At 36.1% G+C, this 72,089-nt stretch overlaps 1 protein-coding gene across 3 annotated transcripts; it reads right to left on the bottom strand.

The window, feature by feature from the left end:
• Nucleotides 1–22,581: 22,581 nt before the first annotated feature.
• LOC145690920 (uncharacterized) lies at nucleotides 22,582–70,235 on the bottom strand. 3 transcript variants are annotated; one of them, XM_081766364.1, is made up of 3 exons: nucleotides 69,681–70,235; nucleotides 40,075–40,295; nucleotides 25,062–25,214 (listed from the first exon to the last, which is right to left on the bottom strand). In XM_081766364.1, the coding sequence occupies exons 1-3, from the start codon at nucleotides 70,043–70,045 to the stop codon at nucleotides 25,186–25,188; spliced, it is 615 nt and encodes a 204-aa protein (XP_081622490.1). In that variant the 5' UTR covers nucleotides 70,046–70,235; the 3' UTR covers nucleotides 25,062–25,185. The 3 variants fall into 3 exon arrangements, with proteins under 3 accessions (XP_081622488.1, XP_081622490.1, XP_081622487.1); XM_081766362.1 differs by lacking the exon at nucleotides 40,075–40,295 and having other exon boundaries at nucleotides 22,582–25,214; XM_081766361.1 differs by lacking the exon at nucleotides 25,062–25,214 and having other exon boundaries at nucleotides 35,592–40,295.
• Between the last annotated feature and the right edge of the window lie 1,854 nt (nucleotides 70,236–72,089).

Raw genomic sequence — 72,089 nt, 5'->3', positions numbered from 1 at the left:
TGTGTTCCAGGGAAACTACAAAATTTCCCTCGGAGCCTACGAATAAAACAAATAAAAATGTCAATAGACGTAAAAAGGCAAAACGGAAACGAACTAAAAAAAGCAAGATATCTTCCAATGCTCCTGAGCTGGAACTTACCAATTCGCCTAACTAAAAAAAAAGGAAAAGACTATGTAGTCTTAACCCTCAACCAAGCCCTAGTGGAACTTTGGTAGCTAGTTCTACAAAAAGTATGTAGAACAACATTTGAGAATAATTCTACATAGAGACGACCGGTGATAACTTAATAAATTACTTCCTTATCTTTTTCACTTCGGTTTTCTTTTTTTTTTAAAAATAAACATACAGAGGTTCCAAAAATTATGGTCTTTAACATGGTGGAATGAGAATGTGGAAACTCGATTACCATACTCACATATAGGCTTCTTTAAATGTCTAAAACAAACTTGTGCTTTAACTTGACCAAACAATAGGAATTTATTTTTTTTTAAATTTAGACAATGTCTTTCCAGGTTCTTGGTACGTTAAATCGTGGTTATTACAATGAAATTGAGTTATTTCGTATATTGAGAAAATTTTAAATTCTCTTGACGTTGCTTACAATCTTCCTATGATTTGCCACAACGCTGAGTTGAAAGGAATTTTTATTACAATCTTCTTATGATTTGTCACAGCGCTGACCTGAAAGAGTTTTTATTACTTTTACATTGAGTATTATTACTTGTCCAATTTTTCGTGTTTTTCCTGGTACGAGAAGAGTTTTTCACCTGTAAGAAATGAACTGATGTAAGTAAATAGGAGTCTGTCCGTAGATAAACGAGATTTCCTTGTCACTGCAGGAGTTTATAAATTTTGTGGCACAGAGAAAGCTCCGTATCTGGATGGAAGTTCAGATTTTAGATAACGGCTGTCCAATAATAAACAGTGATGGATCGATTAATAACAGTAATCGATTACCATATCGTCCCTCTGATTCAGCCGACAGGCTGTGATCTGAATCCTTGGATACCTCCAGATACCAGGTCGGTGGGGGAGGGGCCTTACTCTAGACATCACACTGGGAAGGCAATGGGTATAGATCTGCAATCAAAGAGACTATAAGCTTACATTACCATTAATGCGTTACATAATAACCTTGGCTTATGCAGAGTACTTGTTTATACAGGAAAGGTCACTGTATCCTTGTATTAGTTGTTCATTTTTTTTAAACTGGGCTGACCACACATCAATTTTAGGAAGGGTATAATGATCGATGGAACCTGCGAAGGTTACCAATAATGAGCTCTCTGAAAGTGAGAAGCGAATAAAACAAATGTTTTTCATTCAGTTATCCTGAGTGTGCTGACCCCACATCGTCAGAGTCTAGGCATAGATACTTGTCTAGATAATGTCTAGGCATGGATAATGTACGTGATTGTATTAATATCACTATGAGGTTAAGAATCAACTTTTGTACAATGAACAAGTTAGATCAGAAGTCTGTAAGTAAGTGTATGTGCGCTGACCACACATTACTATTAGGATGCCTCTTGTGTTTCAGCGGTAATGATGCGAAGAAAAAGATAACATCCTGGTAGAAACAAGTTCTTCACAAGATGATTGATTTACCAAACTTGGTTTGTTTCTTCATGAGTGGAATAATAATGAGGGAGGAAAGTGAATTATCACAATATACTTTTCATTTACTGCAGTGATTGTTGGGTGATGAATCATCTGGTGAGTAATTCCAAGGTGCTTTACAAGATGGACAATACTTTGTTTATTAGGAAAACGTCAGGACGTAATTGCCATATTGACATACATTTGTCGTATATTTTGTTTTCAGATGCACTCAGGTTGAGGACTAGTGTGTTAAAAGGAAGTTTGAATTTGGCCAGCGTGGCGGAAATGAGCTAATTATACAACTTGGTATAATGATAAGTGGCTTGTAAATTATCAGCTCAGCTGACGACTGTTCGGAGAGAGAGAGGAAAAAGGGGGGGGTTTTGCATCGCAACTGAGGAAACCCATCTAGTATACTGTCGCAGTTGCCGGCTTCAGACCAGCGACATCTTAGCATTGTCAGATAAGTATATTTGCATCCCTTTTTTTTGTTTTTAAATTAAAGGCTAGGAGTGGTCAATTGTTTGGATTGCTATGCATGTGTACAAAAAGTATGTTGTATACAGTCTTTTATACCTTGAAATGTTAACATTATCTACCTCTTTTTTTTCTCAATTGAATTTTAACAAAGATAAAACGTAGCAAGTTGATGCAATGCTTTTAACTTACTTCGTAAACCAAAGAACTATTAACCAGAGTTTAGATTCAACAAGATTCAATTACATTTAATTATACCTTTACAAATATACCAGTTAAGAGAATTAATTCCAAGGTAGCATTAAAATTTATGTTCCTTAACTTGAACCAAAAATTTAAAATATCTCAAGTGGACTGATATAAATTTGAAACATGTAACATTTCATAATTGGAAGTCATTTCCATTTTTACACATTATTACACCTTGTGTACCCATAGTGTTCAAGATAAGACGCATCTCACAATAGGGCAATCCAGCACTTGAGAAATTCTCAGTTAACGTGCAAGTTTTTTTTCAATTGTATGCTGAATTTCCTTTTTTTTTACAAATATTGTCTCACTAAATCCTTGACAATATGTTGTCTTAATTGTGATATATTTCTTGAAATAATATTGTTAGGTTTTGAGATCTAAAAAATAATTAAAGCTCTAAAAAAGGAAAATGTTAAATTTTTTATTTTTTTTGAAGTAAATTGATATTTAAATGATTAATAAAAAATTAACTTTAACCTATAACTAAACATAAGAAATGAAAATGAATTGTCAGTTATCTCCAAGTAAAATGATAATCAAATGATTAAAAATTAATAACTTTTAACAAAAATATAAAAAGAACATGAATACTCACTTATTTCCAATGCGCAGGTCCTTTCACTTCTCTCACCTGGGCAGGTTCTGCTGTTAGGCTTCTGAAAGGAAAAGCCTGAAACGAGAAATTCTCACACACAACCATAGTATTATAGATTGGACGCGGGGACCTGAAGTTGAGTGTAGTGTCCCGACTACTTATCAGTCGAAATTTAACGAACTTGGTAGTTAAGGTGTGATTGGAGTTAAATAATAATTACATTTATCTAATTTCTAATTAATAGGTATGATGCTAATTATTGCACTGTGCTAATTATTAAGTATGATAACCAACGAGTTTAAATAAGATCTTAACTTTGTGGTTCGTATTTTTCAGTTTGTTGGGGTATACGTATCATCATTTGCTCGAAGAACGCCAAGGCAGGAGAACGGAAGACTTTATGTTTCCAGAGACAATGAGGGGAGGTCTCCTGTTACAGGGTAAGTACTATCTCCCTGAATTGTTAGTGTGTTATTCTTGAAGCATGCGTTTTCAATTTCTTCACGTCAAGTTACCAATTTGTTTTACTCGTGAGTGTTAACATAGTTTAGTGCTGAACTCTGGTGTGCAACGAAATCGAGGTTCGTATCCTGGGAGTATCCCATACCGATTGTTATTATTACTGAATTAAGTGAAAGCCACAATGAAAAAGAGTGACCAAAATCGTAGTTAAACAGTGATAATAAGAAGTGCGTTTTGCATTACCTGTGAATTTAGTAAGTGATTCCTTAAGAAAAAAAACAAAAAACGATGTTGTGTGCGTGTCACTCATACAAAAAGTGCGTGAGTCGGGACTCGATCTCCGACTTATCTGTTGCCTTTCAAAGTTAGATACAATTGCGTAAATGCCAATAATCACCGGAAATTGATGTCATTTTGACAACAATATTAATTTTGACAAACATTCCGGGTCTCGAACTCGGGACCCCTAGTGATGATATGTGGTAAACTAAGTGTCTATTGAAAGTATTTGATTCTAACCTACTTTCACATAACCAATTCAAATATAAACTTGCGCTCGTGGGGAGCGCGAATTAATATATAAAGATAAAAGAAATGATCCATCGGGGGATCGAACCAGAGGTCGTTAAGGACCAATTGGTTATCGGAGACTATGGTGTATCCCAATCGTGATGATTTACGGGACAACATTATTATTAATATTCATTTCGTTGTGATGTCATTTCCCTATTTTTTTCATTTATCTAATTTCCCGTTATAAATGTTGGTGTGTATGGAAGCTACACGCAACAACATCCTGAGTCCTTGTTAGCAGCTGGACTCACTTCCGTCACCCGATAAAAGGTGATTTGCTTTTAGTTTTAATGCAGAACGAAAGACGAGTGTTGAGGAAGTATCCGTGAACATTATAAGAATTTGCATCAACCAAAATGCTATTCGATTAACTTTTAAGTTTGAAAGAGTACTACTTTTGTTTGTTTATTTTGACGTTTTATTTCACTTAAAATTATAAATACTGTCACGTTCTTATATTTATATCCTATAAGATCGTGTGCGCCATGCGCTGTTGTGAAGCAGTATTTTCCACTTATGCAACACGGCCGCTTATGAAGGGGGCCACCAAATTCTGAAGTCTCATGACTTGTAGTTCTAAAACATTTGACGGGTATAATCATAAGTGTTATTCTGAATAGAATTAAGTTATTTTATACCAGATTCATTAAAAACAAGTTGACAGAGCTCGAGTGTCCTTAATGTGTGTCATGTAGAGTATGAAGGATACTGGTATTCGAGTATTCATTTTCACTACGACCTGATGTACAAGTAACGATTTTCCTTCAGTGTTTTACTATTATTATTATTATTATTATTATTATTATTATTATTATTATTATTATTATTATTATTATTATTACCAGTTGATAGCGTGGTTTAATACCATTCTGCAGTATATTATCAGCGTTGTGTGCCTTTTAATCAAATCAAGCCAAGATTTTAACTTGTATGCAGGCAGTTACACAGGGATGATTGAAAAACACGAGTATAGTGGTGTAGTGGTAGGACAACATCTGGGAAGTTACTATAGCCCACAATGATGTCATTTTTGTAACCGTTATTTTACATAAGATGGCGATAGTAATATACTCAAGTTAGTTACAATAAGCGGGTTCTAGCCCATTACCCAAAGATGGGAGGACACATAAATAAAAAAATGGGAGTCTTGCACTACACCCCATGTCCGTACAACTCATGTAGTTACCTTAACACTAACCTAAGTTTAGCTTGTCACAATGAACAAGAAATAATGATACGATATGATACTATCTAGTATTTGATAAATAATATTAATGCTTGTATAATTGAAAACATTATTCTGGAATGAGCATCAGCTTTAATACTTAATCATAATTTAACATGACCGAACATAACTAAAGGTAATGTAATCTTACTGACTAAATGTAGCGAAGTATAGTACACAGGTAGCTATTTACATTTAAAAAAAATGAATGATCGATACATATATAATTGTAAACGCATTATATACAATATGCGCATTATGCTAGTACATTGCCGTAGTTTGCCAATAGAAGGGGCCTTGCTAAGAGATTGGCCATTTTTACAACAGCATAAGGTCACTTGTGTTCACCCAGAAGGGTCGCACATACGATACATATATATGACTGTAAAAAGTACGATACATATATATGACTACGAAGTCCACAGCAGCAGCAGAAAACAACATGTCAGAGTCTAAGGCGTATTTCTCCTTATTTCGTTTTCTATTTTATTTTATTTTATTTTATTTTATTTTATTTTATTTTATTTAATCAATATGCTTCCCGCCCGAACTACGCGGAAAAAAAATAAAATAAAAATAACAATTGCTCAAGGAAACACAAATAAGGTAGGCATTGTGTGGAGTAACCTATGTAAATATCTGGTGGGGGGATTCCAGCTTCCCTGTTTCCTTTTTTTTAAACAGGTAGATAACCCGGGTCACAAGAAAAACGACACGTAAGCACGCGTGTATCATAAGTAGGCATAAGTTTGTAGTGGAACAACCCAGAACAGGCAATATTGACTTTGCTTTAATTTCTAGGTTAATGCAGTCCTAGACACGAAGAGGGAGAGCGGCGAGTTTCTCGAAAGAGAGAAATGAGATAATCAGGCGGCGGCAACGGATGGAATCCTATAATGTGAATGAGGAGTCTGCAGCTGCAATGACGTATACTTAGAGTTGGGGTTAAGTATACAAGAAGTTACACCTGTACATATTAATGTTAGTAGCTACTAACAATATTGTACGTTTCAGCTATGTCACCACTTATTTTCCTTCTAGGTTCTCGGTGTTTGGCAGCATATTGGGAGTTTTATAGGAGAAGAAGAAGGGTAACTCATTCGTGCCCGGGCACATTCACACAAAGAACAAAAAAAAATATTCATCCCAACATGTTGGCAAAACATTCATTTTGGTAATAATTCGACATAACTTTTCTGTGACGCGTCTAACTTTTTCTTGGTATGGTAGTGATGGTAGGGCCCTGATTCGAAAGGTGACCTATTTGCTCCTCAGATCAATTTTAGCGCCACCCACTAAGATGATTGCCTATTACTCATGGTCCAGTAATGCCTTTTACAGCATCGAGGGGGGAGGAGAATGGATTCCAGGAAGTAACTTTTGTTTCTGATTGATGAAGAGTATATTATAACTGTTTGTTTGTTTTTTCAATTTCACAATGTATTCCTTTGAGGCTCTATTTATAGCCCTGCATGCACATGTTCCGGTATGACAGAGGTCTTGCGTAATTACGTGTACTTTACTTTTTAGAGGTCTATGTGATGTATGAGAGATTCGACACACTCACTAATTAATATACGCCAAGTTTTTCTTCTTTTTGTTTTTTATAAGTTCGCCTAATTTGAGGCGAGGCCTCATGGTCAACTTGTACGTCACGCTTAACATTCATCGTCCTCACTATCGCTAGAAACTTCCAGCTCGCGTGAGTTGTCTCGGGGGAAATACTTCTTTAACCTTTCAATAGTTGCAATCTGGGTGTGGTTAGGGTTTGCTACTAATTCAATTTTACAGGCATTTGTGGGATAAATACTCCTTAAGTAATACGGTCCCATAAACTTGGGTGTCAATTTAGGAGAAATGTCCTTCTTAGGTAGATAATCTCTACACAGTACTAAGTCACCAACCTTTAGCTTAATAGGTTGTCTAGTGCGATCCACTCGTAATTTAGTCTGCTGCTGTGCATGCGTCATAGCTTGCTGGGCTAACTTACGGATTAACTTTAGTTGTTTTTGATGTTCCTGTATTTTTGTGAATTGATACTGGGTGTCCAACTGAGTGGGGAATCTTGCCTTTTGACCAAAGACAATCTCATATGGGGAGTATTTCCTAATAGGGGAGGTTGATATATTATAAGCATATGCACACAATCGGACATATTCCGCCCACTTAGTAGGCTGTTTAGCCGTGTACTTAGTTAGGAAATTTGCAATGACAGAGTTAAATTGCTCACACAGTCCGTTCGTTGACGGTGTAAATGCTGCAGTTTGAACATGTTTAATGTCAAATAAGTCATTTAGTTCGGCCATTATCGCTGAGAGAAAATTTGTTCCTCTATCCGTCAATACCTCTTTAGGGGGGCCAAAGCGCGTGATTAGCTCGTCCAACATGGCTCTAGCCACTGTTGGGGCTTTAATATTTCGTAGCGGTACTAATAATGCGAAATGGCTAAGATATTCTATCATAACCAGGATATAACTGTAGCCTGCGCTACAATGTAGCGGGCCAAAAATATGCAAACTCCAACGGGAAAACAATTCCTCTTTTATAGGTAAGGGATGAAGAAAACCTTGTTTCTTTTCTCGAGGGATGTTCACCCTCTGACATTCGTCACAAGAGCGCACGTATTCCTTAACTATTTTCCCCATGATAGGAAAGTAGTAACGTTCGTTCACTTTAGAGTAAGTGCGGGAAAAACCCGTATGGCCTCCACACAGCGGAGACGAATGGGCCTCTTGTAGTATGTCGGGAATAGCCTTTTCCGGTATTACTAGTTTCTTATCTTTGTTCATGACTCGATATAAAACATCGTCAACTACAACATAGGGCTTTAGGGCACGATCAGTAGGGATATCTTTCTTCTTTTGTATTAATTCTTTAATTTTATCGTCCTCTTTTTGCATTGTTTTGATATCTATTTTGGGACATAACACTAGGTTGCAGACGTCTGCACAATCTTCTTCTTGACCAAATTTTGAGGGTAACTCATCCTTCAACGGACACCTTGACAAAAAGTCGGCTGTTACGTTATTGCGGCCTTTGACGTGTTCGATTATAAATTGATAAGGTTGTCAACGAATAGCCCAACGCATGAAACGAGAATTTAGCATCTTATTATTTCTGAGGTAACATATGCCGTGAGCATCGGTCCGCACAATAAAGGGACGGTCTGCCAATAGAAAGTGGAAATGCAAAATTGTCTTAGTAACTCCTAGCGCTTCAAGCTCAACCGTGGAGTAGTTGAGCTCCGCTGGAGACAAAGATTTCGAAAAATAAGCTATTGGGTGTTCTTTGTTGTCTTCTTTAATTTGTGCGACATATCCACCTATTCCGTCTCGACAAGCATCCGAAAAGACTACGGCGTCTTGATTTGGGTCAAAGTGTGCAAGGACGGGAGCAGATATGACAAGATTTCAAGGTATCCCATGCTTGTTTTTCGGTTTCTCCAAATTCAAATTTGGCGTTCTTTTTAGTCAACGAAATGAGTGGTTTTGCAATAGAAGAAAATCCTTGGACAAAAGCTCTGTAAAATGAACAAACTCCAATAAAACTACGTATTTCTTTGACTGTAGTAGGGTATGGTACCTTTGATATAGCTTCCGTTTTTACGGGATCTACACAAATTCCTCGTCTACCGACGATGTGACCAAGCACAGAGGCTTCTTGGTAACCAAAGTAACATTTCTTAGGGTTGAGTTTTAAGTTAGCCTTCCGGAGTCGAGATAAAATAATTCTCGTTCTTTCTATTAACGCTGGGAAGGAAGGACTAGGACAAACCAAATCGTCTAAATAACAGATTACAGACTTCCACATAATGTCACCGAATATAATATTCATCATATTTTGAAAAAGGGCCGGGGCCGTGCTTAGGCCGAATGGTAGTCTCAAAAATTTGAATTTTCCACGGCTGCAGATAAATTCAGTCTTCTCTATATCACACGGACGGATTAATAATTGATTGTAACCACTTTGCATGTCCAAAGTATTTATGTATTTGGTACCATTCAAAAACGCTAGTATCTCATCTATGCGCGGCACTGGCGTATAATTGGGCCTTAATATCTTTAGACTTTAACCGTCTAAAGTCCGTATATATGCGTGGGGAGCCATCTTTTTTAGGTACTATCACAATTGGTGCAGAATATGGACTCTGACTTTCCCGGATAATATTGCTGTCTAACATTCTCTGGATTTCTGCCGCGACTATATCTCTCTGTTTTGGTGTTTCTCTATATGGGGGGTGAGAAACAGGTATATCTGTAATGACCTCTAAGGGGCACATAAATTTATCGGTGGCCGCAGTCAGACGAGACTTGTCCCAAGCTACAACATCCCTAAATTCCATCAATAAGTCCAGCAACTGTTTTTTTCCTCTGTGTTTAAGTTTGGACCAATATTCAGTACTTGAGCTAATTCTTCCTTTGTTTGGGGGACTTTCTGGGGTTGTCCAGGGACATCTACGTCGTCTGTTTCATTTTTGTTAGTAAGGTGTATGATCTGATTAACGGTCTGTACGTTATTGTCCGTTTCGTCATTTAAGGACTCGGCCTGGGGTACAAGTTTCCCTAAATAAAGGTTTTTAGACAAAGATCTGGTTCGATCTGAACTATTAAAAATAGTCAGAGTAATATTTCCATTGTCAGTAAAAAACTGGACCTCGGGGGATCAAACAGGAGTGCCAATATCGAATTCTTTTGGACGGTAAAAATTCCCAAATATGCACGTTCCCAGTTTGTGCGGTAATTTTTATGTCATACGAAGCCTTGGACGGCACGCGGACATTTGCTGGAAGGTGTACTTTGTAGGTAGTGTCCGGATAGATATCAAAAAGTTCGTCGCCTAACCCCAAGGGGTTTGGCACGACCTTTTTCTTATTATGATCCTGAGCAGAACTCTCCAGGTCAGGGAGGGTTGCTGGATCATTTACACTTCCTTGCGTTGTCAAACGTTTTTCTAAAATTTCTAACTGTCCTCTATTTGATTTGTCCCCTACAGGCTCATAAGGCGCCTGTGTGGCCAGAGGTGGCTGTACAGAGTGTTGGTTTGTTTTGCTATATCTTGTCGCATAAGACGCATTCTTTTTCTTTCTCGGAATAATTTCTGTACTCGAACTTTCTGTAGAACTAGCTACCAAAGTTCCACTAGGGCCTGGTTGAGGGTCAAGACTACATAGAGTCTTTTCCTCTTTTTCTAAGTCAGGCGAATTGGTAAGTTCCAGCTCAGAAGCACTGGAAGACACCTTGCTTTTCTTAGTTCGTTTACGTCTTGCCTTTCTACGTCTATTGACATTTCTATTCGTTTTATTCGTAGGCTCCGAGGGAAATTTTGTAGTTTCCCTGGAACACACGAATACGCGAGATGTAAGTTCTTCAGTATGGATTTTTTGTCTCTTATCAGGTACGCTAACAACGGGATTTATATGATTTCCGGTGACCAATTTTGGAGACGGATCCTTACTCCTATGTGGGAGGTTCCGTTTCCTATAAATTGGTTTGTTTTTATGAGGGGGGATAGAGAAAGCCGTTTGTCTAGCATTATCGTTCTGTCTTGATTGGAAATCGTCAAACGATCTTTTCCTACTGATGGTGGGTATCGTTCAACATGTTTTAAATCTAAGGTATAAATCACACCTTGACGATACCCATATGTACTTTTTGGAATTGTAAACCATAGGTCTTCAACATGATTCCCGTTTTTGTCTGCTAATTCCAAGTATTTGGAATGAATGGTTGTGACAAACTTGTGCAAAAAATCTATCCCCAAAATAACGTCATAGGCGCAAAACTGTGGGTCAACTATAGCTACGTCTAGGAATCTTCTTTTAGTTGTTTTCAAGTGATCCTTGAAACAACAAGCTATTCTCACCACAGAAATGTAATCTGTGGGCTGAGCTCCTACGTCACGAAGCTTCACATAACCCTTCAGTCTCTCAGTTAGTGGAAATCTTGGGGGTAAGAGGGTTTTCGAAGTCAGCGAAATTTCTGAGCCTGTGTCAATAAGAGCTTGCGCCCAACGGTCTCCTATTTTTATCTTGACTGTACAAAGTTGTGCCTGTCCATGGCCAAAGCCATAGTTATTTTAGTGAGTGTTCCTATACATTTTGTAACCCGGTTCTGCTACTACTTTGTCTGAGTAACAAGAACTAATCTCTACAAATCCAGGTTGGTGTTGTTCTTTAATGCTTGACCAGTCCAAGCGGTCATTTTCCCATATTACGTCATGGCTAATTCTCTGACTAACTAATCTTTGTGCTGTGTGAAATTTTCTAAGATATTGTAGGCACTGTTCGAGATTATCGCAATCATCCACTTCAAGCATCAGCTTATTTAGGATCTCTGGTAACAAACTCATTCTAAGTTTACTCATGAATTCACTTTCATTAACCCAACCTCGCAAAAATTTCAAATCCTTTATTAACTTATAAATGAACGCTAACGTACTTTCATTGGGTTGTTGTTTTCTTGTATCAACGTCGTATTCTAATCTTGCAGTATACTCAATACTAGGAAAAGCCTTTTTAAGTTTTTCCTTCATCTCGTTATAGTTTAAAGGTAAAAGGTTTGCTAGGTCTACTAAATAGGAGAGAGCTTCCCCTTTCAGACAGTAAGGAAGGTAATTTACTATCTCTAGGGTTGACCATTCGTATATGCTAGCCACTAATTCATAGTCTTGCAGGAAAAGTTCCACACACTTATGTTTATTACCAGAGAAGGAGGGAATTTCAACATTTGGGTAGATCTTAAAGGCTTGTGGTTTAGCACCAATAGTAGAATTTTGAGTGTCACCCTCGGGAGGAGGGTTGCTAATTTGGTCTGTCCTAACTGTATCTGTAATTTTAGGTTTCACAAAACTATATGGTATAGATGGTTCGGTAACCGAAGTAGTTTTAATTTCTTGCTCAGATTTTAAATTTATGGAAGGCTTATCCTCAGGATCTAATTTTAGAAAAGGCGAAAAATTTGATTTTTGCTCGACAGAAGTCTTATCTTCACTTGATGAATGTGATACGGGCTCATCTTTCAGATCTACGGACCTGTCTAAAGAAGCCGAGGTATTAAAACTTTCAGAGACGGACCTATACTCGGTATCCGTTACGCTTCTATTTTCTAACTCGGAGGTTTGTTCTGCACTAAATTCTGATTCCCTTCGCTAAACTCTAATTTCTCCACTGGGGTCGTGGGTGTAACTACGCTACTAGGTGGCGAAACAAACACTATCTGTAAGGGATCTAACCTTTCCTCTTGTTGGTACTTTTTCATTTCTTTGGTCGCAGGTGATTCACCAGTTTCATTATAGGAACTAACTTTAGAACTAGTACTAGCCGAAGATTGTAAACCACTATTCTGAACACTATCAGTTTGTTTGTTAGATTCACTTTGGGTTGGAGAGGTTGAGGGATCGTCTCTATTTTCTACTTCATCTACACAAATTACTGACGCACCAAATTCCGCGTAATCAAATATTTTCCCAATGTTTTCGTTTATTCTACTCTCAGACCAGGAATCGTTGTCTTCTTCTTCTTCTTTATCAATTTGCTTCTGGTGGTCGGAGCAAACTGAGGGAAAAGCATCATCACTTTTCTTCTCTTCGTCTAACCTCTTCTCAATTGAAGCAGGGGCGACGAGGTCAGTTCTTTTTTCAGCGTTCTCTGTGGGAGGGTCTTGGTTCGCTGCGCGGGGAGTAGAAACCGTGGGAGGATCCCAATGGTCATATCGGAGTTCCTCTTCGGAGTTCCACGAAGGTTTTGACTCATCCTCCAGGGAGGATACTCCGGCAGGAGGAGACTCCGGTTTGTCGTTTTGTATTTGCGCTATTTCTTCGTTTTGTAATTTCCGTAGTTCGTATCCCAACCAATCGTCTTTCAACGATTCACCCCCATCTGAATCTGAACTACTAATATCTCCGTTTGACCACTTAACTTTAGTAACTACACTGAGTATGTTATCTATACTGTCCAAATATTGCAGTTTCTCTTGGAGGGTAAGGCTATCTTCAAACATGACAGGGTGGGTTTGAGTAGCTGTTGTCCGAGTAACCTTAAGTTCACGATCTGTGTCAATCCGAATCATTTTAGGAAACTTATATTCGGTCTGAACGCTAACATCTTTCTTGTGAAAATCGTCGGTCTGTATTTCCATATCAAAATTTCCAACTACATTTTCCTTAGGTAATAAATCTTCAAAGGGGGCTGGGGTGTCAGCTTGAAACAGAATACCCAATTTCTCTTCGTCGTCACCTAGGCGACGAACAACTGTGACCTGTACTTTCTTGTTTCGTAACTGTTTAGTTAAGGGTCGAATTAAGTTTCCTACTGCCGGGGACAGTTCCGTTTGTAATGAATGCTTAATCTGGTCTATTAACACTTTATCGCTAGGTTGTGTCAGAGAGCGCAATTCATTTTCGTTATTCTCGTCAGGGTTTTCAATTTTCGTTTCCCTTGGTTCGGTTCCTATAGTTGCATAAATTGGCTCGTTATTCGTGAAAGCCTTGGGTTCGAGACCAATATTTTCATAAATAGGTTCTTTACTCGTTGAGATTCGTGATTCAGTATTTAAGTTAGCATACATAGTTCTAGGACCGATCTCAGCATAAACTGTTTCATCACTACTACCAGCATAAAAAGATTGAAAGGTCGGTCTTTGCATTTCTAACGGCGTTGTAGGATCTGACAGTTTGTATTTTATAGGAAAATATAGCGCTACTGGACTATCTGGTCCTTTTGATACACCAATATCTTTATTTTCGGAACTTAACACTAAGTTACTTAGCCTATTTTCCTTATCAGCTAACTCATTATTATCTAAGGGTCTTTGGTTCGAGGGGACATCAGGTATTACACCTGCTGTTGTTTCTATCTCAATTGTTGCTTGCGGGCATTCCTGACCTGCAGTTATTAGTTCCGCTATTTCTAATTCATCTTTTAAATTTAATTCATTCACTAGGGTTTTTGCATCTACCCCCGGTGGAGTTTCGTCAGTATCTGAGTTTACATATATCGTCCTGTGAGCTGGTGTGGGTTTTTTACTTGAACCAGCACTTTGTATTTCTGTATCATTTCTAGTCGAGATAGGGCTAGACGCGGCAAGCGGCGTTAGATCGCAGCCACTCGCCGGAGCGTCTGGAGTTTGCGGGCTAGCGGTCGTTGGCTCAAGATATCTGGGCTGACCCCAGGTATCCAAGTATCTCGGTAATGGATTCTTTTTCCAACGGCCAAATTCAGGAGGAGAATGCCCATGGACTTTTATTTTATTGCATTCAATACAATAATAATTATTCCACCGATCCAAAATATAACGGTGTTTGCCCGTGGGTGTCTTAGGACAATGGGATTGCCCTAAATCTAATAACTTTTCTTTTATTTTCTGCGCGAAACTCAGTTTTGATGAATAAATCTGTTTTGCAAGTCAGTGGCCTCTTAAACCAGGGCAGTTGGTAATCAACCTATTTCCTATGATATAATAAAAATTTAATCACTGATAGCTACTTCCTTCGGAAATACTACGTCAAAATTTTTACGTATTAAGAGACTTAATATTATTTCAATATCTTCACTTAACTTCCTTTGAACTTGAATACTCAACTTCCCTTTCTTTATAATTTTGGCTTTACTTTGTAGAACGGGAAACGGAAAGTGACTAGACAGCTGTTTATAACAGATAATGTTTGTTTGTTCACTTATGATGAGTTTACTTTTTACTCCTATTCTTTGACTTGTTTTCTTTCTTCTTTTTATTTAAACAAGACTTCATCTTTTTTAAATGCACACAAGGGGGATTACGAACATCCAACCATTGGATCATGTACCTGCATTTTGATTTTGGGTGTTGCATTTGCATAAAGGAGAGTTTTAGGCAGTCATTCCCAGGCAGCCGTCGGACATGCACCCCTAGTGCAGGGGGGCCCTGCTGGACCTAGAGAATAAGATACCTGTGACCCCCAAGCGTTGCATGGGAAAGGATTTTAGACACTTATCGCCGGACAGACTAGTCGAAGTTTCATCCCGTGAAACGGGCGGTTCTGCTGTCTAGAGATAAACTGCCTGTGATCCCTCCCAAATAAGTGGTAAGGGTATTAGCCATTTATCGCCGGACAAACTAGTAAAACATTCATCCCGTAAAACGGGAGGTTCTGTTGCCCAGAGATAAAACTGACTGTGACCCTACCAAAGCTAGCAGAAGCATAAGCAGATTTAGGGTTTTGCAAGTACATGAGACAAAAGCTGAATTCTGTCTTAACACTCGCGTCCCGATTTTTCATTTCCATTACTAAACAAGAAAACGTCGTGAGGTAAACTGAGTCTTGCTCTGTGGAACCTAGCAACTATTCCACTGACTTATAACAACTTAAAGCGAGAGAAGTTGAGAATAGAAAATTTTTCGTCGCTACTTCACTCCTTGTAAATCGCATTACTTAGAGCAGAAAAATTATACTTGTATATCAGAGTCATAGGCTGAACACCGCCTAGGCCAAGTACGCCACTGAACTATACTGACTTTACATAGTACCGATACACCACTTGACTAGTCAAAAGAAAACTTCGCGTACACTTTTCACTTTTACCTATTGAAAATTCTTCGATAAAAAAAATCACTCCCGATTTGCCCTAAAACGCAACTGAGATTTTTGGTTCCCCTATAAAGTGAATGAGCACCAGAGATTTGTTTAGAGATTCAAGAACACACAGTTCGTTACCCGGCGAACACCGAACACCATAAAACTGTTATGATGTTTTGTTCTGAGATTGGCGTTGTAATTGTGTACACTTTCTTTTGTGAAATCGTAATTGAGATCACGCCTTCACTCTCCACCCAGTATGACAAAGTTGGTTCTGAGTCCAACTCCCTTTAAGCCTCGGTCTTCAAAACGTCTTTGGCCTACTGGTTCGAAGATGATGAGAAAGTGAACTATAAATCTCAATAATGGGGGGGAGATTCGTATATCAGTGGTAGAGCTTGTACTGGAGATCGAAACCCAGGTAACATATGAAGACTGTGAGCTGAATCTAGATAGGGAGGGATAGCTTGACTAAATTAAAGAGACCATTCCATTTTACATTTTATTTATAAAAATAAAAAAATAAAAATAAGAATACAGATGAATTTCCCAAATCGGTTACTTGGAATTACAACTTGAAAGTCTTACTACATCACGTATCTAGGCACAACCCCTACATTACCCAATGGGTGCTAGAAGGTTTTTATGCTAAACCGCGATTTATTAAAAATGGTGAAATTGAAACTTCGTACATCGCAATTTGCCTTGGCCCAAAGGGAAAAGTGTTAATTCTCGAAGAGGAAATTTGGTCTCAAGTTGAAATAACTTCATAGTTGTAACTAAACATTCTCAAGGTGCTCATCCCGAGTTGAGGGGGAACTTAGAAAAATAATCACATACCTGATTTTTATACAGAGCGACCGTGACAAGGGAAGACACACTCTCGTAGACTGTAGGCTGCAGAATCACCCGAGCCGGCGAACAGGCCTCGCTTATATAGGCGCTTCGTCCCACGCATTTCTGCCAGTTTCTGACGTCGCTCGAACGCTACGTCACGAGCCTCGTCGAGCTTGGAGAACTTATTCACGCGCATGCTCAATAGTGGCTAACACGTCTAGTTTTTCTATGATTTTTTCCCTATCACGCCGGGGTTGGAATTCCTATATTACATTTATTTTTACAGTTTTTATTTCACGCATAGCTCCAAATACATATTTTTCATATATTTATCGCTTGCGTGATATTACCTAAATATTGCATCCGGAACCCGGCGCTGTGATCTGAGTAAATCAAAGCCAGGGTCATACCACTATTACATGCGTGTGGGTTGGTGTCAATGAGGCATCAGGTTGCTAATTCAATCAGAGCCTCAACTGACTCCGTTTCCCCCTTTTCCCTTTTCCTTACTGCACACACAATTTGAAAAGCGCGGGCGTCTCGCCCCATAATTTGAGTCCGGCTTAGGACTTCGAGGCACAACTGTGTAACAATATATATACATATAAGAAAAGGAAATACATGGTAACTACTAATTTAAAGTAAGATACAGCGCGTGCCAGCCATTTTACCCTTGGAAATACGAGAACGATAAAAATAAACACTATAGTATGAATAAGGCATAATAAATCAATAGTTTATCAATTTTAAGTCACGAGCCCCAGTTCATTGCGTTTTCACTTTCCACTTCTATCAATTTTGATTCTTCCATTTTCTGACAGTCCTTCCATATTTCTGTCCCAGCACTTTCATTTCACTCTAATCCACTAAGAGTTCCGTGTCTAAAATATGTTTGTAAATACCATTAGTATGTCTGATGAAGCCAAGCTGTTAGTTGGAGAACTGTTACACGTTTTGAGTTTTAAATAAAGCGTATTTGCTTTGTTCAGCTATTATTTTATTTTATCCCGAACATATTGATGTCTGAAGGTTTGACGGTAAGGTAAAACATGTGCCTTAAATTTTAACAATGGTAAAAGTAATCAAGCCAATGCAATAATAAAAATAAATAATAAATCAGTTAAATATGTAGAAACTGCTACCTTTCTCGGAGTTAAAATATCTAATAATTTCAACTGGGAACCACATATAGAACAGGTAAGAAGTAAGCTAAGCAAACTATGCTATGCAATTAGATGTGTAAGAGATAAGATAAATGTAAAAACAGCTAAGTGTGTATATTACTCAAATTTTCATTCTACAATAAAATATGGCTTGATGTTCTGGGGAAATGCACCTAAAAGTATTGCTATCTTTAGGCTACAGAAGAAAGTAGTAAGAATACTTGCAGGAGTAAACTGGAACTCTTCTTGCAGAAATATTTTTAAGGAACTTGGAATAATGACTCTTCCCTCAATGTATTTGTTCGAAATATTAATGTATTTGAAAAAAACATAGTAGTGAATTTATTGTTAACAAAGACATTCACAGTTAGAACACAAGAAGTAAAGACGACATTCACTTGCATGCACATTGGACAAATATATACAATAAATCAGTTACGCTCAAAGGTACTCTATTATACAATTTACTTCCATCATGTATAAAAAATCAGGTCTCGGTCAATAGCTTTAGATCCAAACTTAAAAGGTACTTGATAGAACATTGCTTTTACTCGGTTGAAGAATATGTAGAAAATAATTCGTATACGTAAAATTAAATGTATAGTAAGTAAATTAGTGAAACCATAAGAATCTATATGTAATAATAGTATGTATGTTTATGTATACTGGTATATATATAAATGACATGTGCAATTTCGTTGTATGACGATGAACGGATGCAATAAATTATGATTATGATTATGACTTACTTTACACTGGTATTCCTTAATATACACACATATATAAATCCCAAAACTAAATATCAGTCAAACCTTTACAAATCAATGTAAGAGAACGCTAGAAACTAAAGTACTTGATAGTATCATTCAACTTGGAATACATTTTGTAACGGAGAAATTAAAGGTGTAATGCATTTTGACAATACATTTTAATTAAAAATCACGCAAAACATGAATATCACTGGAACGCTCCCACAACGTTTACCACAAAAATGCAGTATTATAAAGTGAACCACTAAGCAAAACGCTCATTATTTAATAGTTTATCTTGACTAAATTAACGTTTATGAAATATGAAGAAAGAACAAGAAGTTTTCTTTCCCAACGTGATGTTCACTATCATTTTTTAAAGATTTGTTTGTAATTATATAGAAGAATGTTGTTCCTAATACTAATATTATACTAAATATAGACCGAGAATTTGTTCCAGAAGTTTTACAATATAATTTAGATCAATATAAAACATATCGTATGAAGAGGATGAATTTAGAGTCAAGGTTTGTAGAGAACTCTTTTGGGAAGTTTGTCGTAGAAACGTTGTTAGTAATTCTTCACTATTAACAACATAGTGCTAAATAGCATACATGTGAAATATAAAAAGTTGTATTTGATCTGTTGCAATGTCCCTTTGTTTGAAGATAATCTAAATAATTATTATTTTCCTTACCAACCACCACTAAACTTATGCACTCCTCACTTGTCACTTTATTCTAACACAATGAGCTGCATAATTTGCCATATAGATCCATGAATCCTCCTCTGTGTCATCACAATATTCCAAATACACTGACTTTAATACACATTTTAGATCACAGGTGTCACAAGGCTGACTATCAGAAGTTTAATCCTGAAAATCGTCACTACTGGGTATTCTTTATGCATGTTTATTTTTGTTTGTAACTAGTTGCACATGTGTTTTACATTTTTGCAAAGTTTTGAACAACAAATCGGAGTTTTCGAAATGTTCTTAATATTTTTGATTTCGATTCTATGTCAAGGGGCCAGCCTAACCCTAACCCAACGTATCTTAAAATAACTTAATAAACAAAATAATGAAAAAGATCTTAAGATCTAATACGGGAGAAGTGGCAGGAGTGCGACACTTTTTAAGAAATAATTTTTTGCACACGTATCAAGAATAAAAGAAAGACAATGTTAACTTTATTTGATGGTCTGATACTTTGAGTTTATAGAGGGTGAGTCAAAATAAGTGTTAAAAGCTATTGTCTCGCGAACTATATCTCAAATAAGAAAAATATTATTAGTAAATGTTAAATACAGAGGGGCCTAAAAACGACTCAAACATAAGGTCCTCCCGCCCCTCAATTTTGGAGGGAAGAACATTTACGTGAAATGTTCAAATGGGAACATAGCTCGAATAATATGTCGTTCGAAAGGGCTTGGAAAATTGAACAATTTTTGTAGGAAACAACTTTTGATATGAGGAAACGTTTTCAAGATGGCCCCCAAGAAGGGTCCTGAATCAGCTAGAATTTCCAGTACTTTAAATCAGAAACGGCTGAGTAGAAAACGGTGAAACAAAAAATGAAAAAGGAAAAAAACTATAAGCAACGTTGAATGGTATTGCTGCGGTGTCCCCAGGGCCCCCATAACGTGGCCTGGGACCAGCTTGAAAATTTATAATGGGAATATAGGTTGGGTGATACCTTGTTTTATAGATCGTGGAAGGCCAAAGAGTTTAGTAGAGAATTTGTTTTGATTTTTGGCAAGCCAGTTTCAAAATGGAAACCGAAAATGGTTCCTCATTCAGATAGAAAACGCAATGTTCAAATTTAATATTACACGCCAATATCCAACGAACTATGCACCAAATATGAAGAGTGTTAAGCCTCAATGTACAATACAAACGGCATAAAGTATGTGTTAAACATGAGGATTCCACGTCCCCATTATGGAGGAAGAGGTGTACGTGCAATTTTTTGCAACATAGGACGAGTGATACCTTCTTTGGTAGATCGTGAAACACCAAACAGCTTAGTATAAAATTAGGCCTTGTGTTTGACCCATTTTTAGGCCTGTGTGTATTGTATATTGACTCTTAACATTTTTCTTATTTAATGCATACGTTGCTGGATATTGGCTTTGTAACATTCGTTTTGAATACTACTCTTTGTATCTGAATGGGGAACCATTTTCAGCGGCCATTTTGAAATAGGCTTGCCCGAAAACAATACAAGTTTTGTACTAAGCTGTTTTGTTTTCCACGATCTTTCAAACAGGTATCACTCGATCTATGCTCCCATTTGAAATTTTCAAGTTGGTCCCGGGTTCACATGATGGGAGCAATGAGGACACGGCAACAATACCACTCCACGTTGACTATGGCTTTTCCTTTTTCATTTTTTGTTTCTACTCAGATGTTTCAGACTTATAAGTTATAACAATATTGATAGACATGAACTTTTAAATCAACCCTCGTATTTCTCAACGCCGATTTTTAGAAGTAAAACGCAACCAGCTACTATTTGAAGGATAAAGAAGCACAGAAATTTTGTCACCCAAAAGGTGCCTCATTTTTCCAGACATCTCTGCTTCCTCCCGTCAGCCCAAATTAGGCGAGGAATTTTGCTACACTTATGCTCGACGCCCACGCAGTATAAACTCATGCAGTGATAACGGATTTTACGTAATAATTTAATTTTTGTACATAATCATTAATTTTATGTTTTATTGGGATTATCAGTGTTTTTAATGTGGTTTCAATTGACCCATGGATCATCCATTATATAGCATCAGTGAAACTGTGAAGTGAAAATTAAGTGTTTTCTATATTTTAGTTTGGTGGTGTATTCTTGCGCCGTTGAATAGGTAACGTACTGACGACAAAAAAGAGGCATGAGGAGAGCATCGATGGACCTGGCAGCGCTGAGACATGTGAGAGAGATGCTCCAACAGGAATAAAACCAACACGCAGTGAAATTTTATTTTCATGAAAAGCAAAATCTGCCAGAGATAAAAATTGAAAAGTTCGAAGAAAGTTATTTTTATAAATTTTGTGATGTCAAGATATTAATATTTTGATGTGCTACTACGATCTTACAATTGAAGATTTTGAATAACTTTTCGTATTAGAGCGATGGGAATGCAGTGCTGCGCTGATCTTCATAGTTTTCGAACTAACCACAATAGTTCGGTGACGAATATCGTGCGCGTTAACGGTGCTGTCCCGTAATCGCGTCATTAATGTGCCAATTCGGTTTTGAGTGAAATGTAATCAATAATTTGAGAATATTAATGTGTTGTTTTAAAGCCATATGTGATTTGTGTAGTGAAAGTGAATATTAATACAAAGTTTACCTACAAATTCTCATTATTTTCTTCAAAATAAGAATATAATAATAATATTGTATATTTGACAATTTTGTGCTTTCTTCTTATCGGCTGATAGATGTCAACCTAAATGGATATTTAATTTGATCAAACCAAACATTTATTTTGTATTTCGCTGCTCATTTGGTGTTGAACTAGCATATGAATCCCATTTTCTGTATTTTATTACAGGTTTTGATGATGTTTTCCACAGCATGACACGGCAGTGATGGTGGGCACACGGCAAATGTCTAGTTTATTATAACGCTCGGATCCTGAGACCGTGGGAGAGAATTTTTGTTGTCTTGCCAGTATTTCAATTCGTAAATTTTTTATCCATAAAACTGAATAATATCTTCAAGTGGTTTTCTCATTTGAAAGGTCTAAGGTTCGAACCCATACCTTTATGTCTGGCTTTCCCAATCTGGGATACACAGAATTCCAACCCAATACTATTATAAAATTGGCTTACCCGAACAAAAACGTATACGGATCCAATAGGAATATTAGCTCCGACCTCCCAATACTCTTATAAAGTACTAGAAATTTTATCTGACATGAGACCATTTTGGGGGGGCCATCTTGAAAACGGTGACCCATATCAAATATTGTTTCCTACAAAAATTGTTACATTTTCGAAGCTCTTTCGAACGAGGTATCACTTGACCTATGTTCCCATTAGAACATTTCACGTTCATTACCTTCCCACAAAATGGGAGAACCTCCTGCTTGACTCATTTCTTAGGCACCTCTGTATTGTACATTGACTCCTAATATTTTTCTTGATGTATAGTTCGCGAGATATTTCTTGTAACACTTATTTAAGTACATAAATAAACTATAGTTATTTTATATATAAACTAACTGCGTTTTAAGTTGAAGTATTCTGAAAATAATGAATTATTTTAGGCAATACCCAAATAGTCTCATTCTTGTCGACCCTAGAGAGGAGTGGGACAGAATAAAATGATATTCAGAAATAAAACAAAGTGGCGAGAAATGCAATATATTATATTGCTATACTGAAAGTGATAAAACAACATTATGTACTACGCTATCATCCTACTAAATATATCAGTTTGAGAATAAGAATAATAGTTCTGCCAATAAAGGTAAGCAGGCATCTTACCACTTTCCTGTGTGACAAGAGTTTCGCTTTTTTATCATTAAATCCAAAATAAAACTAAAGCCGAAAATTAGAATTGAAAAGAAAAGAAAATACGCCAACAAAGCAATGCACACGTTATCGTAGTGAAGTTCAATTCTTCTGGAACAGTTTACAGCGAATATGAAAATAAATTGAATTACAAGACGACAAGAACAATCGCTATTCTAGAGGTTACTGTTTAATGGATGTTATATGCAGAGAAGTTAAGTCAAAACGAATACAAAGACTGCATACGTGCTGTTACCTTACCCATGACAGGAGAAGGTAATTTCAGAACTATATTTGGAAGCTCAACCGAACTAGTATCTTGCTGTTTAGTAGAAACAAATTTAGAACATCCGACTTTGTAACGCATAACTTTTACTTCGCATCCACTGCTCTAAACATTTTAGACAATTTCTACATTATACACTACACACTTTTTGGCGTAAAATTTAAGAAGTATAATATTACAGTTTTCATCCTTGACATTTGTGTTTTCCCATCCTATTTCGTTCATTGGTAGGCCAACTACTAAGGGATATATCAACACACTGTTCTCGAAAGAAAATACTGTCTTCGATTAAGGACTCTGTATAAATCTTCCTATTACTTGTTGTAAATGAATTCTAATACCAACATCTCTTTCGCCTTTGCTTTGCAAAGCCTTCTTCTTTGGTTTCATCTTTTCTGCAGTTGCTGTTAGTATTCTTGTTCGACCACTACTCTTTTTCCCACGATTGTTTTTTTTTTAAGAAGGGTAGGCAGCCTTCGGATAAGGACGGATTTTCTGAGGGGTTACTAACGCAGTGGAAGATATTGCTGCAGAATATAACAGATGTAGTAACTTGGATAGCTGTAGTAAAGGAGCCTTGAGGCAGAATGTCTGATGGATGTTATACCCTCAGATATGCCAGCAACATGGATGTTATACTCATGGTGCATACCCTCAGATATGCCAGCAACATTCTGCCTGGTAAGTTTGTCTATATTTTTTGCTGGTGAAACGGTGCGTTTCTGTTCAACGAGGGATTTGGACGGTCATTTACTAAAGATATCAGGAATTAGTCTTCTGTAAAAGACTGCACTGTTGAAAGGGTATATTAAAGTCTTTTTAAATCCCGATATGATATTCTATTGTGTCATAGCACAGGGGTATACCCGTCCTATAAACTCATTATTTAAATAAGGAGAAATAGTTTTTCCTGGATTATTAGCCAGCCAGTCATTGCACACCCGATTGTAATGGGTCTTTAGAGGTCTATAAGCGAAACTTCCACTAGTTGCAGTTTGTGACTGCAATGCGGGGGGAAAATGTTCATAACGCCATTTTGGTAAGATGTTTACGGGGATTTCGTGGTGATCGAGGAGCAATATGATTTGATTTTCTTTCGAATATTTTGAAATTTGGTTAATGTGTTCTAAACAAACACCAAATATCTCAGCAATCATCCATCCAGTGATCCTCTCTAATATCAAGCTTTGAGGTGGTATTTTCTTCAGGAGGAAGTTCTTGTACCCTACTCTCGAATATAGAAAACTGGAGAAATGCTATTTCTAACTGCATTCAAGGTACATAGCACTGTCACTTGTTCAGCACGTTCCGTTCAAGTTACCTGCCGACTTGTTTCTGTCCTCGTTAAGCTATCACTCGTGGTATTCTGTGTACAGTACTAAATCCAGTTTTATCACAGTTAAAGGTAAACTTCAGAGTCAACTTACATTTCTCATATGCTAACTTCAAATTGTTCAAAAAGTCGTTCACGTTCTGTTTATTGAAGCTGGTACTTCTTGATAAACTTTTGATTCCAGAGATCGCAGTAATAACTGAGGGGGATGCTCCATAAAACCATTAAGCCAGTCGTATCCCGCACTTTTGTGCACACTTTAAGATTCCGGCATATTCTTCTTCAAGGCGTTTGCATATGCGTAAGCCAAAGTTCGTACCTACCTCGTTCTAAGCCCATAGTTCGTCTTACCTGCGCTAAGGAGAGTTTCCCACAAAAAAGATTTCCTTGAAATATTACAGCATCTCTATTTGAGTCCTCCTTGTACTTTTTAATATGTCTAGCAAAGGCTGATTTCGATATGTTGTGTTCTCTTGCTAACTCTCGTATACTCTTCTCTTTCTCTCTTACTATCTCTAATTCTTGCAGAATATCACTTTTTGCTGTTTGTATGTAGTCTAGGTTTATCTTCTTCCACTTGCGTGGCATTTTTCTGAAACACAGATGTAAAAAAGTACTAAATAAATATAGCGTTAGCCAAACAGGACGCAGGAATTATAATAAAGGTACCCTTGTGAGTAGAAAGGAGTGGGACAGTGTCCCAATTCTCCTCAATTCATCATGCAAATGAAATCTTTGAGTTTTACGTCCAACGATTATGCCGGTTAGGCTAAAGGAGACGGTGACTATGAGAGATGAGTGAAATGGTGAATGAAGAAAGTGCGAGAAAACGGGAGAACCCCGAGAAAACCCACGAGCACGGTGTTTGTCCACCACAAAGTTCACTTGGCGGGGGCTGGGATCGAACCCGGGACCACAAGCACCAGAGGTGAACGCTCTACTACTGAGCCACCGCGCTCCCCTCATTTCATCATGCCATAATCATCCCAGTATACCCAGTTTTACTACTGTCACTATAAAACCACGAACTCTGGTATTAGAATCATACAAAACTGTTTCAATATACTTTCAATCTACTCTATCTAACGATCTACTCTTATAATTAATCCTCTACTACCTCTTCGTATTGTCAAATATTTTTATAATATAAATCTCACATGATAGTTATCAGCGATGAAGGAAAATTTATCTTTACTTCTAAAAACTTGTGCACGTTCAGAACCTGGTAGCAATGCTTTTCAAGTGTTGCCACCACATCTGCTAGCAACCACTATGGCCTAACACAAATCACAATAAAGATATATCACTGTCCCACATCTCCAACTGTCCCAAACCTCACACTTTTCCTCTATGTTTGTGTTTGCTCCTGATACAGAATTTTATTTTAAAAAATCATTATCTGAAAATGCCAATGGGGTACATATTAGGCGAATGTTTACTTTCAGTCTCACACCGACTTCAGTCTTTTGATAAAGGTATAAAACAAAGAACTCTACGTTACTTCAAGACATAAGTTACTTATAAAACACCATTTAGAAATAACATTATAAGTGAAATTTTAACGTAAAGGTATGGCGCATGTGTGTTTTAGATAACCACCCGCTTGAGGTTTTTGCCCTCCATGGGGGAAAGAGAAGTCAAGGTTACTTTGAGAAAGGAGTTAGACATGGTATAAGGGATTCTCAACATTTAGTAATAACTTTATGTTATAAATAACGTAAGCAAATAGGACATTACGGTCTTTACAATCGTAATCATAATGACTGGAGAAAGGAAATTGTACAATGAATTATATACATCATGATTAAAGTATTTGGATTTACATTTCATTATATTGCGTTGATGAGGGAAATATCTACGAGATGAGGTGCATTTGGACGAGACAAATAGGATATTGTATTATGACGGATATAGGCTATTCTTCTCTCTTGGGGACTGCTTCAAGCATTATTCAAACGGAATGGGGAGCTCTGTTAGTGACAAAGGAATTATTGTGTAGAATATGTATGATATTGTGTGCAGGGTGACAGAGAAGAAACTTTCAGATGAGCGGAAGATCTTGATGATTCGGTGGTAAGGAATAATGATACATTGAAAAGAGGAGGAAGAGATAGAATGACTGATGCTGTGAACGATATAAAAATAGATATGGGCGTCGATGGAATCGAAGATGAGTGGATGATGAGGATTGAGCGGTCCGGAAGTTTTTGCGGCAAAGTTCTTCTACATGGAATCAAATGTACGGAAAAGTAACGCGAGCATAGAGCTTTGGAGCAGAGCTCGGGAGTTTGATGTGGTATGGAATTCTGAGTGTGTGATGTTCGAGAACCTTACGTTTTTGATCAAAGGGGGTAGCTGCCCAGTCCTAACGGTATGGCCGTAACTAAGCACAGGTCGAAGGAAGACTATATAAGTGTTTAAGAGTAGCTTTGCAGAAATACTCCAGGTTATGCCACTAATTCGTTTTAATAGAGTCGATTGTATGCCTTTGTGTTGATGTCCTGGACATAAGTCTTCAATCTGAGGTATCTATCTGTGGTGAGTCTTAAGTATTAACGGTTTTGGAGATTCTAAGATGGTTATCGTTAACAGTGATGGAAGTAACTGGAATTACTGTGAAATGTGGAGCGTTTCATAGGAGGCAGAAAGACTGTAGTTTGGGTTTTAGCAGCATTGGATTTCAGTAGCCGTTTATTGCACCACAGAACAAAGGTGTGTATTGTTGGCTGTAAGGCATTGTTTACTTAGTGTATAATACGGCAAATTGCAAGAAAAGCTGTATCATAAGCTTATGGAAATAACTGAACATTTTGTGGGGGAAGAGGCAAGTCAACAACATAAAGTAGATATAATAAGGGTGATAGTAAAGAGCCATAGATACGCCTGAGTGCATAAATATAGTTTGATATAACTGTTGATTAATGTATTCGTAAGTACGGTGGCCAAACAAGAAATTGTAAATGAAACGGATATATGCGATAAAAAGGCGAAACTAGCGGTTTTGAAAGCAAACCCTAACGCTACAACTCATTAAATGCCTTCTCTAAATCAAAGAGTACCAGACAGGATGGCTTGGTGGTAGTATACTGCTTACGGTTGCAGTTGAGGAGACGCAGAAGCTGATCATTGATGCTAATTTGTGGGCGGGAGCCTGCTTGATGGTGTAGTAAAAATGGTAATGAGAAAGATGAGCATGAAGTCATTTGACGAAATTTTTTCCTAGGATTTTGGTGAAGATTCTGTTGAGCTGTATGGTACGGTGTTCTTGATTTTAAGGAACAAGAGAAATGTGGATGATTTCTAATGAGCTGGTACATAGTTTTTCCGTGGAATAAATATGACCAAGAAAATTGTGCAGTATTGTTGGATTGTTTTGCATGTCGATACACGTTTTTGATTCCAGGGGCATTATAAGGTTTATGATAGATGACTTTAGTGATTTGCGGGGTAGAAATGGAGGCAGTCAGTGCTTTGTGAGTATATATTTTGTGCGCCATGTTGGGTTGAAGATGAATATGTGGTGAATTGAATTTGAAATGGTCTACAGGAAGATAAAAAGAATGCTAAGTGAATGATAGGGGTGTCAAAATCTCCTATAATTAGGAAGCAAAGGTTTTAGCTTTTTCTTGCTCACTATGCAATGCGTGATCGTGGTGTAAGAGAGGATAAGAGGTTTGGATAATTTTACCAGCTAATGCGTTGAAACGCATCTAATATTGCGAAGGGTGTGATATGGCAGAAATTGTGTTTCAGGTTTTAATCCACTGTCGTACTTTGTATACTTTAAGATAATTACGCACTGTTCTGTGGAGGGCTCTATGATTCTGAAGAGCTTCGCGGTTGCCAGGGCAAATATATTCTGTATAGATTTGAGGTGAGTGTTTAGCTAGACGAAAGTACCGCGGAGGGATTTTAGAATGATGAAGTGATATATATGCGGTTTGAGGGATGAATTGCTCGGTTGCGAGTTGAATGTTTGGTGGTAGAGATTGGAGTCGATTAAATTCATTTTCAGTAAAAGAGGGATATGTCGCTGACAGCTTAGGATTTTAATAAGTTTAGTAGCGAAGTATGAGAAGAGAGGGTTGTGAGACAGAGGAGGAAGTAGTGTAAACGTCTAGTGAGTGTAGTGGGCAAATGTTCACTATCCAGGAGATCTAGGAGGTTGATGAAAATACTGTGGGCGAGAAATGAAGTGATTACTATGTCAGGAGTAGTGTTATATCAGGAACGGATTGGTTGTGGTAATGGATGAGTGAAGCCTGTGGTGGAGGCAGTAATAAAATTGTTAAGAGGTGTTTCTCTCGGTCTGAGCGGCTATGGATGTTAATATTGGAAGATATCAGGTAATGTCGGAAATTATTAGAAATATATTGGAATGAGAGAGGAATAGAACGACCTGGTCGAACATAGATGACTGTCATTGTGACACATAAAGATTTGTAGTAAATAGTTATGATTAGATATTCTGGAATATTACATGGAGAGTCAATACTATACAATGGGTAAGGATAAAATACTATGCAACGCCGCTTGTGGTGCGTCAACCCGGAAGCTTCTTTTCGTTTCGAATGAGTTGATAGCAGGTAAATTTGCAACTAAGTTTGGGAGTGAGATGCGTTTTACTGATATGTTAAATTGTTCCTCGTGTAATAGTTGATCAAATATGAGTATATGAGGTAAAAGAATGAAATCTTTAAGTTTTACGTCCCACGGTTATGCCGGTTAGGCTAAAGGAGACGGTGATGATGAAAGATGAGTGAAATGGTGGAATGAAGAAAGTGGGAGGAAACGGGAGAACCCCGAGAAAACCCATGAGCACGATGTTTGTCCACCACAAAGTTCACTTGGCGGGGGCTGGGATCGAACCCGGGACCCCAAGCACCAGAGCTGAACGCTCTACCACTGAGCCACCGCGCCCCGAGTATATGAGGTAAGTACAGGATAATGTTGAGAAATAGATATAAAAATCATAGTCAAATACCTAGGTATATTATCACTATGAAGTTAAATAATTGTTTCGAGTCAAGATAGATGAAAGCGCATGTACTGCAAACATCAGAACGGATCATACGTTTTCCGTATGCTACATAGGCACTGCCCTTAGGTTGCAGGATGTTTGATTTCTAACAGTACATACACATATATATGTTATCTTCGTCAGCTATATATTAGATACGTTAATTTGTATGTGCGATCCTGACCACCTTTATTGTTTCATACGGAAAGTATGTATGGATGGAGCACTTATACAGAAAGTATTATAAAACATGCGTTTTCGGTTATACGCTTGCTGGACGTTGTGCAAAAACTACAGAATTTTCAAATGTAATCTACGATATTACGTATGCCGCATACATTTTTTCTCAGTGTAGCTTTGAATAACGTTATAGTATTTTTTAAAGCTGTTTTGGTGTGTGTATTCTTAGTATGCCTATAGTGTGCAGGTGGTTCATTTATATAAAATGCGCGGAATACGGTTGTATGTAGTTAATGGGGAGCGCGGAGTTGAGAGGGAAGAACGAGCGAAGCGAGAAGCCGAAGCAAGGTGGGATAACGCACTACTAGGTTACTAAGGTTAGGTTATGTCTTCTTCGCACTTACCTTAGTACGTACTTAGGTTTGCACAGCTTTCCTATCTCAAAAAGAAAATCGTGAACGATTGTTGGTGTTCTTTGTTCTTTCATTCATTAAGCCATGAATATTCAAAAGATTAACCCTTGTCCGGGCAAGATAGTTTTGTAACGTAGACGGGCGACTGGGTCTTACCAACTCTATCAGCCTTACCAACTCGATATGTTCATGACTTTAACTTCGACTAAATATAGAAGAATTCAGAATTATATGTCATCGAAATATTTAGGAATATTGAGAAATTCAAAGAAATATATGAAGCTACTGGTCCTGGGAGGCCCCGCTTGCCCGGATAACATCATGTTAGTACTGTCAATTCACATCCAGCGCAAAGACCCTGTACACTTGCAGTCATATTTGCTCGCAAATTATCCACAATCCAACCGTTCTGAACCTAGAGACAAGTAGTTCTCTCTACTTGCAAATTAGTCCCGTCTTTATAACCGCTTATCAAAAGGTATTACACATAAGTTACGCTTCACTAACATGTTATCAAGGACACAAGCAATCAAATTATCAATTTCTTCTAAGTAAATTTTCAAAATTTTGATAAAAATGGAAGGTCAACTTCGCAAATTAGTCCTAATCGAGAGCCTAAGTAAAGTTGAATTTCCTTATTTATATCTCTTTCTTGACCTTAATATTAGTATTATATGTGGGACTATTAAAATATTTACATTTTAATTTTAATTCGTGTAGTTTGCAATACCAATTCAATAAAATTGACGTTTTTTAAATGTAGATTACATAATGTTAATTTAATGTGTGTGTGTAGAGGGGATAATAGAATTAACTAGAAGCAAAATACTTAAACATTCAAGAGCAAAGATGATGAATTGCTGATGTTACTATTTGATGAAATATAATATGGTTGGCTCGCCCCCCCTAACTTCTACCGAGCCCCCTCTATATTTTTGGGCTGGCAACGGGCCTGCAGGTTCATAGGATGCAGTTGTTAGTATTATGTTCTTTGTATTCTTGACAGCGTTTACCTCGGAGAGGAAGTGGTCGTAATGAGCAGGATAGTTCAAATCGGCGTCTCTTAAAAACGAAGATTTGTTTATGCAAAAGGTTGCTGATAGTATCCTGTGATGTGCTTAGGATGCATTTTTAAAGCTGCATCTCACTTCAGGTAGTTCAGCTTATATATCGTCATGTGTTATAGATGGAGGAACTCCTCGTAATACTATTGACATGGTATGTGGCTGAGGTTGCTAGTGGATGTTGTTGAGAGAAGTGAAAGTTGCAGTTTTTGTGAAAATTTCAAAACTGGTTTGTCACGAATTATTTTGCGAAGTTAGCCGAGTGTGATTTAATGATGAAATCATTTTTTTTCTCTACCATTTGCGAAATATCTTGCGTTGCAGATACTGAAGAAGTTACAGAAGTAAACGCTTTGAAATCAAGTACTTTGGGTTGTAGTTTTGCAGTAGGAAGCTGTGGACATGGTGCAGAGAACGATAAGCCGATTTGTATGCTTCTTAAATGGTGGTGAACTCGTTGATGATGCTTGGTGGTTGCCACTGATTGGAGAATGAGAACTCTGAGAAATTGGTTCAGTGTATGCTCTGTCTCGTCGATTTCTCCGCTTCTCGTTTATCTTCAAAGGATGCGTAAAAAACTGTTCATCGTCAATTATCATATGGGATAAAATAACCGAACTGAAGCAATATCCAAAACTATGAGATCAGTGTAAGAATGAAAATGGTCATAATGATGATAAAAAATTATACTACTTGTATACTCCAGCTAGCTTCCGCTCTTGAAAGCTCTCAATTTCAAGCAACCTGTCGCCTGTTAATGTGTCAGCACCACCGTGCACCAACACGAGTGCAATAAACACAGCCTAGACTTGGCAACTAGGCCTCACTACATGTAATCCAGCTTGGAAAGTTTGCGAATGCACTACTTTTTCCGGCCAGTCAAAATGGCTAGTAACTTATGAGAAGGTTACCCCTCTGTAACGTGAGTTGCTGTAAAGGAATTTACGTGCAAAGTGTAAGTGGTGGTCTGTGTTCTATCGAAATTTTACAATTATACGGTATAACATCTAACAAAAAATCAAAAAGAAAAACAAAAAATTGGGCGTAAGGAACTTTGATGCTTAGCATTATGAAGGAAGTAAACAGATATAGCACACAACTTAATATAAACAGATTGATTCAATATAAATACAATACAAATAGAGAAAATGAAAAATTTGTAAAGTGATAGCGAGGATGGAGAATGATGGGAGGTGGGAAGCACCAGATAACTCATGGGTATTTTAATCTGACAAATGAATGTGTCTTCTGTGTAGGGTCATCTCTGTGTGATTATGGGAACTGGGGAAGCCAAACTGAGTAAAAAGTGATTACTGTACAGGATATGATGGATGAAAGAGTGGAAGATGCTAATGAATAAAATAATCAGATTTAATCTTCAGCCCCAGATTAGCCTCAATTCGTGACTTTTTTTTAATTATTTGTGAAGAACTGCAATAACAGTTTTCTTAATTGGTATGTTAGTAATTTTGGATGAGACACTTTTCTGGTTCCGGGGAAGATGTAGATTTCGTATGTATATGCCCAAAAGATCTGCAAAATATGGGAATAAAATATGGGAGTCTTGTTTGGGAAACATTATACTACACAACAAATATGGAAGTGTATGTGGGGACACAACCAGAAGGTCCGTTCCAGATAGATAACAAACCTGAGGAAGTAGTGAAGAGATTGTGTTAACAGATTTATGGTTCATCTCGCAACATGACCTTTGACAATAATCGGTTTACAAGCTGCAATTTGGTTAAATCAATGGAATGGGACAATAAATTAACAAATATAGGGGCAAATCGTAAAAACAAGGAAGAGTTGTTCCCCGCATTTGTGAATGCCAAAAAGAGAAAAGAATACAGGAGTGTGTTTGGTTTTCATTAGAACTGCACCATTGTCTGCTACGTACCTAAGAAAAATCGGTGTGTAGTGCTGATTTCAAGTATGCATAATTACAACAAATTAGATGAGAGTGCCGGAGATAGAGGAAGTCAAAGATCGTCACACTTTGCAATGAAACTAAAGTTGGGGTGGACACAGTAGACCCGATACGTACTTAATATGACGAAGACTGAAACACTAGATGATGCCCAATGGCGTTTTTGATCACTTCTTAAATGTAGAAGCGATGAATGGTAATGTTATATACTCAGCGAAAAGAGCGAATAAATTCTAAGGGCGAAAATACCTAAAGGAACTGGAAAAAGTGTGATTGAAAGAGAGAGCACTGAATAAATGAAATCCCACAGAGCTTCGAAAATCGGAGGCAAGCTTTTCTGGATTGATTCTAGAAGAATATTCTCCTGTACCTCTTCAACTAAGAAAACGAGGACGATGTTACATGTGTAAACACAGTAAGAGCAGATAATTTTGCCAGAATTGCTGTAAGTGGATTTACCTAAGTCACAAAAAAAAAAAAAAAAAAAATGTGTGGAGACTGCTGCAGAATTGAAACGTAAATTTCAATATATGTAATACACCGCTATTAGGAGAATTACTGGTTTACTTCTTTCTAGTTAAAAATATTTTATTTTGACTGCCGGTATTTAGGCAAAAAATAGTCACATAGTAATCGAGCTTGTTATTACAAGGAAAATATTGCTTCAATGAAATGAATGTATAGTTTCACTAAAATTGTGTCCACCGTTAGTGTTTGTATTTAATATTGTGAATATAATAAAAATTTAAATCCTAGTTCACATCTTATCAGGCAAAGCTGTTTTTGGGTCCAGGAGGCAAAATGTTACCATTCATGAACTTTTTTCACATTACCACTATAGGGTTAAGAACGGTGAATCTCACGCGGGCAAAGTGTACTGACAGAGTGTAAACATTAGGGGTAAGGGGTACGCTGATAGCGATTTGGTGTGGGGTCTAAAGTGAGACACAAGATACTGCATGAATAAAGGATGCTGAGTTTTGAAGAGTTTGTTGATATAGGTGAAATTTAGTTTTTCGATATATAACTGTAATATGGGGAAAGTTATGTGTTGGTATAGCTCCAGAGTGGGACTAGGTAATCGGACAAGGAAACCTATGTGGAAAACTTATGGTTAGAGGATCAAAATTTTTGATAGATTTTGGATGATGCCGCTCCACACCGTGGCACTAAGAAAACTTTCAAAGTACTTAGGATCGTCTATGAACAAAGTTCAAAAAGATGACATCAAACCGTAGAAAAGTTAAAGTTCGTGCTCCTGTTTCGGGAAAAATATTTGTAGTTTCTCTGTGCTTATCATTTCCATTGTGAATCCAGTAGTAAGCATACGGCTAGGGTCTGCGTTTGACAGTATCTCCAGGTGGAAATGCAGTGAAATACCGTTATCTCTTATTGCTACATAACACTTAATTAATATAATTTACAATGTTCAACACAGATGGCAAGAAAAGAGTGAGAGTGATTGGACAACGTGATCCCACGCTAGAGAAGTCCTCCATATTGTCTGTTTAATGTGCTGATGTACAGAAGAATGCAGATCAAAAGTGCAGGAAACAGAAAACCACATTTAAGGTATACTACCAAAATACACAAAACATTGAAAACAATTTTACGGACTCTGCTATGAATATTAGTTTGTTGCCGGAATATGGCTGTTTAGTGGTGAGTGAAACGTGATTGAAAGAATCGGTAATGAACAGTGGAATGCCGTTTCTCAACCAATTGTCTACATAGATAAACGACCGCAAGATAATAGGGGCGGAGTGTTCGTAGTATTAAAATAATGGGGCAGCAGAGCACAGAATCATCTTGTACGTGAGTGTGAAATTATTTGAGATAAGGTAAGTATGTCCAAAAACAGAAATTTCGTCGGGTGTTTCTGCAGACCATATAGAAACAGTCCTCAAAACTTACTTTAAACATGCAACGAATCACTTCCAGTTGCCATTAGAAGGTGACAAAGTTGCTCATTTTGGTGAATATAACTTAGGCTTAGATATGGATCGACAGTAAACATGGGATAACATCAGACCCTTTGTCGACAAGTCTATTCAAGGACTCGATTTGGGATAGTACAATATTCATAACGCGCGTAAAAATAACAGCTTAGGTTATGTCATCTCTATTTTTCCAACAGAATGTGTCATCTCATATAAAGTGTTGCTTCTCCCAGACCGCGAGTTCCCTGTTCCATATATTACTCCCGAACCCAGAAGCCAGCAATCCAACACAAAAAGAAAGTTTGTGCCTGACAGAAGGAAGGCCCCTTTGATGAAGTTTGTAAAAAAAACTACAGGTTTTACAGTGGACACTTTTACTAGATGGAACAATAGACGAGACAGTGGGTTATTTCTCCGATGTTTTTAATGCAACAATAATACATATTTTGTACGGTTCAAAAAAGTAAAAACAATGAAATTTCCAACAAGGCACGCCGAACAGAGTTGCCACACATTCCGAAATAAGATAAAGCTTTGGGAATTGTGGCGTGCCATTTCAAAAAGGAACACATATTCTTAAAAGAATTTCTGATATAGGAAAAAGCTATTGAGATGCAGCGAATACCTAAACTATATATTTTTTTAAAAAAAATCAGACACCAGCATCAACAACACTAAACGATTTTGGTCTTAGGTCTAAAACTTCTAGCATACTTGTAGTAAGGTACAATGATGCATCAGGTGCAGAAGTTGAGGGAAAAACAGAAAATTTTAATGAGTTATTTTGTAATAAATTCTAAACTGCATAATCAACGTACTTCGCTGTTCAATCCGTTTGCTCGTCCATTTTATCTAATTTTTCTATCACTTCTGCACTTTTATTTTCTCTCCGGCCTGAGAGCCTCTGGCCAGGACAGCATAAGCAAAACCTTTCTGCGTTCGACGTCATCTATTATTTCTTTTCCGCTTTCGCTCATTTTTCATAGATCCGTCAGGGAAACCTGTTTTCCCTGTTCTTGGAAAACAGCCCGTTTCTCTCCCATTTATAAATCTGGATTAGAAAGTTATGTCTCATGCTGAAGCAATATCTCGCTACCCTCAAACATATGAATCCTCTACGAGAAAATTATCGAAAACATTACTTCCGGTTTAGTACAATGTCAAAGTTGGTATTGGAGGTTGGATGGCCCATCTTCTATCAGAGGTAGCCAAAACGTGATTTTTTTTTTTTTTGGTTCACATTTACATACAATGTAAGTAAATCTTTCATTAGGTTTCAGTCGCTGTTTCATTTTTAGCATCCCTAACATCAAAAATAATACAAGAAGACCACATCTGTATCAGTTAGCATTAGAACTAATAAATGAAAACCTGAAAGCTCGTTCTGAAATCTCAACTTTGAAAAAAAAAAAAAAATTGCAGCTGTCCTTGGCAAATATAGAAAGCAAAATACCGATGATGAACAAGTCTAACATATCCGAAGAGATACCTGCTACATCTCCTGGTCAAGACAAAACACAAATCGCCTTGAATGTAATGATTGTGGAAAAAACGTGTTCAGAAGGCAGTTAACAATTACTACTACTTGCAATACATGCCAGCAATCTCAGAAAGAGGGCAGTGACATGGAGGTTGATTTATTTTGAACTCGCCTGGCATCTACATATTGTGGAAAAACATATGCAAAAAGCACTCACTGATCACTGCTCCCTGCAATAAATATCAACATTATCAGAGCTAGCTCAGTGACATGGATGTTGATTAGGTTAGATTCTTGTCTTTTGTGTTTTGTTCAGTGCGTTCACTCATACAGTGTTGTAATTTAATTTAATAATACTTTTGGTCAACAATGATTTGTTTTAATTTACTAAACCTAAATGCTCCAAAACATACACTTTGCATCATGCACAATGCTAAAATATGTGATTAATCGATGGCGGCTGAATTGACGTCGTCGCGAGTGGAAACGTGAATTGGCAGTACGTGAGCGGATGAAGGTTAAAGAACGTGATATTTAATGAATTTTATCGCAAACTTTTTACAACTAAGATGTTTCGCATTTGTATATTTATCACGTGTGTAACTTGACTATACCATTTTATATACAAAATTTATTTTTCAGTAAATCGTTTCACATATCTTCCTATATATTATCACTAACAAAATATGGACTTCATGTAAACAGTTTTCACAATTAAGCATAGCCATCTTTTACCTGTATGAAATAGCATGTTTCCCCAAAACTGAACTTCTACTATAGCAATCTTCATAGTCTTGACACGAGCATTTCCTCCCCATGTGTATTAATATATCTATTGCAAAATATAAACTTATTCAGTCATTTGTACACAGTTAGAACGCTTTAGTTTTTAATATGTTTTCTCCTGCGTGTTTTAACATATGCATTGCAAAATGTGAGCTCCATATAAATCTTCTTTTTAACTGTGTGTATTCATGTGTGAGAGATTTTCTACTGTGTATTAAAATGCCCTGCGAAACTTAAAAATACACAAAATACTTTTCTAAACTCGTCGTGTGTGGTTTACTAAACTGCCTAAACTTGTCTGATCAATTTATCCCATGTGGAAGAGAGGACGATTTGATTTTTTGATCCCTTCTTTTCTTCAATTTGCCATAGTTTCCGTCAATCAGCATGAAAAAATGTCTTGGGCAATATAAATATATGTGGTAAAAACGGGTTTACGCAACCAGGTATCAACCAACAAGATGCAGCCGAATCGCAGATGATCCAGATGGCCCTAGTGTTGGAATAGACATGGAATATGTTTGTTCCGCTGGATCCACACTTGTAGCTGATGCGGAAAGTGCACCTTGATTATCAATGTCGCTTAAACTTGTTACCGTTATCTCCATTACACATCTGTAGACTGAAGAAGGGGTATATTTGGAGTCATTATTTTCAAATAAACATTTACTTGAGGAATCGTCATTCGAACCTTCCTTGGCGTCAGCCATTTTTCACTATACTACAATCCCTGTGACGGCAAGGCAGAACTGTAGCTCGTAGAGTAGATGCGGCACCAATTTCCAGTAATATCTGCGAAATTACGAACTTAAAACATGTCTTCCAAAACACATTCCGTCACAAAATGGAGGTGTTATTTGAAGGACTTAATGTTTCCTTTAATATTATTGTAAACCTATCTCGTAGAATATTTGTCGTGAACTTATCATTTTTTTCAGAACTTAACATCTTGTGAGTGTGTCAAATCTTTCTATATCCTATGTATAGTTACATGTTTTGCCAAACCTGATACCAAACTATATCTTATTCAACACTATTTGCATGTTTGGTTATTGAAATGTTTTAATATTTCCATTTGCCAAATGAGAACTGCCTGTAAATATTTTTCTACACTCTCGTTACGTGTGGTTATTGTCCTCTGTGAATGTACATGATTTACTATGTGTGAACCTTGTCTAAATGCAATCTACGCTCTTTGCATCTCTGTGGTTTTTTACTTTGCTATTGAAATGTCTTCTAAGTTTGAGCGTAGACTCTATATTTTTCCACATTTTTCGCGTATCACGTTTTCTTCCTGTGCGTCAAAACGTATGAACGTTGAGTAAATTCCATTCCAGTGTCCTTTCTCGTGTGATACTTTTCTCCAGTGTGGATTGCCATGTGTGTAGCCAAATGTGAACGTTGACTAAATGCCTTGCCACACTCTTGGCAAGTGTGTTCTTTCACCTGTGTGGATTAAACTGTGCGTAACCAAATGTGAACGTCGATTAAATGACTTACCGCGCTCTTGGCATGTGTGATACTTTTCTCCTGTGTGGATTAACATGTGTCTAGTCAAATCTGAAAGTAGTTTAAATGATTTTCCGCTCACTTGGCAAGTTTGATTTTTTCTCCAGTGTGGATTAACATGTGTGTAACCAAATGTGAACGTCGATTAAATGACTTACCTCACTCTTGGCATGTGTGATACTTTTCTCCTGTGTGGATTAACATGTGTCTAGTCAAATCTGAACGTCGATTAAATGATTTTCCGCACACTTGGCAAGTGTGAAATTTTTCTCCTGTGTGGATTAACATGTGCGTAACCAAATATGAACGTCGATTAAATGACTTACCGCACACTTGGCATGTTTGATGCTTTTCTCCTGTGTGGATTAACATGTGTCTAGTCAAACTTGAACGTTGATTAAATGCCCTACCACACTCTCGGCATGTGTGATCCCTTTCTCCTGTGTGGGTTAAACTGTGCGTAACCAAATGTGAACGTCGATTAAATGACTTTCCGCACTCTTGGCATGTGTGATGCTTTTCTCCTGTGTGTATTAACATGTGTGTAGACAAACTTGAACTTTGATTAAATGATTTTCCGCACACTTGGCAAGTGTGATGCTTTTCTCCTGTGTGGATTAACATGTGTTTAACCAAACTTGAACGATGTTTAAATGCCTTTCCACACTCTTGACATGTGTAATGTTTTTCTCCTGTGTGGATTAACATGTGTGTAGCCAAGATTGAACGTTGATTAAATGCCTTACCACACTCATGGCACGTGTGAGGTTTTTTTCCAGTGTGGATTAACATATGTGTGGCCAAATGTGGACGTTGAATAAATGCCATACCACACTCTCGGCATGTGTGATGCTTTTCTCCTGTGTGGATTAACATGTGTCTAGCCAAATCCGAACGTCGTTTAAATGATTTGCTGCACACTTGGCAAATGTGATGCTTTTCTCCTGTGTGGATTAACATGTGTGTAGCCAAATTTGAACGTTGATTAAATGCTTTACCACACTCTTGGCAAGTGTGATGTTTTTCTCCTGTATGGATTAACATGTGCCTAGCCAAACTTGAATATACACGAAATTGCTTTTCACATACTCCGCAGATGTGGGATTTCTCACTTGTATGCACTAACTTACCGCTTGACATATTTGAGCTTTGACTAAAGCATTCAACAGTGTCTTGGTACATATGACGCTTTCCACTTTCCTGCGTCAGCATATGTCTTGACAAACGCGATCGATGAAATCCTTTGCCAAACTGCATCGAAGTATGAGATTCCTGATCTGAATGAGAAATGGCTTTCTTTAATATAATAAACGTATTCTCTTCTCCGTGGGAAGCATATACGTTATCGGCCCTGTAACATATTCAACAAACAAAGAAATGTGATTTTTCTAATGATTAAGTAGCAACAAAAAAATTGCATCATTGGCTATATTTAATGATAAAATTACGCTTAATTTGTTTTATTACATGAAATATTGTAGATATATTAACTCGAGTACCACTGAGAAGTCTCCATATCTTTCTACTTTCAAAATAAGAGCCTGTAGCTTTTTCAATATATCAAATTGAACAATCATTTTTATCGTGGCGGTCATAAGTCATTGACCATTTAATGGTGACTGCTTTGAAACAAATGGAGGGTATGAGAAGTAAATCTGTCATATCTGAAGCTTCGTGTGGAGAAAAAACAAATTTGCGAACCAAAGTTTTAAGAACAACTGAACTTATTAATATAAACTCTACCGAAGATTATTCACTTATATCATCATAAGTGGAACACGAAAGTCGTTTTGAAAAAAAAGAAAAAGTAACATACAACTTTCCAAGCTGAGGCAGAGAAACTTAACGTAACCAGACTAAAGATGAATCGTTTACAGCGTAGTGATCGTGGTTCAGTGGTCCAGACGCTTGACCAGTAAACTGGAGATTCTTCCACCGAATATACGTCGAGCAACTTTTTTTCTCTACTTTAGGAATTTTGATTGCGATTGATCGGCAGATGGACTTTTATTACATTCAAGTATTTGAATACTCGTTTGATTCAATACTTGAACTATCAAATTTTCAGGAATAATACTACTTATAATAATAATTATCTCGTGAAATATTTAAAAAACAAAAACTTATTATCGCACAGGTCATACCATAACAAGCAGAAACGTGATATTAGAAAAAAAATATTTCGGTTTTCTGTAATGTTGCCCATGAAAAGACGAATTTCTCATCTCCATTCTAAAACAAACCGAACAAAATTGGGATGAGGCTTAACATTTTAATTCGAGATGGGACAGAGGACAAGGTTAACTCAATATCGTCACGCTTTAGAGATGAGAAACGAAACGAGATGAAAAGTATCGTAAACATTGCTCGTCTCATCCCGATTCTCGAAAGGGTATATGCCACTCTTTAGGTAACAATTGCTCTCTAGACTGAATTTTATATATTATTTTCTTACTTTGTATTATGGTATATATATTAGCAAAGCTTGTATAGTTATATCTGCAAACTCCACAAGTTAGTTTATTATAACCCTTAGTGTTCAATAATATTCATTTGATTTATTACAGTTATTTTACAGAAATCGTGCAATACAATATTTTCTACAGGAAACTTTAGCGTAAAGCTTTCGATTAAATTTGAGTAGCTGCAGAAATGTCTCAGGAAGGTACGGAATCCCTTCTCCGAAACCCCTACGTTTAAATAAGTTTTGCCAAATTTCTGTGCAACTTTAAAACTTTTAATACCATTATCATTATTATTATTATTATTATTATTATTACCATTATTACTGAAATGTTGTAAATTTAATGGTTCAACCTGTTTCAACCCACTCCCGTTTCGTAAGTATTGTGCTAAACAAACACCGTGTGTATAGGTTTTCTCCGTGTTCCGCTTCCTTCCACTTTCTTTTTCGATTATTTCTTTCATTCTCATCATCGACTTCTTCTGTAGCTTATCCGGCATAACCATTACTTAAAATAAATTTTCTTACGGCTCTTGTGAATTCAGAATCCCTACTTTCTACACGAAATTTGTCTCGAAACTTTCCGTTATCACATTTGGCTAGTTGTAGGGACGTATGGAGAGGGTATGTCCTAAAGGTCCTGACACTTCTCCCAATCCCGAGTATTTTGTAAATTTTGGCTAACGCTACCGGCGATTTTACAGGCTTTAATAATATGTGTCCTTGTATGGAATTTCTTATCTATATTATTATTATTATTATTATGACTGAATATTTGATACCTCAATATTACGTCCTACTGCAATGCAAATAAGCATACTCAAATTACGAAAATGAAAATAAATTCTTTTATCCCTCTATAAGGAGGTATTGAGTTATAAGAGATACTTCAAGAGAGTTTATAAGAGAGGAAAAAGGTGTCAGCTACTTGACAATATGAAATTCGAAACTTCGGATGCCTTAAAAGAAGAAGCTAAGTAGGATTTGTCTTCATCTCGATACTCTTTCTAAGTAACACCCTTTATTTGGGTAAAAGACGTTGGATTATGGATGCGTTATATTGAAATACCATCAAAATATACAACTGAAATAGTTACTATTTATAAATTTTCTTGAACAAATATATGAAACGTGTTGAAAATGGAGAAGGAATACATTATTATTGCTTATAATATGAGTAGAAGAACAGTTAGTAACAATTCAGGCAATTTTATGACTCATAGGTCTGAAGAATGACCCATTTTTACTCACGAATTGTTTCTAGAACAAGGGAAGTTGTCAGACAGTAGGAATCGAGATTGTGACGTCATGTAATTAGTTTTCCCTGTGAAAGAAGAAGTTTCAACTCTAACTTGTAAGAACAAGAGAAATAGACAATTTTTCATTTTATTATACATCAGAAATATTAACATTCTAAACTATAATTTTTTTCTGAAAATCCTCGGAGAGAATCGAATTGCGGACCCCTAACACACACAGCAAATGCTCAAGCCACTACCCTAGGAACGCTCTTTTAATTAAGATTTGAGAATTGCTCTTTTATGTAAGAGTTTCTGTGTAGCGAATTGCAAACGTGCTATTAACCATGAATCACTGATTTTGGTCAAGATAACATAGTGTAGTCCAGAGAATTCAATATTAAATTTTAAAAAGACCCAAAGTATCTCCGTAACTTATCTCTATTATATTCGGTTATTCTTGTTTTACAGGTGTTTCCAATAACCTTGAACGACAGGGACACGAACACAGATACATCGAAAACATTTAATATTTAAAAGTGTTTCTAATCGGGAATCGAAAGTGAGACCCCACATAATAAACAATCTGATATGTGGGGTGCCTGGTTCGTTCCCAAGGCAAGTAAGGTTGAGACGGACATCGTGCTTGTGGGTTATCTCGGGATACTCCGACTTTGTCATTCCAAGAATTCGTCCACCATAATTCACTTGCTTTAATCATAGTCTTTCTTAACCTAACAGGCATAATCGTTGGACATTAAAGGATTTAATTTTCAAGCTGTTAACTCAAACCAATCCGAATCGAAAAAGTTGAATTTTATATTGGTCATTAATGTTTTCTCACGAAAATTATGTACAAAAGTTCACGGGAATCCTAATTCCCTTCAAAAATGAAACTGGAGACTAGTAATACCTAAACCCAAAATGTAACCATTACATATCCTTTGGAACTTTTCCAAAATCTGTACGGATATTCCGGAAAGTGCCACTGTTGGAGTTGTTCGTTGAATCAGTGGGTCAGTCGGTCATGGGTCAAATGCATATGACCCTCTGCGACCCTCCACCACCACCATGACACACTACGACACACCACTCACCAAGAACCACTGCGATCATGACCCAGAACTATAATTCTTCTGCACAAGAAACTACAGATATGAAAGATTTAATTCTAATAAGCTGCATTTGTTTCAAAGCAGTCGCCATTACCTGGTCAAAGACTTAAGTCCGTCACGATATATGCGATATCAGAGTTAACCTGGTACATACCAAAATACTTATTTTGTGCTATATGGAATAAACATTTCATTATTATAAGTGAAAATAGAGACGGGTGTCACTAACTTTATTTATATATCATTACTTTTTGTGTCAGAGAATTTAAAAATCGGAAGAGATTCTTTCAATTGCAGCTACAAGAAACTGTGACTATGATTACAAAGAAACAAAGGAACGATATAATAACTTTTAAAATTTTGCACAAGATACGTGATTTCCTTATGTATACCAATTTCAAATTGCGATTTTATATAGTCTGATACCTTGAGATAGTAAAATTTTGCGTATATTGATATGTTGCTACGTAGTTACATCTGATACATTCTTAATTAATAAATACTTTTGACAAGCATAATGTTTTCAATTTCTTGTAATTTTAATCTACTTATTTGAAATACATGATATAACGATTCCAGAATTCCACGATAAGGTAATATGGACAACCATTAAAACTTTCGTTACTTTTAGATTATTACTAGTGCTTTTATGTTTGTGCTCTAAACATAGAATTTAAATTTATCATAACCCGGTGTAATGTCATTCGCAGAAATCGAAATATATACTGGGTTTGGAATCCTACTATTACGCGGCTTTTGCAAAAAATGCCCCTCGAGTGTTATTAGCATCGTGAAACACTCTATATTGTTTTTTACGTTAAAAGTAAATAGGGCGTGCGACGATAAATGCTACACTCTGAATAACGTAATATTAAAGAAATATGTTATGCATCACATTATCAAATACAAGGAGCTGAACAGTTTAAAAAAAAAATTGAATATGTTGAGCGTCTACATTTAAGTGGCATTTTATTACGTTACGTTCACTCAAATGGGGATTAACTTCGTACGTCTACCCGGTCTCGATGCTGGAAGTGAAAATCGGAATTTTCTTGGCTGACCATATACAAGCTTTGGTTTGCTAAAAGAACCTTCAGTGCTTTGCACGAACGCCTGGTCGTCGCTGGGAAAGGCACCCGAAGGCGAGTGGGGTGCATTGTTGTAAAGTAAACACACGTCATAATCTTATGAGTGCTCCACTTGTACGGATTCAGCTTCACAAGCTAAATCGCCGTTTGCATGCGCGAGAGCCAATTTTTTTAGTTTATCATCAGTGATTGTACGATATTTGCATACACCTTCGTGTAAAATATTTTTTCTAATATTGTTCGGAAATCAGCAGTGAAGTGACTAGTAGAAATGTTTTAGCACCTTAACATTCGTTTGTAATTTCAGTATTGTGTGACAATTTTTCTCTCCAAATCATTGAAAAGGACGGAATAATTGTGCCGGCTTGGACGATCGCTTATTACTATCAGCAGAAAACTCCAGAGGACTCTTGGGATTATCCGACGTGGAACGTCTCAGATCATTATAACTGCAACGCCCCTGAAGGAGATGACCGGTCGAAGATTATTGTAAGTGAAACCTTAATTTTTCAATTGTGCCACACCGTCACCTGAATTAAAAGAAAAAAGAAGATAAAGGTGGAAATAAAGAAGTCGAAACGGCCGTAAACATATACAGTAAAAACTACTTGTTCATTTGTAACCTTTTGATGTTCTTTTACTTTGTATGAATTACATTCAGTATTGTTAGATTTTGCATACAGTTTAACCAGGTTTTGTGATTTGCACCGCAAGATAATTTTAGTTTTTTAATATCTGAGCTTAATTTGATAATTTGCTCACTTTTCCATTTTTACGATACCTACGCTTTGTCTACCGTTCTCCCTAGCTTCCGTTTATGATAAAACGTAGGTACGGAAGAAATCTTGATTTGCGGCAGCAAAGCTGGGATAAACGGAATAAACTAGTGACAGGGAGAGAGAGGGACGTGTAAACTTCTGGGAAAAAGGCGAAAATCAATATGAGCGCTACGATTATATTTACAAGATTCTAACAACGAGAAGGAACACAATTTCACTTCCACAGGAATAACCCATGCAGTCAAAACAAAGAAATAGAAGTGTAAAGGTATTTTACAAAAGCTAGCCTCCACTAACCACTGGACAATAAAATTTAAGATATTTAGAAGAAATGCAGAAAACAAATTATTAATAACAAAACAATGTGTTTTGAAAGTAAAATATAGCTTGTATCAGGCGATATTTGAACGCGGGTTATTTCAAAAAAATAACACGACATAGTTCCGATGTATTCCTGCGAGAGCTTGCACATATGATTTTCAAAGTAAGCTTTACACTCCACGAACATTATCTAACAAAGCTACGAAATGTAATTCCCGCATGGATTATTGGTGAGGACACATCCTTCAAGAGATAGAACTGGCTTCGTAGATTTATGAAATCAACTTTCTAATCATCCTTAAGGAAGTTGTGTAAATATCGCAAATTTGGGAGATCACTCTTTAAATCGTCGGTTCCTTCCTGTTCCCTCCAACCATAGGTTGGTGGGCAACATGGAAACTATGAAATTTTTCTCTACGATGGAAGATCAGTTTTAAAATTGATAACGTCCCTTCTTCGTAACAACCTACATACTATATCCTTGGTCTTCGTTTTCCTGGTATTCCTATTGCATTTCCCGCTATCAGCATGGTGATACAATCGGAGTGCTGAATAAGATGGCCAAGGATGCTTTTTCTTTTTTTTCCCATTATTTTCATGATCTGTTGTCCTTCACTAGCGTCCCTTAGTCCTTGTTCATTTCTTTTTTTCTCTCTCCATGTTATACACAACATTGTGAGCCAATACCAAATTTAAAGTGCTTCTAACTTGGATATTTTAGCTTCTCTCAATGCGAATCCTCGATTAAACCTACATATGTGTAGACGCAATAGTAAGTTCTGAAGATTGTGTTTAATAACTTTTGCCTGATCTTGATCTACAGATCCAAGGTTTTTTCTGGGGCCACATGTTTAGCCATAAACATCTAAAACCCGTAAATAAAATTAAAAGTTGAAATGGAACCGGCGGCAACTATATGGCAGTGTGCAGTTATATGGCTGTTTTGAACATACGGCTTAGATTGTGCCCCTATTTCGGTAGCGTGTGAGACTCATTCTAAATATTCTCCGTTCGATTGGCCTACATTTTGTTTTCCAATGAATAAAGCATTGTAAAATATGTTTGCTATTGATACTAAAAGCAACTTATTCCATAAGAGAAGAGAAAAACCGAAACAGAAAGATGGGGCAGGAGGAAAATGCAGACTGTCCATGCTTAAGAGTTAAAACTTTGTTGTTCTGTCCATCTGTCTCAGCATGATACACATTATTATATTCATTTTGTTTACATTAATTTTCCTCTCTTAGAACTCAACGTGAATGTAATTTATCCTATCTATCTAGAACTTCTCTAAGTGATGCCGAAATATTCATTCTTTCTTGCTCCAATTGGAGAAATAGCCTGGCGTGTCATGTTCGGTGTCCAGCTATAAGATATACACTGAAACAATTCACCTGGATGAAGGAGCTACTATTTCTTAGAACGCCAACCTCCTTAAATGTTAGCTGAGTAGGACAAGTAATAAAAAATTGGATTAGAAAGAAATAAGTGAATATTTAAGAAATAATTGTAAAAATTCCGATTAGTAATGTAGCTAAACGCAATCATCAAAAGAAAATAAATAGCATGGTGAAAATTAACCATAAAAGGAAAAATCGGAATAATACACTCCGACTATTAAAATTTGGAAAGGGGAAAGAGAAAAATTACACAAAGAAACGATGGAAATTGTTACATGTCATGGTTTCTGTAATGTTTATACGAGAAGATTAATTATCAAATATGATTAAACATGTTACTGCATGGTAAAAGTTATAAAATTGCCTTCTGCCAATTTTGATCACTCACTACGGTACCTGTGATTCGAGCAGGTATATTTCCAAACCTAGTAACTTACTGTAAAATAGCTATCATTTTGCTGCGGTTCTTTTCTTTTTTTTTATTTGGAAGAAGAAGGTAAGATGAATATTGTGTAGAAGCTGTACCGCATACTGTATGAATAGTGTATAGAAGCTGTACCGTATAAAAGATGTAAAGAGTAGTTACCAACCTTATCTCTCAAGAGTTGTGTGTTTTTAAGATTACTGAAGGCAATGGTTTCATGGTAAATTCAAGGTGAAAACATAATAGTGTCTGGAAGAAGGTAAGATCATTTTGTCGTTTCATTAAGTTTCTGGTTTCAAGTTTGTTAAAGTTGAGTTCTGCGCTTAAATACAATTACTATTGATGCGAATATAGTTACTATTCCTCTGGACATTCCTGACTGGGTATTCATTTTCACTAGGAAAGTAGTACCCAAATCATGTGCTGTCATATGATATTATTGCCACCTTGCATACACTTTCGATATTTCGTGACTTTTTACATTACACTCAGCTAAAATATAAATTAATCGTTTAACAAATTGTTCATTACCATAAACAAGTAATAAAAATATCATTTAATTATCTTCACGATTCTCATATACTTGGATACAAAATAGAAAATATCTATGTTGCAAGTGCTATGTTGCTACTTGCCAGTATCCTATGAACTTTGAGCTCTCTGCAAGTCCTAATCGAACAAATGTTAAGCATGTAATACTTTGCTGGTAAATTGTAAGTATTTTGAGAACCTATAATTTCAAAACAAACTTCGAAAAAATCTCAGCCTTCAGTTTTTTTCGCCAACTTGTAATACTACTTGAAATGTAAAATTTACCTATTTTTTAAGGTTTCACTCGTGAACTTCCTGATTTTGTATGAAATACCTCAGCGTTTATAGCTTCAAGTGCAAAAATATGAGTAGTAATTGCCCCACTCTGCCTAACTTTGGACTTTGACCCCGACTATTGTGACGCCATAGGTCAAAGGTCATTGACCTTGGCCCGGGGTGAATGACCTAGGGGTACTTAGGATCACCCCCTCTAAATTTTGGCAGGGTACCTTGGCCCACCCCCTAAATTTTGGCAGGGGTATATAGGACCACCCCCTTAAATTTTCGAAATTGCCAAATCTAAAAATTGGGTTTGGTAGCCTAGGACCATAGTATGTATTTCTATCAGTATTGGGTGTCTACGTCGTTCCGTTTTATGGGTAAAAAATTGCCAAAAATTCAAATTTCGGGGGTTTTGACCTAAATTATCCCCTTGATGAGGTGTTATTACCTTATATGGTTATATGGGCGTATACAGGGGTCCATTAGCTTTTATAACATATGGGTATATTTGTGCACCCTTTTAAAAATTTGGGAGGGGTACCTTCGCCCACCCCTTAAATTTTGGAAATTGTCCAATTTCAACATTTGGTATTATAGTACTGGACCACTATAATAAATTTGGGTGGTCCACCTCGTTCCCTTTTAGTCGTACAAAATTGCCAAAATTTTAGTACAACCACGTGTTTGGTATTTGGTACATTTTATCCCCCTTTGATGAGGTCCTATTACCTTATATGGTCATGTATAGGGGTCCATTATCTACCATAAGACATGGGTACATTGGTGCGCCCCGGGAGGGGTACCACCCCTTAAATTTTGGAAAATGCCCAATTTAAACATTTGGTATTATAGTACAGGACCTCAATATGTATCATGATAAATTTGGATGGTCCACATCGTTCCCTTTTAGGTGTACAAAATTGCAAAAATATAAACGTAAGAAATATGTTGTACCACGTGTTTGGTTTTTGGTCCAGTTTATCCCCTTTGATGAGATTCTATTACCTTATATGATTACAGGGGTCCATTTCCTATCATAAGACATGGGTATGTTGTTGCACCCTTCCTAAATTTTGGCAATGGGGGTTAACTGAAATTGTCCAATTTAAGCATAGTACAGGACCTCAATATGTTTCGGTGGTCTTATTGTCAAATTTTTAAGTACAACCACGTGTTCGGTTACTGACTCAATTTATCCTATTTGATAAGGTATGGACGGGTATCCCCTTTCAATTTGGTAGGACCCTTCGGGTGTAGTACAGTCACGTGATCAATGATTTGGTTTTGATGCGCGACGAGGTCCCTGGTCAATATTCTCTAGGAATTAGGTGGAAACTTTGCCCAGGGTTCTCGTCTTATATCGCACAGTTCTTTAGGAGGATCTGATAACGTTGTATGTGGAATGGACAATAAAAACACATAAATAAGCATAAATTGTATTTTATTCATTTTTCTGGTTTCTTCTTTTTCTTTCTTATTGACAATGTTTGTATATTGAGCTGGGTTTCTTCATTAGACCGCCTCCTCTTCTTGATTGTGATGATTTGTTTCCATGTTTTGCAGCATAGCACTCGTTTGCAAAGCTTCGTATTGTGAATTATGTAAAAAGAACGAGGAAAAAGATGATTAGTATAGAAATAGATGATGATTAAACAAATACACTTTCAATGATAAATATGATAAAATTACCTGGAAGGTATATTGCAGCAGTCTACGATCATTAACCGTGGGTACTGTTGTGAACAAGTATTGAATTTCACGCAGAGATTTTCCTTGGGCTTTACAGCACAAATAAAAATAAGCATAATAGCCACATAGGGATGAACCAAGACTTTGCATTTGGCTATTATTATATTTATAGTACATACAATGGAGTTTTAAGAATGCAACATGTTGTGGTACATAAGGAGGAAGGCCATAGCTGTCAAAATATTCTCCAACACTGCGATTATCAATATAAATTGCAATCCAATGGCTTCCTAGTTTTGTGGATGGATCTGTATTTACAATGATTGCCAGAGGAAGAGAAATCCGTGAGGGCAACTCATCGCTTGCAAATACCCCGGTAAAATGATTTCTGAATAATGGACTACCGTTTAAAGCACTAGCAAATTGTAATGTATTCAACATCGTGAATGGAAATGATACATAGCGTATACGTACCTTGTAATTTAAAAGTCCAGGATAATGTTGCGCTGGTGGTCGATCTCTAGGAGTGAGGAAAACTCTCCATACACAATACAATTTGCAGGTGCTGCTAATTTCTCTTGGAAATGAACTTCCAATCGGATGGCTCCATGTCGTTGTAAATTCCAATAGTGACAATCTCCAGCAGAAGAATCGGGAGTTAGGTCAAATACAAACAGTGTATATCCATTCTTGTAGTCGGCTCTTGAAATTGTATTTCCGGTATTGGTAAAATGTATGCCAGAGCCTGAGAACAATGTGTGGTACGATGAAATGTAGAGATTTTCTTCAAAATTGGGTTGCAATGGTTTTGAAGGTACAGCTTTTCCATCCACGTACAATGTAAATAAATTAATGTTTATATGTTGAAATTCAAATGGATTGGTGGTAATAGTTCCACTGGATGCTTCATTCGATGTAAATCCTACAATAATACGATTTGGCAATGTTCCCATAAACAGGTTATCAATATTTTTGGATTGTATATCCTTCGGGATGGTAAATGATTTCATTTGAACCCTTGTCAGAGGATACTTTGCCGGTGTAGATTGTAAAATTTTATTGTGTGCCAATTTGACACTAGGGCTGATGCTGACTTTTTTCACCTGCAACGATGCATCTAGAATATTGATTTTTGCATTGACACCACTTTCGCCGGCCACGAGACAAAAGTTTGGCTTTGCAGGAATAAGTTTCACACGTAATTCCATTCCATGAATTAAAAATTTATCTTGATTAAAAATGTGACAATGAAGATGTCCAATCATATCGAATTTCATACTTTGTTTTGTCAGTTCATAGTGTTGTTGAAATCCTTTGTTCTCACTTGTGGTTGCGTTCATAGGACCAGCCGTATCTTGAAACCACATTGCTGTTTGTAAATGTGTATTTTTAGCTCCTCACTATAATTGAGCAGTTTTTCCAGGTACGAACGATATGGATGATTATGTGACGGAAATGAAATCAGTTTATTGTTCAAGTAGATTTGTACTTCACTAAACATAACATTTAGAAAATCATTGACAGGTGCAATTGCTTTATCCGTATTGATGAAGGAGGAACCATCTGGTTTCACAATTTGTGCTTGGATGTATAATAAGGTTTGTGGCAAATCAATATATTCATCACTGCTACCACTCACTACAAATTCTGTTGGTGAATTTTCAGCTATTGAACTAATTGGTTTGTAGCCAATAATACGATTGTCCAGAACACTGGTTTGCGTGGGTAATGTTGAAAAAATGTCCAATTCATTTTTTACACATTCACAGGATTGATGATGTAAGAAAGCCATCGTTGAATTAATCAAAAATATCTGGTGACGATGCCAATGATCTCTTCTTCTTCTTATGTGATAATTTACGTCTCTTCGTAGGATTGATGGTGTTGTTGTTCGTTGGAAGGTCAACCTCAAACTGAGAGCAGTCATTCCATTTTCGTTTATGATATCCACTTCCCAGCATAGTTTTCAACTTATTTTTAGCTTTTTCTTGTAAATTTGTTTTTGCCTCTTGCATACGTTGATGAAACGATTCTTCCAGCGGTTGATTCAAGATCACAACATCATTAATCATATTGGCACCTGATTTTAATAATTCTTTTCCCACAGTTTTAGCTCCTTGCTTCACAAGTGGTAACACTGAACGAAATAAGCCACCAAGGAAACTTCCAATGGCATGTCCTGCTTGATAGGGACTTCCCACATAGACGTTGCCGATACCGGATAACGCTTGTTTTTGGTAGTATTGCAAATACGGATCAGTCATGACGACAACGACGGAAATGTAGTTTTGTACACACCGTTCCAAAGGTGAATGGCATACGATGACCTGTGCTATCCCTTATATCGATTTGTATTTGCTCAAAATTCATTTTTTCCACTGGAACATAATGTACAGGATTAAAGATTTGTACTGCATGACTTTCAAAAGTATGATTCACAGGATCCATGTTGACAATTCGTAGCAAGGGTACCATTGTATCTCCAACAATGACAGATTCAATAATGTCACAATAGACGTACATTTCTGATGGTAAGCCTAATCGTACATCCGGTGTATATTGTCCCTTTTCCATATATTTTAAATCACTTTTCGGTTCAAATCCAAGCATTAAACTAACACTTGGTGAGATTTGTACAGAAATATGGATTTCCTTTTTGGGATGTCTTACGAGGCATATATTATTAGTTGCGTCACGAGATATAAATAAATTGGTTTCTTTATGATGTATATTAATTGCATGAATAAGATCCCGTATATTGTTATAATAGCGTACAGGGATCGTTACAATTTCCACGGTTCTTGATCATTACTACTTGATCATTTGTAATATATTTTATTGTTTTCACTGTTAAAGTTCAGCAAAGAATGTGAATAATGAATCTCTACAATTGCCACATCCCATTTCTGGCGAAACTCTACACGTCGTTGTAATTTCGTAATATATGAAGTCAATGTATTTTCCGGAAAATAATCCATGGAACTATTACTGGAAGTGTAACGTAAAAATCTTGATCAGGTTCCATTCTTCTTCCTCTTCAATGAAGTTGCAGGGATCCACGAATTGAATGAGGAAGGATATCCTTTCCACTGGACGAGATACTCCTTTCTGCGACCTTTTGTTCTTGTACGTAATATTTTATCGATGAGGAACGTCGAAGGGAGCGGTACTGGTTGTAATTCTTCTCTGTAGAAAACACCATCGATGAGTTGATGATTTAAATCCTCTAGTCGATACACTGGTGAGTTTCTTGGTACAATGGCTTTTACTCTGAATATTTCCCAAGTCCAGTTCTCGAGGTAACCCTTGTCAAATATACGTTTTGTTTTACTTATACGAACAGTATCACCAACAGATAAATCCGTATCTTGTTTTGAACGTTGTAGCTTTTTGTCGTATAAGTTATGCCACACCTCCAGTAAATTGTCCTGAGAAACGTTTGCAGGTGCCATTTTAATACTGGAATGCTGACTTTTATTGTATGCTTTTACAAGTAAAGGCCATACTTTGATGTAATTGTATGTTTGATATTTGGTGAAATATTTCCAAATACGATGTTCCAATGTCTGATTAAATCGTTCTGCGATGCTGGCTTTAATATCTGGATCCTTTGTTGTAACATGTTGCACGTTGTTTCCTGAGAAACTTTTGTACTGTCTTGTTGGTAAATTCAGTTCCTTGATCACTACGTAGCACAATTGGTTTCCTATCCTGGAAAATCATTTCAAATGCATTCACTATATCCTCGGCACTTTTTGATTTTAGTGGTACAGCCCACCCGTACCGACTAAACACATCAATCACTGTAAGAATATAGCGGTAATTGTCATTATAGTTTTGAAGTGATTGTAAATCATTTAAATCACATTCCCATTGATCATCAATATTGTTGACAAGATAAAAATCTCTACGGAAACGACGACGTACAGGACGATGTAACGTGTAGGTAGGTTGTTTGTTTAACCAAAGTTTTATTTTGGCTAGAGATATAGATTTTCCTGTGGCCTGCCATAATTTCTTTGCAGTAGAAAGTGATGCAGAGTGTGCTGTATTGTAATAAATGGATTTCAACTTTTTGTTCATGTTTGTACGTTGACCATTGTGGAATGATACGTTTTCTTTTTGGTCGGACTTCTAAAACATCATCATCTTCTTCTTCTTCTTCTTCTTCTCCGGAAGAAAATAATTCAGGTGCCGGTTTTGGTGGTGCAGATCCTTCAGATGCTGTTGTACTATTATGCTTGACAATATAGTTTAATCTTCGTGGATTACCAATCAATTCTTGAAATGTGTTTGACGATGCAAGGTAGTTGCAAAACAATTCCCAGCCTTGAGGATTAGAATGTTTCCTCGGTCGAGTCACATCGCACATTAAATCTACAATATTGGATCCATCTAGTTTATCATCGTTGATGTACACTGTTCCTTTATGATCCCACGTAATTGCGTCATCTTCTTTTAAACGACGGAATATTAGTTTGGCTTTCTTACGATACATTTGTGGTATTGCGGCTAAATTTTCGTGTTTCGTGCTATCGTCAACATTCGGGACGTCACCATCAGGTTTCATTGATGTAATTGTAAGTGGTATTGGTTCTTCTTGTTTACGTATCACATAAAGATATTTCTGTAATATTCTATTGTACTGATTCCATTTTTCTTCATCACTTGGATACGATGTATTCAATATAGATTGCATTTCACGATCGAGATTAGATTCTCGATTTTCACTCACACGGGATGATGATGCATGCATTCGTTGAAGCATTTCTGGTGGCACTAAAACCATCTTCTTGCTATGTTCCATGATGTTTATTGTTTAAACAAAATACTGGATAGCACACTTTCTACAATAGGTGCAAGTAATGCAGGTAAGAATCCTCCTTGTTGTACGGCTAAATGTTTCTTCTTTTTCTCCAATGATTTTGTATTGTCTACGAGATAGCGGAGCGTGTGCTTGTAACGCTTTAATCTTGACTTCTGCGCACTTGTCAGTGGAACATTGCCTTTTAAGACATTATAACAACATTCACAAATACTATGAATTAATGAAGCGTCTGCATTGGCAATAATAGCTTTACGCAATCTTGGTTTAGCTTTGTGCAGAGCACAAAGCAGATCAGTGTGTTTCAATGTAGGAGACATCGTGACAGACTAAGTCATTCTTTTCACATGCACAATAATTTAAACATGTTTTGTTGGTACGTAAACATAATGATGCAAATCGTCGGGAAAAATATTTGTACGAAATCGCATTTCATCGGATGTATCTTGTTTAAGATCCATCAGTAAATAACCATGTGGATTTCTTGTTGCGTCTGCATAACTTTCTTGTAGAAACAGTGGATGCACAGGCATGATTTGATAACTCATATGCTTGATTTGTGACTTGTCACGTGGATTTTTAAACAACACCAAATGCGAAAAATTTAAACTCATATTTCTGCTTTACTTTGATGAAATACATTTTGTGTTATAAAAATCACACTAATATTTCGATGATGTGATCCTTTTGTGAACATATCAACAATATCAGTATTCACTTCTCGCATATGGTCATCAATAATAATCAAATGTGGTCCATCTTGAAGCTGAAAATCTTTCATTCGTGGAAGTCCTTCGTGAAATTCTACTGGAACCGGCATTGTTGCATACACGTCTTCCCATTCTGCATAATACCAGTATATCTTACGAAATTTTGCATTGATCATGGTTGGGAGATGTGACAGTAATCGCTTCACAAAATATGTTTTTCCACACCCACTAGGTCCTGCGAGAATACAGGTAAATGGATGTTTCCACTGTGTATCCACGATGAACACTAACACCTTGTTTCAAAAATGATGCGTATTTAAAGCGAGTACAAAAATTTTTTGTTTTAGTTTGTAAATTCTTGCACTCACTGGCGTGAAAAGGAAAAAACCGTTCATCTGTTTATCGAATAGTTGAAAACCGTTTATTTGTTAATCGAATAGTTGAAAACCGTTTATTTGTTAATCGAATAGTTATAAAGCGGGTAGAGTTTAACGGTTAACCGTGAAAGCTGATCACTGTTTGATTTAAATTCTATTTGAAAAAATTTTTCGTTTCAAATTTGTTTTGAAATTTTTGTTTCAAAAATTTCGTTTGAAAATTTTTTGTTTCAAAATTTTCGTTCCAATTATTTTTTGTTTGTAAATTTATTGTTTCAAAATTTTTTTGTTTGAAAATTTTTCGCTTTAATTTTTTTTGTTGAAAATTTTTCGTTTCAAATTTGTTTTCAAATTTTTTCGTTTGAAAATTTTTGTTTCAAAATTTTGGTTCCAATTATTTTTGTTTGTAAATTTATTGTTTCAAAATTTTTGTTTGAAATTTTTTCGTTTCAAAATTTTTCGTTTCAAATTTTTGTTTTGAAAATTTCTTAGTTTCAAGATTTTTGTTTAAAAGTTTTCGTTTCAATTTTTGTTTTATTTTTTTTTAGTTTGAAACTTGAAAAAAAAGTTTTAAATGCCATGAATCTTGTTCAAAGTTTTTTTCACCTAATTCCTAGAGATCATTGACCAGGGACCTCGTCACGCATGAAAACCAAATCATCGATCACGTGACTGTACTACACCCGAAGGGTCCTACCGAATTGAAAGGGGATACCCGTCCATACCTTATAACCTTATCAAATAGGATAAATTGAGTCTATAAACGAACACGTGGTTGTACGAAAAAAATTGGCAATAGGAACACCGAAACATATTGAGGTCCTGTACTATACTTAAATTGGACAATTTCAGTGTACCCCTTGCCAAATTTTAAGAAGGGTGCAACAATATACCCGGGTCTTATGATAGGAAATGGACTCCTTGTAATCAAAGGATCTCATCAAAGGGGATAAAATGGACCAAAAACCAAACACGTGCTTGTACTAAAATTTTGGCAATTTTGTACCCCTAAAAGGGAACGAGATGGTCCACCCAAATTTATCATGATACATATTGAGGTCCTGTACTATAATACCAAATGTTTAAATTTGACATTTTCCAAAAAATAAGGGGTGGGCCAAGGTACCCATCCCGGGGTGCACCAATGTACCCATGTCTTATGAACCATATAAGGTAATAGGACTTCATCAAAGGGGGATAAAATGTACCAAATACCAAACACGTGGTAGTACTAAAATTTTGGCAATTTTGTACCCCTAGAAAGGGAACGAGGTGAACCACCCGCATTTATAGTGATACATACTATGGTTCTATACTATAATAACAAATGTTTAAATTGGGCAATTTCTAAAATTTAAGGGGTGGGCCAAGTACCCCTCCCAATTTTTTAAAGGGGTGCACAAATATACACATATCTTATGAAAGAGAATGGACCCCTATACATGACCATATAACTATATATAGGATAATAACACTTCACCAAAGGGAATAAAATCGACCAAAAACCAAACACGTGGTATAACGTATTGCTTACGTGTATATTTTGGCAATTTTGTACCCCTAGAAAGGGAACGAGGTGAACCACCCGCATTTATAGTGATACATACTAGGGTTCTATACTATAATAACAAATGTTTAAATTGGGCAATTTCTAAAATTTAAGGGGTGGGCCAAGTACCCCTCCCAATTTTTTAAAGGGGTGCACAAATATACACATATCTTATGAAAGAGAATGGACCCCTATACATGACCATATAACTATATATAGGATAATAACACTTCACCAAAGGGAATAAAATCGACCAAAAACCAAACACGTGGTATAACGTATTGCTTACGTGTATATTTTGGCAATTTTGTACCCCTAGAAGGGAACGAGGTGGACCACCCAAATTTATCATAATACACATTAAGGTCCTGTACTATAATACCCAATGTTTAAATTGGTCAATTTCCAAAATTTAAGGGGTGGGCCAAGGTACCCCTCCCAAAATTTTCAAGGGTGCATTAACATACCCATATGTTATAAAAGCTAATGCACCCCTGTATACGCCCATATAACCATATAAGGTAATAACACCTCATCAAAGGGGATAAATTAGGTCAAAAACCCCCGAAAAATGAATTTTTGGCAATTTTTTACTCATAAAAGGGAACGACATAGACACCCAATACTTATAGAAATACATACTATGGTCCTAGGCTACCAAACCCGATTTTTAGATTTGGCAATTTCGAAAATTTAAAGGGGGTGGTCCTATGTACCCCTGCCAAAATTTAGGGGGTGGGCCAAGGTACCCCTGCCAAAATTTAGAGGAGGTGGTCCTAAGTACCCCTAGGTCATTCACCCCGGGCCAAGGTCAATGACCTTTGACCTATGACGTCACAAAGGTCGGGTTCAAAGTCCAAAGTTAGGCAGAGTGGGGCAATTACTACTATATGGAACTGTCCAAAACGGCAGTATGAAGTATGATAAAAGCTATCAATACACACAAGTACTGACAAAATGGTAGAAAACTCATATCTTGGTGGAATTCAATCGAAAATAGTTTGAAAAACTTTTAAAAATTGAGAAAAAGTGCAAATTAAAGAAAGGGAAATATACGTGGAAACACAAAATATATCAAAAAACTGATACACAAGTAAGCTATAAACCATTAGCTCCATAACTTTCTCGCCATTCTTGGTTCCACGTAGTCTCACGTTCCTGCACTTGTGATTGGACAATTTAATATATTCCCCCGTGCAAGAAATATAATAAAAGTGAACAATTTTTTTAAAGCAGTTTATATCTTTCACTCATAAAACCTTGGATTCATATCAATCATCGTGCTTTCCTAATGCAAACCTGCAATCCAGACTGAAATTCAACTTAGACAGTGTAGTTTTCTATGCTACTAAAATATTTTGTTCGAAAGGCGGGATGTACTTAGTAATTTCGTATTTACGATTATATTCCTAATCTGGACTGTACACGGCTAATTTATAAATAAATAAGTAACGCTTCGCTGGCCATTTATGAGTACATCTCATTAACCCACAATGAAATTTGACTTAACATCGTTCTGAAATGAATTTAAATAATAATGATGATGTCAGGCTACATGAGTTCTATATAGAAGAACGAAAAGTCCATTATAAAATAGTTTTCAAATGTACTGCGAGAACATTATCTGATAAAATGCTGCTGCCCCTTAACAAAAATTGAAACAAACGTTACTCAGAAATCGATTAGTAGTCATAATGACCACCTCCCTTTAAAAGAAAACTAAAAAGAAAAAGCCGACGTTAGGCACATTTTTAAAGGTACTAAGATTCTATTTTGTCAAAAAACATACTTTGCAAAGTTATTTTGTAGTGACAAATCTATTCTTAATCTTCTGTTCCAAAGCTTTTCTTAATAAAGAACACAAAATCCTGCGGTACTTGTATCCAGGGCCATTCTTACTTGTCTAAAATCTAAAAGCAGAGTAACAAAATTTATTTCACTCAAATAATAAGAAAATCTTGATCTTAAATTACATCCTCTGCAATTAGAAGCAAAATAACTGGCAATACCTGTTAATTTTCGCAAGATGTTTCAAACAGATTGGTTGGAAAATTTTTCAAAGTTTGTACCTGGAATATTCTTACATTCGTCTATATTATCAAATAAGATCTCAATTCATTTCACTCGCCTAAAAGAAATGAAACGGTCTCAAATTATACCATTCGCAGAGTAGGAGCCGTTCTGAACCCCAAATTTAAAATAAGTTTAATGTTACGATCAAAATTTCTTTCATTGTTTGTCAGTACGGAGATTAATACTTCCTTCTTCATTAAAAAAAATACTCACGAGTTTCTTGCCTCTTATACTAGGAATAGCAGTATGTCAAATATATACCTCTACGATAGGCTCAGAGCACCGCAAAAAAAAAAAAAAATCCAATTGGAAAGCGCTTGAAATAGAACGAGTAGAAACTTTCTTTGTATTTTCCACCTAAGATATTCTTAAAAATTTCTAAATTGTACAAAGCACAAACTCCTAATTTGTTACACTTAACCACTAAAAATGAAAATAAATAAATTATTTATTCCGTAAAGTTGGTTGTAGAATAGCTACAAGTAAAAGGAAAAATCCAAAACAAGGAAATCCGAAGTCAGGAAAATACTTCCATATTTTTCTTTTTGAAACATTATCAAACGTGCGGTTGGTAATAATACTTTTTCCGCTTCTCAACACAAAGGATATAATTTGAAATTGTCTTATCCGTAAAAACTGAGGGAAACACATTTGTTGCTATAAGATACCACATAAAACATACAATTATGTCCGTACGTAACAGAAACTAAAAATTATCCTATTCTATTTTTTTACCTACTCTAAATTTTCACTTCTCATTTAAGCGCTCTTAGGGACTAAGTTGGAGATGTTTCACTTCAAATCACGTTATCGCTAACCTATGAGTGAAATAATTAGTTATCATTTTCTGCAATCTAGGAAGGGATAATATTATCCTAGGCAAGAGCTATACAATTATACCCAATCGTTTTATTTGTAACATGTTTAGAATTTGGATCTATTCATGGAGTGCGTTCTTCTTTTCACCACAGGGGTTATAATTTGAAATCACTCCAATTAAAAGACAAGTGAAATGACTAAAATTTTTGAGGGACTTACAGAAAGAATGGGCCTAGATATGAATCACAAACAATTTCTTACTTTTTTATTTGAGACCCGGAATATTCCCGGGTTTTCTCCCTGGCCTAAAAAATCCCGGAAAGGAATTTATTTCCATTTCTCTACTTTATCTTCCAAATTATAAGAACAATATGACTAATTACTTTATTTTAAAATAATATGAATTATTTCTAAACTTTAAAGAATTTGGACGTTAAAAAATTTAAAATTATTTGACTGTACTTTATATAACTAACAATATAATTTTCTTATTTTCCATTTCCATTTGAACTAAAAGTAGGGTAATTGTTTAGTATAGGGGCCAAAAAGTAGCAAAACGTAGGACAATTTACGGAACAAATGAGTTGACAGTGATGTACAAGTACTCAAGAAAGTACCGAACACAATTTCTTTTAGGGGTAGGGGATTTTCACGAACCGTAAGTGTAAGAGGAAGTGATTAATGTCAGAAAAGAAAGTGAATTGCTGGTAACGAAGATAAAAAACAACGTACCCTGCGGGGCTCTATCCCGCCTTCACTGGCTACGCTCGCTCGGCAACGCTGTCTGAGTTTAATGTTGGTAACGTAATTTAACATATGAAACCATAAAACAACCGCATCAGAATAGAATATCGCAAAAAGTAGGCGCATATGCTGGTCCACCAAATATAAACAATAGCCAAAACAGCAAAGTACTAAATTAAAATAATGAAAAAAAACCATTTTAAAAGTAATTTAGAATTACGTAGAAATAGAGATGTAGCACTACTAATAAAGCCTGAAACAGTGTTAGTAATAGACGCCGGTCTGTCTCCTGTCTCTGGCTTGAATTTTTGAAGAGGTACTCGGACTTCACTTACATGTAAATTAAAGCATGACATTTCGAGAAATGGACAGGTCGTGTGGCAATATTACATGCAAAATTATAAAGATAAGAATTTTTCCTGCAAGTACTGCGAACATACATATTTATGCCCAAATGTTGAAAAAATTGTGGGACATGTGTCTTCTGGCAGTTACCCAACTTAATTTATTTATAACACGTAAAAATTTAATATGTTTATATCAGTGCTAGAGTCAAGTTTCGAAAATCCACTTACATGTAAACTTAAACTAATTAGCCGTTTAAAAGTATGCGGACTTACTATACCATTTTTGTAACATATTTTCTTTCGTAGAACATATTGTAAATAAATATCCATTTATGCGTACTTTCTAAATATAATAAACTATTTATAAAATAAATAACATCGTTCAGAATATACATTTTAAAGACTCCTCTGGGGACAACTGTAATAATATACTGTGATATAAAAACGAATTTAACTTTGAACTTATATACACAAACAGAATGCATTTTTATGTGTTATTGTTCATAAATTCCCGGAAAACTCCTATTTTTGGGAATCTTCCCGGGAATATTCCCGAAAAATATCTTCCTTGGAATTTACCCACCACTAGTCTTGTCATTTTCTCGTCATAGAACAGTTTGTGCATGTGGATAAAACCTTCGCCGTTGTTCGAATTGGTAGCGCGTGCCACTTGTGCACGTGGTGCTAAGTTCGATTCCCGACGTAAAAGTGCTAAAAGTTAATTTTACAATCAGTTACTTTAATTAATTACCCATCATCAGCGCAGAAGTTAGAGGCAAAAAAAGAGATAAAATCTATTATGCTAATAGTTTCGAGTATCAAGTTCTTAATTATATGATATTGTAGTTAAATTCTGAATTGCAAAATAAATTAATATCAGTATAGAATACGTATTATAGGAGAGCTGCAAAGTGGTACTATTGTACTTTAATTGGAGACACGGTGGCTGAGTGGTAAAGCTCTGCTAGTTCGTTTAGCTTCCGTCAAGCGGGTTTTGTAGTTGAAGAACAAAAACGTGTACGTGGGTTTTCGCGGTATTCTCCCATTTCCTTCCACTTTTCTCACTCTACCGTTCATTCATTGCTGTCATCACCGTCTGCCTTGGTGCATAATTAAGTAACATTAAAGTAGAAGTAATAAAAACTAGAACGCCATCTTCTTAATATATAAAATGATTAGCCCGCTGGCCGGATTGGGGCTTAAAAAGCATAAATCACATATGGCCTGAGTAGTAAATTTTTAAATATAGAACCATACTTCTCGGGCCTAACTTTGTAAATATGCTTTACAACGACATTTATTGGACAGTTCTTTCTGGAAAACCTTCAAAGCACAACTGCATAATTAAACCTCCAATTGCTGTAAATAAAAATACAATACAACTTTCAACAATACAATACAATACAATACAAAAAAATACAACTTTCTTTACAGTTTCCGGCTAAAGATATTCTTGCAACTTTCTAAATTGTAGAAAGCACAAACTCCTTATTTGTTACACTTAACTCCTAAATATGAAAAGAAATAAATTATTTATTCAGTAGAGTTGGTTGTAGAATAGTTGCAAGTAAAAGGTACAAATCCGAAACAAGTTAGGAGAATATTTCCAATCCTTATTCTTGAAACATTATCAAACTTGTTATTGGTAATAACAGTTTCTCCGCTTCTCAACACAAAAGATATAATTTGAAAGTGTCTTATCAGTAATAACTGAGAGAAACAAATTCGTTGCTATATGATACAATATAAAACATACAATTATGTCCGTAGATTACAGAAACTGAAACTATCCTTTTCTTTCTTTTTTTTTACCTACTCTAAATTTTGACTTTTCATTTACGCGCTCTGAGGAACTAAGGTGGAGGTGTTTCACTTCAAATCGAGTTATCGCTACCCGATGAGTGAAATAATTAGTTAAAATTTTCTACAATCAAGGAACGGATAATAATATTCTAGGTAAGAGCTATACAATTATACCCAAACGTTTTACTTGTAACATGTTTAGAATTTGGAGATGTTAATGGCGAGCGTTCTGCTTTTTACCATAGAGTTATAATTTGAAATCACACCATTTAAAAGACAAGTGAAATTACTAAAAATTTTCGAGGGTCTTACAGAAAGAATAGGCCTATATATGGATCACAAACAATTTCTTACTTTTTTGTTTATTTGAGACGTGTTTCCAAACTGTAGTGATTATTGATGCCATTTTCGATTTCGTGTGTTGGATATTTTAAAGATTATTATAAATATTTTTATACATAACTGGAATCATTATGTATTGTCCCCGATTGCTCAATAGGTTATGATTATTAATATATATTTTATTGGTATATTTCTTTATGTTATGTTAAACAAATGATACACATTCGGATTTTTTTCCGCAGTATTAGGTAAAAATTCATATTATAGTACTGTACAAACTTGCAATTTACCATGCACCAGGCGAGATAGCACAAGCTTCAGGAAAAGTATGTAAATACAAAAAAAATTGAAATAAGGAATTGATAAGAATAAATAAGAGAAGCAACAATCTTGCGATTTTAATGTCTTTTCCGGTACATTTCCAATTCCTTATCATAATTATAATAATAACTATTATTATAAAAATTAAACAAAATAAATACCAATGAGCAACACCTACTGCGCTAGAAGACTATTATCGCGATTTATCTGATCCGATGTTGGGAGCAGTTTAGGTATGATTCCCAAAATGCTCCAGTTTGCTCCCAGAACCGGATCAGTTGAACCGGTTATAGTTACTGTCCAAGTCAAAATAATGTACAATGTTAAGAATTATACTATAAAGACAAGGGCCAAAATGTTACTAAACACTATTCTATATCAATCCAGGTGAAGTGGTGACTATCAATATTGATATCTATACGGGGACTACCAACCCACCTACGTCCTACTCAAGTACAATAAAAACATCCAAAAATAATAATATTTAGTCAAACCACTACTATGAAGCTAACGTAAGAAGGGAAAAAAATTTAAAAAAACATTCATCACTAATTATAAATCAGTGAAGCATGACAAGGAAAAATAAATTACATTTCACCAAGATGATGGAACAACCAGCAGCAAAGCAAATGCTTTGCCAAATACTGAAATGCAAAGCAAATCAAGAATAAAAATAATATCAATTAAAAAACGAAAGCACTCGCCGTTTCGCCATACCAGAAAACTCATGAATAATGAACTCATAGTTTCTGATTCCCAAAAACCTAAGACAGCAGCAACACACGCGCAATACTCAACTACACATTACTGAAAATGTTCCTTTCTGCACAGACGTCGATTTATTAAAGCGAGCAAATTTGTTATTATGACAAATAAGACTAACCAATAAACGCTCAATTTTACCATACGTCAGGAATATCTTCAGCGTTCGACCACAACCATTAGAGGTTTTCTATAACTCAATTGAACCACAGTGCTGAAAGGCGATATGTGTTAATATCCGAATCTAATACAAACTTATATAAAAACGACAAGTTCAAATTCTTTGTATTAAATTCATGTTACGGTGTCTCAATCGCACTTGCTAACTAGATCGTCGCCATGAAACGAAAATTCAATTACCCGGTCACCGCATTCCACCAGCAACAGCACACACATACAAGCAGACAGAACATGTGACGTCACAGTAACAAACTGCCATATGACTGTACAGAGACACTTAATGGGAAAAATATGAACTACCACCAATCACTGAACTAAGACGTTACACCAAAAACACGAACAATTTCAAGTGACTCACGCAGAAACAGTGCCAGGAAGTGAGTAAACCTGTAACAACCGATTAAAGTCACTGTTTGAGGTCTAATTGCAACCTTACCAGTTAAAAAAAAAAAGAAAATCTTGCAATTTTGGGTGGGTTTCAACCTGAAAAGTACAAACCCAGTAAATCTTAAACTGATAAGTGTTCGGATTATATTCTTGGACAAAGGACCAAATCAAATCATTTTACAAAGATGATTTTTTTCTCATCAGTTGGCACTTTTGTGGGACATATTTTGAACTATTAGAATGTAGTTCCATAGTCGGTACCAGAAAATACATTATTTCCTTTACAAATATCGATAACTCAAAGTAAGCACTGATAGAGGTACCATCATTATACTATAAATCAGGGTGGAAAAAAATATGATTTTTTTTAAAAAAATCATTTTTGTTGATTTTGTTGATTTAAATCGATTTTTTTTTTGTTTTAATTCAAATCTTTCTCCTCGTATAATACAGGTCGCGAACTGAAGAAAAAACATTAGGAATTAGTTTTAAATATTAATTATGCCATTTAAGTGAAAGTATTGTGGTTGAATTTTGAATTAATCCCCAATCGTTAACCTATTTCAATCCCAAACAATGTTTCTTCAACATTAAGGAAAAAGTAAACCAACATTCATCAACATGACACTTTTCTTTTCACGAAAGTTACTGATATTTCGCAGGGGTATATTTAGAGACCGGAACTGGCTAGCGGCAGGAAATACATATAAAAAAAATAAATTTCGCCTAAAATTAAATAATGTTCTTTGGAACCCAGAGTTTCAATGCCACGTTTACAAAAGCTATTCATTGACTTCTAGCCTTAGCCAAATGGATCCAGTTTCTACTTCGTATTCCTATTTTTGCGAGATGCATCTTAATATTGTCCTCCCATCTGCGCCTAGGTCTTCCTAATGATCTTTTTGCGATTGGTTTTCCAGTTAAGACTTTAAAAGCGTTCCTACTTCCTTCCATTCTGGCTATATGACCTGCCCACCTGAATCTCCTAGACTTGATGACCTTAGCAATGTTTGGTAAACCATATAAATTATGTAGTTCTTCATTATGAAGTTTCCGCCATTCCCCATTCACGTTACTCTTGGGTCCGAATATTCGTCTCAGGATCTTATTCTCAAGTACTTTCAGTCTATGCTCTTCCCTCGTAAGCGACCATGTTTCGCAACCATACGGAGCAAAAGGCATTATTATCATTTTATATACAGTATTTTAAGCTTCAAATTTCTCGTCAAAATTCGCGACGACAAAAGATTTTGAATTGATTAATAACAAGAATACCCTGCTTTTAGTCGACATTTAAGTTCTTCGTGAATATGGTTTAGGTCGGATAATATTGATCCTAGATATCTGAAAGTATCCACTATATCAAAAGTATTATTCGATATTTTAACGCATCCAAAATTTTTTCGTATTATGATCCCGAGAAACTTCTATGTATTTAGTATAAATTTCGCTTAGTTTAATTTTTTTAGATGGGGGGATCGGACCTCTCTATATGCGCTTCTATTATCTGGAGATAAACAAATAGACGTGGACACAAGAAAATTTTCGGCTTAAATGTCCATGGAGATTTCCCCGTAAGAATAGTCAACGATTTAAAAACCTTATGTTACGAGAAGAAAAAAGCAGGATTCATCCGTTATCCGTTCAAAATGGGATTTTCCCTAATTAGTCTTTGCATGCTACTCGTTTTCATACTGTGCTTGAAAATTTGAATCTCATTTTATTATGCTTATTATCTTTCATAATCGAAATAACAGAACAAAAACGGAATTTTACATATTTTCACTTTAAATTAATTTATTTCGGATTTAGATTTAAATCAACGATTTTTATTTAGAAAATCAAGTGATTTAAATCTTGATTAAAATCGTGTTTTAAATCAGACTGATTTAAATCAATCCACCCTTATATCAATGTTAATAAAACGCACGCAGTTTTGTGTAGAATGTAAAATGTTTAAATACTGAATGAAAACATTGCATGGAAACGTATGTTCAACATACTTTTTTGTATGTTGTTGAAAGTAACCCCACCTATGAAACATTACAATTTCAACAATTGCATCACAATCCAATTATACGCGCTAGTATTCTACGAAACTGACTTAACTTTGACGGAAATTCTTTTAGCTTTAGGCTGTTTTTACAGTAACTGCTTTCCATACCACTTCAACAAACCCTCCCGGTAAATAGAGCTAATAACACCCAACATTGTAGCCAAAATACAGTTACATGTTCTATCTTACATTGTAATTGAAACTTCCTGTTTACAGTTCATGGTTGTACCGACAGAGGACTATGAAACTCTTTTCATATTCGTGCAAACTAACGACCGATAAAGTAACCCTGTGTTACGTTATCTAGTAACCACTGTACACGAAATGGAGTATCAAAATTCAATGTGTCAAATCATGACACGGAACTAGAAAAATGTTTGGAAATGAAGGAATCCATATAAATAAGAAATTACGTCCCTAATGTATTGTGGTACTTCGGAACACAAATATGCAAGCAAAGAAAGCATTTCAGAATGTTACCCATAAAATACTTAGGAGCGTTCAACTACACATTCAATACGCAAGACATGTAAGTTTATCCTAAATAAAGCATTTTGCGCTATCCTCGATTACCAACATTCTGCGTAATGCAATAATCTTCACAGCAATATTCTTTTTACTGGCCATCTAGCGCATGCTCGTTAGAGTTATTTGTACATCGATTCATATTTAGTGATGGGTAAATTCCCGGGAAGATATTTTTCGGGAATATTCACGGGAAAATTCCAAAAATGGGAATTTATGTTTAATCAGAAAGAAAATTGCATTCTATTGCTACATTATGATTTCAAAGTTGAATAGACTTTTATATCACAAAATATTATTAATGTTGTCCATAGAGGACTCTTTAAAAAGTATATTCTGAACGGTACTACGTTACTTTATTAACATTTTATTTTATTTAGAGAGTACGCATAAATGTATATTTATTTACAATATGTTCTATCAATTAAATATGTGTGAGAAATTATACAGTAAGCTCTAATACTTTTAAACCACTAAACAGTTTAAATTTATATGTAAGTGGATTTGCTAAACTTGACTCTATTACTGATATTATAAATAAATTAAATTTATAAATGTTATAAACCAATTAGATGGGTAAATGCTAGAAGATGCATGTCTCACCAATTTATCAACATTTGCGCATACGGACGTTAATTCACATGTAAAAGAAGTCCGAGTACCTCTTCAGAAATTCGAGTCAGAGAGAGAAGACAGACCGACGTATATTACTAATGGTGGTTCAGGGTTTATTAATAGTGCTTCATCTCTATTTCTACATAATTCTAAATTACTTTACAAAATGGTTCCTCTTCCTCATTTGTAAATTAGTACTTGGCTAATTTTGGCTGTTCTTTAGCATTGAGGGCCAGCGTTTGTACCTACCTTTTTGCGATATTCTATTCCGATGCGGTTGTTTTATGGTTTCATACGTTAAATTATGTTACCAAAATTAAATTCAGACAGCATTGCAGAGCGAGCGTTAGCGAATGAAGGCGTGTTAGAGCCCCGCATGGCACGTTGTTTTTTATCTTCGTTACCAACAATTCAGTTTCTTTTCTCACAGAAATCATTTTCACTTACCTTTCCGTTTTGTATAAATCCCCTACTGCACTAAAAAAATGTGTTTGATACTTTCTTGACTACTTTAACATCACTATCAACTCATTTCTTCCATAAATCATCCTACTTTTCGCTAGTTTTGGCTCGTCAATACTAAACAATTACCTTACTTTTTAGTTCAAGTGGCAATGGAACTTAAAAACTCATATTATTAGTTATATAAAGTACCGTCAAATAATATTAAATTTTTTAACCTCAAAATTCTTTAGAGCCCAGAAGTAAATCATAATATATTAAAATAAAGTAATTAGTCATATGATTCTTATAACTTGGAAGATAAAGTAGAGAAATGAAAATAAATTCCTTCCCGGGAATTTATAGGCCAAGGAAAAAACCCGGGAATATTCCCATTTTTAAATTCCTTCACACCGGGAATATTCCCACTGCCCATCACTATTCATATTCATGTATTCAAAAATTTTCCGAACTCATGTAACCGTATTAACAATCTGAGCCAATTACTATATGAAAAAATGAACATTACCTTTCTGGCCGAACTGAATTTAAATTTTTTGTGGTTAATTGTTGGGAGTCATTAGAGTACGTCGCGCAAGTCTCCTGAACCACTATTTTTCGTAGCGTTTCTATATTCCTTTCAAATTCAGGATCATCATCTTCTCTTAATTCTGATTTCACCCTATCAACGTTTAGTTTCACATTAAAAGAACACATAGCTGTATCCTTGTCCATTGTTTGCTCTCCTTCCGTTGTAGACAATATTAACTCTTTGTTGTCAGTCATCAGTTCGTATGTCCACCCTTTCCCTTCGAGTGGATCTTCCTGAGGTAAGTCATACACAATTTCTTCTTTGCACATCAATTCCAACTTAACAGTCGCCTCTCCAGCCATTGTGAATTGAAATATAATAAGAATTTAACACTGGTCTTATCCTTCCCTTATATTTTTTGCCAGTTAATGAAATGATTTACGAGAAGTTTCAGAAAAGTAACTTTATTTGTCCAATCTTCTGCGGTTGCGTATTTCTTTCGTAGAGTGATTCTAGGTTACTAGAATTAATAATGTTTGGTTATATCGGTAAAGAGACGCTGATTGGCTGGTGACACGACGTCACTGCAAGAGCAGCCAGGAGGACGACAAAGTGTAGAGGAGCAGATAGTGGCGTAGAGTGCTATGAGACACTGAGACACTGTCTACCCTTTCAAATTAAAAGATAGTTTTAGAATTTCTTAATTAATAAGAATCAATATACATTTCATGTTGTAGAAAAATATAGAAATAATAGTCCGTGATAGGTTGGTTAATAGCAATAGTGGTAGAATCTAATTTGTTAATAATTTTAATTGTCAAAAATGGGAAATTAAAGCTCTGTTTCCGTCAAACAGGCCACAGAGAGACATCACGAAATGGGTCTCAACGCGGCTGAACAAGTCAGTGGAGTTCCTACTTGAAAGTGGCGCGCGCATGTGGCTGTGTGGGGTTCTTGCTCGCTGAAAGAACCTGGTAATGAGACATGTTTCAGCTGCAGCTTCTTTTTAGATATTCAATCATAATTCAGAGAAAATTTCAAGAAATAGAAGAAAAAACCAAATTAATAACTACCGGAACAATTGCTGAAGGTTTTATGAATACCAGTAATTCATATAAATCTTCCACGATTTAGCTTCGGCTTCTTTTTAATCGAAAGGCGAAAGCGAGCGCAAGATGTTTTATAGTATGCTATTCTGTTGTTGCTTTTAAAATCGTTAGCCAACTTTCTGTGAATTTGGATACGTGTGTTAATTATGTATTATGTGAATGATTAGATATAGATTTATTGCACCAGTTGTTATTAAATATCATGCTAAGTTGTCGTATGAAAATTAGTATTAAGTTTAAAACATAGCCAATTTCTGAGCTTACTTTTTGAATCAGAGATCACACTTTACAAAGGCTAAGCAAATAAGAAGATATTACATAAGAACTAAATTATTAATTCAATTTAACGTATCCAGTGTATATACTGAGATTCTCCAGAATGAATTAATATCGGTATGGTTGTTTGATTTAAACGTTGAGGGCTTTGTTGATCAAAATTAAGTCTCCATATGTTATATACAGTAGTGCAACCTCGCAAAAATCATTTTTTAACGAAATTTGATTAGGAGTTTCATATTTCTTTCCATCACAGAAGCTGTATGAGACATGGCCCTACAACTTAATGTTGTTTCGAACTCGAGAAGAAATAATAATAATAACTACCAGGCACGCACCCAATTTTTTGTTGGGAGGGCGGGGTTGCACCCAACTTTTTGACAAAAAATAAAATGCCACCTATATGCTAACTCCACATTTGTGTAGAATGTGTTCCACAGGTCCGACACTGACCAGAAGGTCTGCCCGTGCAGACAATTCCTAACTCCATTCATGGCGGAGGGGTGCAGGGTTTGGGAGGGTCCAAGCAGCGCCTCCCTAACTTAGATTTTTCTGGGGGGCAAGCATTAATACGCGTATTTGGGTCCGCTAGAAGAGTAGTTTTTCTAATTCTTGGGCCCCTTCTTTCCATCTTTCTCTTACTCTTTATGAACCCCCTGCAGCGTGTGGGCCCTCAAGTACGACAAGGTCTGCGGGGACGTTAGTCACACTTCTGGGCTCGTTACATACATGACAAACTAATTAAGGGGACAATATTGACAAATCTCAAAGCCATACGAATAAATATCTCTAGGGCCCCTAATAGCAGACATTTTTTTTTACTAAAATGGGCCCACGACTCTTGTTTTATTTCCTTCTGTGTGCTGTTTTATTTATGTAATTTAGTGAATCTGCTTGATGCTTCATTTACAATTTCATGTTCGTATCGTATATGTAGTAAGAAAATTTTGTCTTATAGTGGGTCCCCCTCGAACGGCGGGGAGCTTCTCTGGGGGGCAATTGCCCCCTGCCCCCACAAGTT

The sequence above is a fragment of the Thermobia domestica genome, chromosome 7 (assembly GCF_964235325.1).
Source record: "Thermobia domestica chromosome 7, izTheDome1.hap1.1, whole genome shotgun sequence".
In the NCBI taxonomy this organism is placed as follows: Eukaryota; Metazoa; Arthropoda; class Insecta; order Zygentoma; family Lepismatidae; genus Thermobia; species Thermobia domestica.
This window is presented reverse-complemented; position numbering and strand designations above follow the sequence as displayed.

Bases quoted from the DNA above. Each gene is read 5' to 3' on its own strand.
- LOC145690920 (XM_081766361.1), bottom strand. From the start codon at position 70,045: ATGGCTGGAGAGGCGACTGTTAAGTTGGAATTGATGTGCAAAGAAGAA. The intron at 40,296-69,680 runs GTAATGTTCATT...AATATGTTACAG, and splicing joins AATTCAGTTCGGCCAGAAAG to GGCCGATAACGTATATGCTT.